Source organism: Sapajus apella, unplaced genomic scaffold, assembly GCF_009761245.1.
Source record: "Sapajus apella isolate SASKATOON/1434 unplaced genomic scaffold, GSC_monkey_1.0 scaffold12, whole genome shotgun sequence".
NCBI lineage: Eukaryota > Metazoa > Chordata > Mammalia > Primates > Cebidae > Sapajus > Sapajus apella.
This window is the reverse complement of record NW_022436952.1, coordinates 18112334-18184422: the sequence shown is the minus strand read 5'-3', so window position 1 is coordinate 18184422 and position 72089 is coordinate 18112334. Positions and strand designations below refer to the sequence as shown.

Below are 72089 nucleotides of genomic sequence, written 5' to 3'. Positions count from 1 at the left end.
ATCTCTGAACTCTAAACCCCCCATGGTGTTTGGTGACTAGAACCGTGGATCTGATAATTCTTCACTGGCCACTGTCTGGAACAGGATCAGGATTTCATGTGAACTATTTGAAGGCCTCTGATGAAGGACCACGCACCCAAACATTTAGTCATATTCCAAACATCTGAGAGACTGAACTATGCTTCTCCAGACTTGGCAATTCCCGTGTCCAAAACTATGTTCCTGGAGCATCCTAGGGGGTTAGTTTTTGCCAGAGAGCATTCCTATAATGTTTCTGACCATCGCTACTCTCTACGTGCAGATGATGGGATGGCAGCTGCCTGTTTAGCTGCACTCAGGGACCGGAGCGCAGGGATGTCAAAACACACAGTTCTCATCCAAGTGCTTACAAATGCATCTGCAGGGCACAGCCTTCCCAGCATGCTCACGGGGACACTATGGCCATCTGAAGTCCCTGTGTGTCCAAACCAGTTTCTGGAGACATCTGTGGTTGTGACACCTGGGTTCTATGGCTCCTTTCTCGGCCACAAATTCCAGACACAGGCCCCTTGTGGTTCTGCATGCCAGCTCTGGTCTCAGCACATGTGAGCATAAGATTCCATGACAAAATACCCACTGCTGTACTGTAGGGCTTCCCCCTAGAAGAGTAGGGAGACCCAAAGGCTTCCATCCCTGGACAGACCCTTTTATGCCTGAGATGGATTGTTAGTTTTATTTTAGTTTGTGAGTTTGGTTCCTTGCTGCAGTCTTTCAACTTTTACAAAAGCCTATTTTACTTTATTTTATTTTATTTTGCTTTTTAGAGACAGGGTCTCACTCTGTCACCCAGGCTGAAGTGCAGTAGTGTGATAATAGCTCACTGCAGCCTCAAACTCTTGGGCTCAAATGTTCCTCCTGCCTCAGCCTTCCAAATAGCTGGGACTATAGGTGCATACCAACACTCCAGGCTAATTTTTAAATTTTTGACAGAATTGCACTATGGTGCCCCAAGCTGGTCTCAAACTCCTAGGCTCAAGCCATCCTCTTGCCTTGGCCTCCGAAAGTGTTGAGATAATGGGCATGAGCCACTGTGCCTAACCTGAAAACCTATTTTAAATGTCTTCCCACAACCATCCTATAAGACATCAAAAGAAGGGTTGTTTTTTATACTCCCTGTAAGAGTTTGCTAAGGCTGCCATAACAAAGTGCCACAGACTGGGTGGCACAAACAACATAAATTTGTTTTCTCACAATTCTGGAGGCCAGAGTTCAAGATCAAGGTGTCAGCAGGGCTGGTTTCCTCTGGGCCTCTCTCCCTGGCCTGCAGATGGTCGTCTTCTCCCTGTGTCGGTCCTGGCTTCTGGTCTAAGAAAGACAATCATCATATTGGATTAGGTCCCACCCATATGACCTCATGTTCTCTTAATTGCCTCTTTAAAGGTGCTATCTCCAAATTCAATCACATTCCAAGGTACTGAGGGTTAGGACTTCACCATATGAATTTTGTAAGACACAATTCAACTCAGAGCTCTGCTATACAGAAAGTGCAGTGGGACCTTGGTAATTAACAGAGGATCTCCAAAGCAAGGAAAATATAGAAGAAAATTGTAGCTTCAAGTCCGGCGTCCCCCTCCCTCAAAATAGATCATCCTTACAGGGCAGCCTTGGAGTTTCTGGTTTCCTCTTTATTCACAAGAGTTCTATTTATCTGCAGTTTGTCTCTTAGCCAAACTCACTTTCTGCCAAACCATATGTCACCCATCACTAACTCTCCTGCCCCCCTGAGCTCTCCCTTTTTCCACAGAACCCACACAGCACATCCCAAAGTGTCTTCCCCAAGCACAGCTCCATCCTTAAATGCCTCCTCATGGACTAGTTAGCACAGTTTGAATTACTCCACCATATGCCCCAGTATTCCTTCTCAGCTCTGTCCTTCACAACTTTCCTCTCTGATCCCTTAGATCCAGGCATTGGAAAACACACCAGAGACTCCAAGGCTTTTCTGGAAGGAGAATCTCTTCTCATTAATCACCAAGGCCCCACCACACTGTTCTGTATGGTGGGGAGGGGTGCTATGTGCTGAACTAAGTCCTTTCAAAATTTATATGTTAAAATCCCAACCCACAAAGCTTCCCTCTCTGTACCTTTATTCCGACTCTTCCCTTTACCCTTTCTGTCTGTCACAACTCACACACTGCATTTGCGCTTCCTTTGAATTTCACCTCCCAATTAAGTTTCTTCTCCTTCAAAAACTAAGAGCATGCATTTGCCCCCTTGGGTTCACGTGTGCGTTTGCTCACAATTTCTCTCTCTGTCCCTCCCTTCCTCCTGACATCATTTACTTTACTTTTCCTGAATGGCAGTTACCCTGTGTGGTCTCCCATGAAATCCCTCCATGATTCCCAGAGCACAAGAGCAGCCCTGTCTGTTTCTTCTTCACATTACCATAAAGTACCTAGTACATTACCTGGACTTTTAGCACCCAAGCTTAATCGGAAGGAGCTGCTGCCCCCTTCTTTTGATTGATTGATTTTATTTACTTACTTTAATGTTGTAATTGTGGTAAGATATACATGATATAAGGTTTATCATTTTAGCCATTTCTAAGTGTGCATTTCAGGGGTATTGAGTACATTCACATTTTTGTGCAACCACCACCATCATCCATCTGCAAAACACTTTTCATCTTACATAACTGACACTCTGTACCCATAGAGCAATAACTCCTCATTTGCCCTCCCTCCAGCCCCTGGCAACCACCTTACTAGTTTCTGTCTCTATAAATTTGACTACCCTAGGTAACTTAGATAGGTGGAACCGGGTTTGTCTTTTTGAGACTAGATTTTTTCACTTAGCACAATATCCTCAGGGTGCATCCCTGTTGCAGCATGTGTCAAAATCGCCTTCCTTTTTAAAGCTGGGTAATACAGCATTGTATGAACAGATCACACTTCGCTTATCCATTCCTGCATCATGGACATATGGTCTGCTTCCACATTTTGTCTATCTTGAATAATGCTGCTATGAATATCGGTATATACATGTCTATTCAAGTCCGAGCTTTCAGTACTTTTGGACATATACCTAGAAGTGGAATTACTGGATCTTAAGACAATTCTATTTTTAATTTTGGGGGGAACTGTGGTACTGATTTTTATAGCAGCTTCACCATTTTCATTTCCTACCAACAGTGCACAGGGTTCCAGTTTCTCCATATCCTCACCAACACTTGTTATTTTCTGTTTTATTTTTAAATAGCAGTCATCCTAACAGGTGTGAGGTAGTATTTCATTGAGATTTTGATTTGCATTCCCCAAACATTGAGTGACAGCAAGCATCTTTTCAGGTGCTTATTGGCCATTTATATACCTTTGGGGAAATGCCTATTTAAGTCCCTTGACCGCTTTTTAATTGGGTTGTTTGTGGTTTTTTTTTGTTTGTGGTTTTTTTTGTTTGTTGTTGTTGAACTGTAAGAGTTCTTTATAGATTATTGCTATTAACCTCTGATCAGATATATATTGCAGATATTTTCTCCCATTTCACGGGTTGTTTTTCAGTCTGTCATCCCCCTTAATGCATAAGAATTGCTAATTTCCATTTCATCCAACTTATCCAGTTCTTGTTGACTGTGGAGTTGCTGCCCCTTGAACGTGAGCCCAGCACCACACCCAAGCTGTTCACTGCTGCCAGTCTTTTCTAAGTCACTAACACTAGTGTCTACAAGAAGAAATATTTTTCTCAATCTTTTCATATTTTGGCCCACAGAAGAGTGGATTTTGCTCTTTCTCTCCCATCTAGGGGAATGGTGACGAGAACATATGCAGCTTTTCTCTCTCTTCTTCCTCCAAGGTCCTCCCTCGGATGGGAGAAGGGACCATGTGACTCATCAAAGCTTGACATTCATTGGGTCTACAGGTAAACAGGGCCACGGAGTCAAAGCCAGTGCTCATGTGCCACCCACCTTTTCTGGTGTCTACAGTGGCTTCCTGAAGCAGGCCAGTTATCACAGTCCTGTGAGAGAGTCAGGAAACTGAGTCAGGAATCCACTTGAGTCCCCATATATCTCCCTCTCTTATTGGCATCTGAGAATGTAGGTCTCCAGATTTCAATTCTGGGGAAATCATCAGGAAAAAGGGGACCCATCTTGTCCCAACTCTGAGAACTCTTCTCGGATCCAGATGTTACCCATGCTTTGCCCAATTATTCATTGAAAAAGAAGCATGAAAGTGAAAGTGTTTCTCTGTTGCTTAATGTGAGTTTTGTATATATTCCAGCAGGAGAAAGAAGGAATGGCCTCCAAACCTCTACTGGTGTCATGTTAATAGGTTGAAAGTTAAAAGGGAAGGAAGATCACTTAAATGTTTGAGGTAGCTCTTGCATAAATGGGGGAAACATAGTTGGGGCTATGAAGAGGGACATTAGTCTGATTGCACAGAGAAAAAAATCTGGTTCTCTGGAGATTCCAAGTTTTCCCCTTTCTAGATTATACCTCAATTTCTGAGAATCAGAGAGGTAAGGTCCCAGGCATTATCTATCACTGAGGAAGTAAAGTTTTGTTTATATTTTTTCACAATACAGGATCTCTGGGACACATAAGCTATTTTCCCTCTAAATACTTAACTCAAGATATTCTAAATTTAGTTTCCTGGTATACTGCCTTCCTGACCCACCTGCCCAATGAAAAAACATTTTCTGTTAAACATTGTAGAAAAAACTGATATATTTTAAAACCAACTTTTATCAAGTATATCCATTCTCTACAACAAAGTCTACCTTAATTCATTTAGTGTACTTTTATTTTCTTTGCAAATCATTTCTTTTTAAAATAATGCTTTTTTATTTTGTTGTCATTATTCTGTTGGGTTAAATTCTCAGTTTACAAAAAAGAATCACTGACTCAAAACTTGTCTGTTGAAGAATAAAACTGTAATGAAAATAGTAATACAAATATTACAGCTCAAAATAACATCTTAAATGTAAATAAGAGAGATGACTCCAGTCTAGTTCAAATATACACTATAAATCTGCATATTCTAGAAGAAGGATAGGCAAATGTATTTCCTACAAATAATCTCCACTGCAGAGTTAAATTTTTAAATTGGATTTTGAGAAATCTGCCTGTACTCCACAATGATTTATCTGTTCAGAAACATTGTTTAACAGAGATGCGAAGATTTTGCATCATTTTCCAATAGTGGCCTTTTTTAATATGCCCCTTGAGGTTTTTAAAATCCTAAAACAAACACAAAATACTGCTTTTCCAGTTTTAAATTGAACATTTCTATCTAAAGTGTCACACAACCAACACTCAAAGCCTTCTCCAGAGCAGGTTTCGGTCAAAATATCCCCCCCAAAGTTTGTAAAACCAATTTTATTAGTTTTTGAATATTTCTGCTCAGAAAGGAAAGAGAATACGCTTGTAGAAATCATTTGTACTGTTTACTATGTCTTTCTAGCTCATCAAGAGATTGTATCTCTCTGCTGCCCATAGAGTGAGGCATGACCCTATAACCTGCTTCAGGAAATGAGAGTGTAAACACAGCTCAAGAGTTGGTATGCAAACTACCATGCTGTCTCTCCCCTTGTCGCCATGACAATTTGGCACTGTGGTTCCAGCAATGGGTGTTCCACCAGTCTGGGCCTCAGAGTGAGGAAGGCATGCAGCAGACCCTTTAGCTGACCTATGCTGGACGTAAACCTGTCTGAGTAAGATTTGGAGGTCATTTGTTACTGCAGCAAAACTTAGTCCATTCTGAGTGACACATAGTGACTGACAGAACTCTTTAACCATTAGACATAAGTTTGATGAAGCAGAGTATTAATAGCATATAAAGTGGGCACGTACAGCATACAATGAGCAACGTCACATGGGGTGGTAGCAGGGCTTGTGTTTGCTTTTGGTTTATGGTTGGATTAAACCACTGATAGAGCAAATTTTGAACTCACTCTTGGACTAAGAGTAATATGTATTCAAGGAAAAAGTGGCCGATGATGCTTTCCTGTTGGAAACTCATGCTACAAAAGAAGAGGTGTTTAGTTAATAATTTTATGATGTGAGTCATGGTAAGGACTGGAAAATGTGTGTTGGACTCAGGATACATGGATACATCGGCATTGAGGAAAGGAGATGCCATGACAATAAAAGTTGTTTCTCAATGTCACCTTCTCACTACTTGGTGTTAAACCTTACACATATAGTGATGCAATAAAGAAGGAAGTACCTTCAGAATGGAAATTAAACCAAGCAATGCCTATTTGGTGTATATATCTTCTGAGTGCATGGTGTGAAGTTATTGGCAGTTATTGTTTTCCACACAAACTGCTAGGATAATGGGTACCCAAATGAGGATTTGAATTTAGAAATGAGTGGTTGTGAGGTTTGTTGTTTGTTTGTTTTACTGTAGAGACGGGGGTCTCACTTTGTTGCCCAGGCTGGTCTCAAACTCCTGGGCTCAAGAGATCCACTTACCTCAGCCTCTCAAATTGCTGGTATTACCCATGTGAGCTGCCATGCCTAGCTATGAGAGCATGTGTGTGTGTGTGTGTGTGTGTGTGTGTGTGTGTGTTTTAAGGCATTATTACTACATGACACTGATAATACCAGTTAAGGACCTTTAAATAATATCACATGATTTGTCCATGTGGCATGTGGAATATCTTGGCGATATATTTGGCAATTCATGAGATAGACACTGGATGCAAACGACTAAATGGCTGAGAATTTACTCGTTTCAGATATTTGATGATTTTCTCAATTACTAGAGGAAGAGAGCTGTGGCACATTGTTGGGTACACAATACTTTGAAGCTGTAACTGAAGGATGCCATGGAATTTGAAAAATTCCAAAGCCCATTCAACCAAAAAGTGTGTTGGGAACCATTCACAGCTACCTTCCAGCTTTTGAGTTTAATTCACTGTTACTACACTTCTAAAGGTTTAAATGGATGCAGGGAGTACAGAACAGTTTCTCACCATAATCTATTTCATTCTTCATCAGGTGGTTTCTGAAAGAGCCACCCAAAATTGCCTTCCAGTCGGAATGGCCTATAATCTTGAGCTAGGATTCTATGTTCTTGTTATGTGTAGATTATTATTTAATTTATTTTTTTAGTACTTTCATGACTCTTTAAAGTCTGTGGTCATCTAGAATTCATATTAGCATACCACATGAAATTACACTCTAATTTTTTTTTCCAAACAGCCAATTATTAGGTCATCCATACTTTCCCTCATTGTTATGAACTGTAGATTTTATTAGATCCACACTCACATGCAGGCCTATTTTTGGATTTTCTAATTCATTGATCTGTCTGTCTATCCCAGTCATAATTACCATAGTTTAAAAATACTGCTTCTGGAATAATAATCAAGTGAAAATGGATGAAAGATTTTTTAAAGATAACGAGAGAAGTCTCACCTTCAAAATAAGTTTAAAGTTATTATGAAGTATGTCATCTATCACTAGAAGATAATCTATGCTATGTCACACATGCTTGACTTCTTGCTGTCTTCACACCTGCACACGTGAACAGTTTCCTCTATGTCAAAACAACTCGCATTGACTTCATTGTCTCTCTACTTGCTGCTTTTCTGTCCTTCCTTTCACTGTTGATCCACTCCTGCTGCCATGGAACGTGCTCCTCTTTCCCTTAAATTCCTGTGTTATCTGGGTACACTGCACTCCCCAAAGAGAACTATTAAAAGTTGTCAGTGACCTCCTTCGTGTCCTTCAAGTCTATTTCTGATCTTCAGCCTCCCGTGCTTCCCTTGAATAATGCTGCTCCATCAGCACACGGCCCAGGCCCACCTTGGCACCCTCTCTCCACTCCCTACCCTGGACCTTCTCTGACTTTCCTGGTGGGAGCTTCTCTGCCTTCTTGCTCTTCCTGCATGCATGCTGCCTGGACACACTTCACCTCCAAGAGTGGCTGGGGGCCTTGCACACGTTCCTTCACCTCACTCCCTGCCTGCTGTGGTTTAGATATGGTTTGTTTGGTCTGGCCAAGTCTCCTGTTGAAATTTGATCCCCGTTGTTGGAGGTGGGCCTGGTGAGAGGTGTTTGGGTCATAGGGATGTATCCCTCATGAATGGCTTGATGCCATTCTTTCGGGAGTGGGTGACATCTCACTCTTAGTTGCCAAGAGAATCGCTTATTGAAAAGAGCCTGGCACCTCTTCTCTCTCTAGCTCCCATTCTCATCATGGGACACACCGGTTCTCCTTCCTCTTCTGCCATGAGTGGAAGCTTCCTGAAACTCTCACTAGAAGCAGATGCTGGCACCATGCCTCTTCTACGACCTTTATAACTGTGAGCTAAATAAACCTCTTTTCTTTATCAATTATCCAGTCTCAGACAACACAAACAGACCAAGACACCTCCAAATCCTAAGAGCATGAGGTGGTTAGGTCACGTGGCTTGTGTTCATCAAGGACGAGATGAACGTTTTCACAGCTGGATCTACTGTCAGCTAACACCTTCCTGGTCTAAAAGGAACCGCTGCCTGCCTGCAGACTCCCAGAACAGTTCCACTCCTTGACACTCTGATGGCACCACTGTCCCCAGCACCTCCAAGACATCTTCTGGATGTGCATGAAAGGAGCCCCTAATTTATAAACACTTACCATGTGATTTATCTTCCTTCCACTCTACCACTTCCTAAGTAGCTTCCACAGAGACTTTTATTAAAAGCTTTTCTGGCTTCCTGATCCCAACTGGATTAATCAAAACTTCTTACCCTGGCACCCAAGAACCCCAGTGTTGGTGCACAGACGTTGATTGCAGCATCTGTACTTACTGCCACCCTGACTGATGCCGAAGTCAACAGGATTTGGATTTCAAGCTGGACTTGGTCTCTTAGTGGCTATGTGGGCTTGGGCAGGTTACTCAGCCTCACTGCCATCAAAGACCTTGGGTGGCATAAGTGGGATTTCCCATATGTAGCCTGTATGTGTCAAATGAAAAGACTCTCCAGTGATCAAGGACCTTGCTTGTTGAGCACAGATGCAGAAAGTGGCTGCATTGTACAACAGTAGTGACAACACCTGTGGACTTCGGAAGGTGAACAAAAGGGCCCCCTTCCCTTCCTTCTTCCGTGTTCTCAAAGGTCCACACAGGGACCCTCCTTTGTTTTTTCTCTGTTCTTGGGAGTCTACAAAGTGATTCTCTCTTCCTTTCTTGTTGGTCACCCCATTTGACCCATTGGAGCTATTTATTTCTTGGCATCCCCAAAATGACGATTACACATAATAGGTGTCCTGTAAGACTTTGCAAATGATTGTTGCGTGAGATCACCCATTTGTTATACAGAGAGAACATCACTGAGAACCAACAGATCTTGGTTTATGTTCAGATTTGCCCTATTCTGGCTGCATTACATTCAGCAACTACATAACCTTGCTAAGCTTTAGTGCCCTAAATTTTTATGTGGCGCTCTGGTCAGTGTTTAATAGCCACATGTGGCTAGTGGCTATCATTCAGGTAGATGATAAGATATAGAATATTCCCATCATTGCAGAAAGCCCTATCGGACAGTGCTGATAGATAAAACACTACAAAAAGGGTGGTGTGTCTGCCAATAATGTCATTAAATACTATTTATGGGAAATGCCTAGAACAGAAGCTACACAGACAACAGAAACACTGCATTAGGCAGAGGAGACAGCCTCTGTCTCTGGATTATTCCAGTGTGTCCGTGGAACTCGATTAGTAGGGATTCAGACAAACAACTTAAAACCCCCATTGCAATCATCTGGGCTCATTGAATGATAGGAAAGAAGAGGGAAAGCTACCTTGGAAAGGTAGCCCCACCTAACACAGGAGACTCTAATGTTGAGCCAGATATCAAGCAATTCTAAAGGATATTTTGAGGCTTCAAATGGGAAGAGATGGCTTTCAGATTTCTGAGCTTCTTAATCGATTTAAGAAATCAAGCCTCCAGTTGAAAAGGCAAAGGGAACTGCGTGGTATTTAACTCAGGGAAAAGAAGATTGGAAGGGATTGTATAAGAGATTATAGTTTATCCCAACGAGGAGATATTATCAGATGACTGCCCAACCTCCAATTTCTGAGGTTCCTCTTCAACATATTTCTATAATGTGTTACTTTTAACAAATGCCTTGGCTGGATTTGGCATTACCAGCCATACCCTTAGTTCCTCAAGGGCGATACGTATGTCCATCATTTCACTCTTCATTTCACAACCACAGTGCTCCTGTGGGACTTGAGATTCATGTCACTCCTTGCCTTAAAACCCTCCAAAGGGTTCCAGATCACACTCGCACACCCAGGATTCGCTACATAATGGGAGGCACCCCATGCAAAATGGATATGTAGGGCCCTTTGTTCAAAAATTATTAAGAATTTCAAGATGGGCTGGGCACGGTGGCTCACGCCTGTAATCCCAGCATTTTGGGAGGCCAAGGCGGGCAGATCACCTGAGGTTAGGAGTTCGAAACCAGCACAGCCAACATGGCAAACCCCATCTCTACTAAAAATACCTAAATTAATCATTGTGGTGGCACGCACCCATAATTCCAGCTACTCAGGAGGCTGAAGCAGGAGAATCACTGGAACCTGGGAGCTGGAGGTTGTAGTGAGCCAAGATCATGCCACTGCACTCAAGCCCAGGTGACAGAGCGAGTGTCCATCTCAAAAAAGAAAAAAAAAAAAAAAGAATTTCAAGATGGTGAGAATAAAGCACACACCCTTCTGAGTCTCACAGCCATGAAGCTGGCCCCACCCATATCTAACTCCTTTAGAGAGCTACTCAAATTTTCAGGGTCTTTTAAAATGTGTTCTCTCTATCTAGAACACTCATGGGGGCTCTCACACTGCCATCATGTTGTATATTGATTTCTCACCTTTCAGATAATTGCTTAAATGTCACAACTTTGAAAAGCCTCTCAAGGCCCAAACACTCTGTTACAAATACTCAGAATTAACTGAGTTCATACTGGTTCCCAATCTAATCCACTGACTGTAAGCTCCACAAGGACGGACACCATTTTTGTCTCGTTAATTGTATTATTTCCATGGTCTCATAAAGCACTAGCACATAGAAGGTGTTCAGTAAAAAACTGTTTATTGAGTCAATGAATAAATGGATGAATTGCAATTTTCTACAGACCATCTCTTCAAAGAATTGACGGGGGGTACAGGAGGAGGATGACTCTGGAGGTGAGCATACCACAGATCCCAGTCTAAATCCGGTTTCCAGTGCAGTGTCAGTCAAGACACCTGATTCAACCAGTCCGAGAGCAGAGAGACAGTAAATCCAAAAGGTTTGAATTTATTTATGTATTACGAGACCATCAAATTGTTCCTAGTGGGTCTCAGTGTACTCTTCTCACTTGCCACTGAATTGGACTTGCTTATGTATTTTTCAGGAATTTTATTGATTACAAACAAAGACTTCGTTAGATGATTCCTCAAAGTCTTATGGGTTTCTAACCTCTATTTTGAAAGACATAGCAATGATTTCCAAAAGGCCAAGCAATGCAGCCTTCACAAGCGTGTCTCATCTAACTGATAACAGTATTTAACTGAGGAGAGAGAGGCATTGGCGGGGGGAGGGGGCCTGGTGTGTGGAGGTCAAAAAAGAGCCTCATCTGTAATGTATCATCATCATAAAAGAATAATACATTTCTAAGTTGTCATATAATATTATATCATGTTAAGATATAAAATATAAGTCATTTGTTATGCAGGTAATATGGACAGAGAAAAAAGTATCTGTATATATTAATATTATGTATTTGCTTCACTGTCCTGGCCATAAAAAAAATTAAAGCTCAAATTCTTAAAAACAAGGATGCTCTAGCCAGAAATATCCATATATATGGATATACACATATAAATATAGATATAGATGTGGTGTAAATGTTAAAAATAAGCAGCTGCCTTGATTATATCAGTGACATAACTGACTCTGCAGAGCTTCTCATTTTCATCACGGGATGGATTTTGTTAACTAGTTTAATTCTCTAGTTGTTTTGATCTCTTTACTGAGCCAGAGTATTTCAGAAACATCAATCTGGTTTCTGTTTTTGTTTTTTGTTTTTTTTTTGAGAGAGAGAGAATTTTGCTTTTGTTGCCCAGGCTGGAGTGCAATGGCATGATCTTGGCTCACTGCAACCTCTGCCTCCTGGTTTTAAGTGATTTTCCTGCCTCAGCCTCCCCAGTAGCTGGGATTACAGGCATGAGGCACCACGCTCTGCTAATTTTGTATTTTTAACAGAGATGGGGTTTCTCCATGTTGGTCAGGGTGATCTCGAACTCTCGACCTCAGGTGATCCACCCATCTCGGCCCCTAAAAGTTCTGGTATTACAGGCATGAGCCACCATGCCCGGCCGCCAATCTGGCTATCAAATTTTAATTTGATGTCTCTTCATCTCAAAATTACACTCTAGCCATGCAGTCTTCTGTAAAATCATGCAAACATAAAGAATCACAAGATTATGTGTCATCAAGTCCTTCTGTATTATTCATTTGGAATTTGTAGTAAGTCTCTCAGTTGCCATGTGCAGCCCATGTCTTTAGCTCACTATCCCTCTTCCTCCGTTTGCCCAATTGACAGCTCAAATTTCGTGTTAGAGAATTTCAAGCTTCTTTTATTTTGTATAAATAGAACTGAGCTACACTATACTGCTGCTTTTGTAGACGTGGATAAACATGTGTTGCACTATGGGTTAGGTCACATTTCTTGATTCCTAACAACATATACTTTTAAAGTGAATTTTATGGGTCTAGTTCCCCCAGAATGACTCAATCTCCCATTTTCTACTGGACTGTAAGCTAGTACCATGAGTTAAAACCACATCATGTTACCTGTCCCAACTGCTACATTCTTGCATTTCTGGGCCTCAGTTCATCTCAGGCCCAATGTGGCTACCAACACTGCAATTTAAAGTACGATTAAGAGAAACCTAAGCTCTGGGACTAAACTGGGGCTCCCCATCTCTACTGTTATCTTTATTGTTTTGTAAAATAAGCACCTGAAGACATCGTAGTATCATTTCAGTCTTCAAGCCAGAGCTTTCTGATTCTTACCAGGGTTTAAATAACCCCAATAGCAGGGTACAGAAGTTCCAGCCACACAGGGCACATTCCAGAGCAGAATAGAGGCTCCCTCTTTAGTCTGGGCACACGTGCTTCAGGTCTGCTTATTCAAGGTCTTCTCTCTGCTCCCCTAAAATTCTCTATTGTTTCCCCAACCCAGCAGCTGAATTTCAGCTGCCACTGAGCCTCACTGTTATTTTTATTATAGTAAAGTGATACCAGGAAGGCTAAATAACCTTCACATATATCGCCTGGCTGGCCCCATAAGCATTTGAGCTTGCCATCCCCACCCTATAGCCTCTGAGAGTTTTAACATTAAAGCGCTTTGGGTTGCTTTGGTTCTCATAAGTCTTAGAAATACCTGCAACTCTGGGCTGGCTATTATGTGCCTGGAGATCCTTGCTTTCTCTTGTTTCCTAAGTAAGTGAAAACTATTTTATTTTAACCTGCTATTTCTAGGGATGGGATGTGCTCAATTGCCTAGCCAGCACTACCTGCACTCTGGGCACTAAACAGTCTGAATTTTACAAGGGAAAATGACCATTCACGATGTAGTGCCTGCATTGAGCTGTTTCTTCTGGTTGGTGCATCAGTCAGGATAGGCTAGGTTAGGCTGTAGTCACAACTCCATAGTGTCCATGGCTTACAACCACACAGATATATTTCTTCCACATGTGGAATGGCTGCAGTGGGTCAACAGGTAAGTTCTATTTACTGTAGTGGCTCAGGGAATATCTCAAATGTTCCTGGCTGTCATGTCAAAAGGAAGATTTTGGACAGTTTCACACTGGCAATTAAACGTGCAAGTCTGAAGTGACTCACATCTCTTCTGCTCGGTCACATGGGTCCACGCGTCCACAAGGGACGAAGGAGGTGGAATACTGGAAATAGTTTAGGCCACTAATGGCTACCAGGGTTGGTTTCCAATGACAGAGTTCTGGAGATCAAATAATTGTACCTCACTCAATCTCTTCTAGTATCCTGTTGGCAATACCCATTGACATTGATGAGTCGTAGGATTGGCCTCCCTATACATACCTTTAATCAAACTGTCAGGGAGTTGTTTTCTCTATCTGAAAAAACAGATTACATAGAAACTCAGCTCTTACACTTAAATTCTACTTAAAGATAGAATCAAAGAGGTTTAGAGCTAAGACTTGGCAATACTACGGTAAATTTTATTGTATTGATGGTATCGATTATAATAAAATATTATACCTTTGTGAATAATCTATTGGGATATTAAAACATTGGCTTTAAAATAATTTTCTTTTAAAAATGCAACTTTTGGGGATGTCTAATTCATTCTCAACAGCTTAGAAGAAGGCAGTGTAGGATTATAGCAAAGAGCTTTGGAAGGAAGCCTATCTGAATTCAACTCCAGACTCTGAAATTTTCCCATGTTTGGCTTTGGGTTATTTGGTTAGATTTTTCTCCTAAATCTCAATTTTCCCATTTTAGAATATAAATAATTAAATGTATGTACCTTAGCTGTGATGACAAAATAATACATGTGTGATTCTTCTGCTCAGGAAAAGCTGGCTATCATTACCATTATATGTATCAATCTCAAGATAGGATCGCTCACACAGAAGCTGGATCCCACTCGTGTGTTAATTTTACACACATTTTCTAAAAGTAAAAATCTCTTAAACGCCTCTGTCCTCAATTCTAATTCCAGCAATACAATTGTTTTACACATATTTGTTGTTGCTGAGAAGGGTAGCCCTCAATACGTATATAGATTTTCATTATCAAAAAATGTGCAGGTTTTGCTAAAGAGCAGGTTTCTCGGCAAGCAAGGCACCATTCTTATGGAAGTAGGGAAGGCGTTCTTATGTCTGAGTGACTGCAGGGCTAAAAAGGCAAAGACGGGAACTTTGAAACTTAGTCCAAAGATTTCACATCACCTTAAAATTAACCTTTACCTTACAGGGAGGGAAAAAAGTAATTGCAAAATAAAAGTTGACTTTATGGTTCCCACAGCCCTATGCATACACAGGGGGATATTATTTAGAATAGTTATGAAAAGCTCCCTGTTCCCAATGAGCTCCCCGCTCACTCTACCATGGTGCATCTGAGTTGTTCGGGTTTCATGGTGATGCATTTAGGGGTCTTTCTAAAAGGGAAAAGTAGGCTGTAGAAGAGGTCTCTTTCTAGCTCCTAGCAAAATTAGCAAATGGGAAGGTCCTGTGGCAATGAGCCAGAGGCAACAAAACAGATCCTTTGACGCTGAAAGCCAAGGATCTATCTGAGCTGAGAAAGAATTCATAGCTGTTTAGAGAGAAGGATGGGAGCGTGTATGCAACCACTTCCCCATTCTGCATTCCCTGCAGATGGAACTGCAGGGAACTTTTTTTTTTTTTTGAGACGAGTCTCATTCTGTCATCCAGGTTGTGGTATGATCATTGCTCACTGCAGCCTTAACCTCCTGGGCACAAGTGATTCTCCCACCTCAACCCCTCAAGTAACTGGGACCACAGCCGTGTGCCACAACACCTAGCTAATTTATTTTAGAGAGAGCTGGAGTCTTCCCATGTTGCCCAGGCTTGTCCTGAACTCTCAGCCTCAAGCAATCCTCCTGCCTCAGCCTCCCAAAATGCTGGGATGACAGCTTGAGCCACAGCACCCGGCTTCATGTGGCACTAGCTACTGACCTCTCAGAATTCTTCTCAACTCAACCTTCCAGATAAACATTCCCAGTGGTCTAGGGCTAGCCCCCAAGGTGAATTGAGTTACCAACCCTGGTGAAGAGATCAGATATTGTTTATTTTCCCCATGAATGCATGAATACTAATCAGACCATGTATCTCAATATAGGGCTCGGATAATATCGTCAGAGCACTCTGCATAGAAGGCTGGTCTTGGCAGTTGGTAACAATGGTGAATCCAGCCCTGCTGGGGAGAGTTTCAGGGCCAGGGCTAGAAGAAGGGAGCTGCAAGGGAAGACTCCGATGACGAGCAGCAGCTTCACTTCCGCGTCTGTGCTGTGCGTTGTCAGTCCTGCATACAAAGGGAAAGAATCTGTCCCTGTTTTTGGTGCAAAACAAAAATTATAACCTAAAACCAGACCCCACACTTCAGCTATTTACAGCATGAACTCAGGACTCAACAGTGAGGTGTTTATAACAACACTCTCCAGAGACATAAATGGAAATTACTAAAATTATAGGCGACTTGGTTATTTAGGGGCAATTACACACATTTCTAAATCTGAACAACGCTTGGGTAAGTGGAAGTCTTTGACATGCCAGCAGCCCTTCTTAAAGCCACATGACATTAAGGATAGTTTGGGCCTAAATAAATAAATCCAGATCATGTGCTAGTATTTGTAGTCCAAAGAGACTTAAACAGGACCACGCTTCTTAGCCTTGGAGCTCTCAGCCTTCAGCATTGGAATATTTGCCCTCCTGGAGTAGCTGCAACATTTTAGATGAGAAACCAAATGTTTATTTGTGGAATTTAGCCTTCCCCACGGTTTACCAAAATAAGAAAACTAGCCTTTTTCTATGTCTGAATTATATTTCCTTCCCATCACAGTCTTGTAATGCCAGGAATATATACGCTTCAGTAAAAGGACTACATAAGCATATATTCCTAAAAAAAACACAGTTCATGAAAAAGAAAGATTTTACCTCAAACACATAACGAATAAGAGATGTGTCGAATTTATGTTTATTCTTACTATTGTCTAAAAGTTGTAACTACCAACATTTAGTTACTCACATTGCTAAAAATTGTAGTGGCATTTATATGCCTTTGTTTCCATTAGAAGCAAAAACAGAACAACTAACCTACAATTTGATTTCTAAAATGATATACTGAGACCACAGCACAACCCCAATACAAGCTTCTCATCTGGACGTCCACTCTTCTGGCATTCTGAGATGATTTGTGAAATTGACTAACCAAGGTCTTAAAACACTTTTAAGAAACAGAGAGAGCAGGAAATGAAGTTGGGGTTAATGGACAGTGGTTAAGGCAGAGCAAGGAGAACACAAGGATACAGAGAGAAATGCTAATAAGAGAGAGAGACACACGCAAGCGTAAGAAATAGAAAAAAAGAAGGAAAACCTTGTTCCCCTGTCAGCTCATCTTCCCATTTCAGAGCTCCCAGACCAAAAGGATTCAAAACTAGCATGCTTTCTACACCAGCTAAACGTACATTCCTGGTAGTTATATGCCTTTTTAAAAATATCAAAGAATTAGAAGAAATTATAAATAAATTATCTTGGGATACAGAAGCGCTTTCTGAGCATAATTCCAATGGCATAAATCATACAGAAAACATTTATACATTTTTACTTCTATACTTTAAAAAACCACAAACAAAATGTAAAGGTAACTAACATATAAAGAATATATGGTCAGTACATAGGACAAAGGTGTCATATATGAAGAAATACAGTGGGCGAGGTGCCTGGAGAAGTGGGACAGGGGGTGTTCAGAGACTGGGGAAACCGATGAGTATCTCTGAGCAGGGAAATGGCTTTATGAAAGCAGTGCTCACACAATGTAAGTTTGAACTGGAACAAAAAGAGATGTGCAAAACACATTATGAATTATGCATTGCGAATCACAGCCAAGCTGGCCTACCTGCTATTGTTCCAAATGCACTCTGTATTTTACTACCTTTGTTTTTGATCAAATTACCCCAATGGCCTTTCCCCTTCTCACCATGGATCCTTTAAAGCAAAACTCAAAAACCACACACTTCATGATTCCTGACTGCCTCAGAGAGAAGAATACAGTCCTCCTTTCCAGCCCACTCGGATTACACACAGAATGACAAGAATCACACCAGTTATCTTTTTTCCTTCTCTATTAGATTGATTATATTTCTTCATATCCTTCCCATAACCCAGACGCCCAGTAAATAGTAGAAAATTAGGGTTTGGATGCAAACAAAAGGCTTTCCGAGACAGGAGCTTGGTACGTTTCCATCAGCATAATCCTTTAATAAGTGACTATATTAGCACTCGGTTCAAATGCTGAGACAGTGCCCTGGCTCAGCCTTAATGTAGGGATATCAAAACCACGCCCGGTGGGGTCCCTAGCAGAAGCCGACCAGACGGAGGGTGCTGGGGTAGCTCTTGCGCATGCTCATGCATTTTTCCTGGTCAATGTACAGGGAATTGGCTTTGACGGCCAGGTCATGCTCCAGGGTGGCTTTGGTATGGACCAGTGACTGCAGGGTGTCCTCTGCATCCCTCAGGCGCTGCTGCAGGGTCTGGATGGTGTCGTCAACCTCGTGTACCTCATTAACAAGGCTGCAGAATAAGGGAATCAGCATGGTTAGATTAGCAGAAGTCACACTTCTGTAGCTTACACAACTCCAAATACATCACATCGTAACCAGTGATGTGAAGGTCACGTTTTCTTTACTTTAGGGTTTATTTATCAGCAAATGAGGGATGCATGAAATGAATAACATATGAAGAAACATAAAGAGAATGGTGACAATGAACCAATGGGAATGTAGATGTCCCAGGAGATAGAAAAGGGTTTCATAATTATAGAAAAATATCCAGAGCGTTTTAAAATCATTATACCAAGGCAACTCTATAGTTTCACAGAAATTCACAACTGGAAAACAAAGTTAGAGAGGTCACCAAGCCCAACTTCTTTGTTTTACAGACTAGGAAATAGAGCCCCGGGGTTCATGAGCTGCCCTCTCCACCGGCACAGGGCCCACTTGCATATGTAAGCTGTACCTGGTTATCCAAGAAGCTAAGAAGGAAATACAGAGCTTCAGTGGCTGTAACAAGAAACTGGGTCCCATTTCCTGGACCCATTCCCCTCTCGGCTCCTTGAGACAAAAGAGTAGAAGCAGAGATCCAGGAAGACCCATCTCATTATCTGCAGACACATCCTGGAATGTGCTTGCAACTGCTTGGACCTCAAGGCCTTCACACTCCTGCTGTCCCCTACGCTCAGAAAGCTCCTAACCCATTCTTCATCCCACTAATTTATCCCATCCTCAAATCCTAGGTGAACTAACACCTCTTCCGGCAGTCCCTCCCTTAACCCAAAAACCAGCTGCTGCCAAGTGTTGTGAGTTCCAAGAGGACCAAGCTTTTTCCAGCACTCAGGGTCTTGTGATTGTCTGCTTGCAGCATCTACTGTCCTTGCCCAGGGCTGCATCCATAGCCCCTCCTGCAAAAATACACCTGTGCAAAAAATACTTATTGGGCGAAGACCAACTTTCATGCCCTAGGTGAAGGAGGACATTTTGGGAGGTAGAGAATTGCCCAAAGGTCTGAATCCATGAGATCTACTAAGAACAAGACCCAGACCCAAGGCAAAGGAAGCCAAGGCGGGATGGAGCCAGGTGGATTCACTTCCAAGCCACTTATAGGCAGCCTAAGAAGAGGAGGGCGCTTGTAAAGGCCTCCACGCAGGCTCATCAAAGCAACAGGCCATGGGAACATATCCAAGCCTTGCAGAGCCTTTCATCTTACGAACTCTACTGTCTTCCGCTTTCCAATGGCAAGGAGGGGGAAGAATTAAAGTTTAAGTACCAAAGTTTGGTTTGGTCTGGGGACGGTAAACACAAAATCTGAGAATTCATCAGAAAGCATATTTCTTGTTATTGTTTGGGTCAAATTGAATTAAAAAAGAAAGCCTTTATAAAGATTCCAGGGTATAAAATATCACTAGCAAAGAAACAGATCTTCAGCGAGGCTGCTGCAGATGACTGGTAATGGGAATTGTGATGGTGGGTCGTTTACAATCACACGAACCCTGCCTCTTGTCTCCCACCCTCCCTGGCTTCAACAGGAACCCTGAACCCAAACATAGGACATGGAGCAGGATGATGTATGAGTCTTCACTCATTTCAGCCAAATATAAGTCTAGTGGAAATTTTATCTGGGAGGGAACGTTTGAAAGTATACACATCAAAACATCTATGCTAAAACAAAACAAAACAAAAAGAATTCAAGATACATAGAATGCAGGCAGTAAGAGTACTTGTTTTCACACTGCTGCGTGGACACAGCTAGGGAATAACACACGTCCACATCCCTCAGCGTTAATTAGAAATACACTGTTCGCCATCTTCAAGGCCCTGTTTCAGTCCCAATTTCCTTGTTCTTGGCTGATTGCAGAGAGCTGTTCTGTTGAAGCCACTCTTTCTCTTTCTTTCTTCTTTTTGTTGGGAGTTACAGAATTAAAAAACATCTTGCATTCAAATAAAATAAAGCTACCACAGTTTTGATATATATATATAAAGCTAATATATATATGTGTGTGTGTGTGTATGTGTGTATATATGTGTATATATATATATACACACACACATATACACACACATATATAAAACTAATATATATGTGTGTGTATATGTGTGTATATGTGTGTGTATATATTAGTTTTATATATATATACACATATATTTATCTATACTTGTATATATATTTATATAAATAAATATATGTGTATATATATACACTAATATATACACACACATATGTATATATACACACATATATATTAAAATAATATATGTGTGTATATATACACACACATATACACACATACACACATGTATTTTATATATATGTATGTGAATATATGTATTTTATTTATATACGCATATATACACACATATATTTGTTTTATATATATGTGTGTATATATACACACATATACACACACGCATTAGTTTTAATATATATACACATATACACACACACATATATATTAGCTTTTATATATATATAAAGATTATTTAAGTGGAGCAGAGCCTGGTCTGTCTGGCCTACCACCAAAAATGCCAAGAATGTTTAGAATCACTTTTGAAATAACCCATTTAGAATATTTTTAAATAAAAGTCAAAGTCTTGAAATGAAAACAGCAATTTTTCTCAGTCCCCACTCCCCTGAGTTTATGATCTTTATTTTTTCTAAATCTAGACCACCAAAGGGCTGCTTTCAGAACGATCCATTTAAGAAGGAAAGTAATCCCCTCCCCCAATAATAATCCTAAAGATTTTTGGCAAGGATATTTTAACAAGAAAACTTGACAGAAACAAAAGTAGGTTTTGTTCTAAAGTCAATAAAGGAGCAGAGGAAATAGACATACTATGAAGTCTGCAGGAAGTGAAAGAAAAGCAAATTCTGTTTAGCCAGGAAAAGGAAAAAAAAAAAGAGTAAAAGTCATTCAGCTCCTCAGGAGAAGCTGTGAATGCCTCATTGTTTGAAAAGTCCAAAGTCCTACTAGACCACTACTCAAAACCCATTTTAAAAGCAACGCTGTGTTTGTCTAAAGGCAGTATGAGCAATTTATTTGTTCCCATCTCTACTTCTGATGACTGCAGAGATTTCTGGAGAATGAAACATCAGCTCAGCTTCTCCTAATAGCATTTACATAAAGTCACAACTGATGATCTAATTCTATCAGGCCAAGTGCATGCGTGCTCACTGCTGGGTTTTTCTAAAGCAGAGAGGTGCCGCTAGCTGGCTGTCTAGGGGTCCATCTAGCCTCTGGAGTGGAGAGATGCTTATCCTAAATAATGAGCTGTGCGTGAAGAGGGGTTCTATAGAACCCACTTTGAGAAACATGCAGCCTGAGTGACCTCCTCTGTGGCTATGGACTAGGTAACAGCTCCACCAGGAGAAATGCAGCTCATCCTGGAAATGAAGATCATTTGCATACAACCTAACCTAAAGCATGCTTCATGGTAGTCAACACAGACAACATGCATGCTATACACATAGGGTGTTTTACAATAATGATCTCCTGTGTGACCCTCAGTTTCATCCTCTGTGTGAGAGAGAGATGAGGATGCAGCATTTACTTTGCCAGCTCTTCCAGGTGCCTGACAGGGGAATGGTAAAATCATTACATGATGTAAACATGTAACTCTGGGTGAGACAGGCAAAGATTCAAACTGCAGCTCTCTCTGACCACTAAGTGTGACCTGGGCCAAGCCACTCACCCACTCCTGCCTCAGTTTCCTCATTTGTAATATGAAGGTAATGAATGAGATCGTATAAAATGCTTAGGGCAATGCCCAGCACAGAGTCAGATTAAGAGATGATAGTAGCTACTATTATCACTGCATTGATTATCACCATCAGCATCTTAATTATTATTATTTATTGTCAGCATCAATGTTGGCCTCACAAGAACCCCCTTTCCTTCCATTTCAGGAAATCCACTGTCTCAAATCACCACTTATTTCTTTATTTTATCCCTTAGGATCAATCCTTCAAGATACGAGAATTTGATCATGGAACCAGAGCGAATGGCATCGCCCCACTGCACCAGAAAGGCTTCTGGAGTTCATGCACTGCCACTTGGCTCCTCCAGTTGCTATTAATTTGATCTGCATGGAGCGTTTTAGGACCTAAGAATAGCAATGATGAAATCCAGAAAGAAAAGGCAGACTCACAGGTATTGGGAAATTAGAAATGAAGCCAGATTGTGGCTGGGGGTGGGGAGGGAATCTCGGCCAGTCCCTCACAAGTCCATCCCAGAAGGAATCTTCAAAGTTAAAATAATAATAAAATTCATGTAGTGTTTAGTAGATAAACTGTGAGGTCAGATTCTTCCTGCTGTGTATATATAGGAGCTGCGCTCGATGAAGACCAGCTGGCTTTGATTTCTACTGAAAATGAAACACATTGAAATCAACTTAAATGAGACCCTCAGCCACAAAGACAGCAAATGAGTAGATAGGGGTCAGTGAAATTGGTACTGAAAGCCCCTTTTCTGTCGGGTCCCCCGTGCTGAGAAATACACAGAAAGTCACAAACTGCTGATTATAACATAGGAATTCTGGGAACTCCGAAGACTCCAAGGACATGCAAAAGAACCCAAAGACCACACTGGCCTCCCTGAATGAGTTAAATGCTTAATAGCACTTTTTTGGTGTGTAGCGTTGTTTTTTTGTGTGTTCCTTTTGTAAGGATTTGTGGTAAAATAAACATAACATAAAAACTTCAACCTCTCTTAAGTGCCATTAAGTCCATTCACACCGCTGGTGCAATTGTGACTGCCATCCATCGGCAGGACTGTTTCATCATCCCACACGGAAACCATCCCATTCAACAACATCTCCCCATTACTACCATTCTCACAGAAGGCTCCTACATGATGCGAGTGGGCAGAAAGCATCTTTCTAAAGAGCCCGGCGCCCCAGTTGGTCTGCTGGACCTCTGAGCGAGCCCCGAGCTGTCCCCTCCCGCCTTACCGTAGCTGAGCCATGTCTCGGCAGAGCTCGATGTTCGGCCGCCTCGTTCGCTCATCCAATCTGGTCTGAGCCACCTTCAGGAAGGCAGTCTTGTCCTTGATGGCCTTCTTGATGGATTCTATGGTCATTTCAGTCTGGAAAATCTCCTGCAGAGTCTGTGACAAAGAGAAGCAATTGCCTGAGGCTTTGGTGCAGTCCCTTCAACAACCTGCCTGTCCACTCCGTGCCTAGCACCTGCCTCGACCTCGCTGATGAAGAGGTCGCTTCACCAAGAGCCTAGATCCTTCCCAGCCCTGCCCCAGGGAACCCATGTGTCTCAATGGAGCTGGCATGCACCGGCTCTGGAGAGTGCGTGGCGCCTCTCTCCCCAACCCTAGGCTCAGTGACCTCGTTTTGGTAACTGGAAATCAGTCAGGGTGGGAATATTTCAACCACAGAAATTGGGCAAATGCTACAAATCAGGGGTTCCCTGCATGCCACCCCCAATGGCCATTGTTAATTACTGACCGGCACACATCTGTGTTTTGATAAAAGTGAGGTTTTGCTGGACACGGTGGCTCACACCTGTAATCCCAGCACTTTGGGAGGCTGAGGCGGATGGATTATGAGGTCAGGAGTTCAAGACCAGCCTGACTAACATGATGAAATCCCGTCTCTACTAAAAATATGAACATTAGCCAGGCATGGTGGTGGGTGCCTGTAGTCCAAGCTACTCAGTAGGCTAAGGCAGGAGAATCACTTGAAGCCGGGAGGTAGAGGTTACAGTAAGCCAATATGGTGTCACTGCAATGCAGCCTGGGTGATGGAGCTGGAGACTCAAAGTGACTCAAAGCCTCACTTATTTAGTTATTTATTTATTTTTGAGACTCCATCTGTGGCAGGGGGTGTGGAGGAAATCTCAACTATTTTTGAGACTACATTTCAAAATAATAAATAAATAAATAAATAAGTGAGTGAGGCTCTGAGTGGCCCTAATCTCCCTCCTCACGTCCACATGTCAGTGCATTTCTTCCCATTTTCTCTTCGTACCAACTTGAGTGTCACTTTCCTCCCCGCAGAGGATTTCCTTTGCAGCAAATCAGGCTTAAGCTTCAGGGTACCTCGCTTGCAACAGAAGAGTACTGAAGTTTTGTATTCCTGATTTTATATTCTTTTTTTCTTAAAGAGTCCACTGCCCCAAATTGCATAAACACGCATCCCTCTTTGGTTCCTCCTCCTCTTTCTCTGTAAGGAGAGTCCCTGTCCTATCCTCTGAAAAACCTCCCTTCTCCTGGCATCTTGATCTCTGCACTCCCATAGCTCCACATCCTCCCATCACTGTCCCTCTTCCTGGGTTCCTTTCCATGGCCTGGAGACACACCCAAGTATCACCAATTTTTTTTTGAAACCCCATGTTTTTACTACCACTCTCCCATCCAGTCCCAACTGAGTCCTCTGCCAAATGTATTCAACCATGGCTGTGCCCACTTCCTTTACTTCCCATCCACCCAGTCTCCTGGCGGCCCCTGGATCCTGTCTCTAACCCTAGCTGCTCTCATGAAACTTCAGTTTCAAAGCCGACATTGAGGCCTCTCTGACACCTCCCTCTCCTTGAGACCCTCACCTTGTTTTCTATGGCCAAGTGTTGTCCCGACTCCCTCCTTTCCTACCACTCCTCATTCACTTCCAGTGCAAGGCTTTGGCCTTGGGTGATGTCTCTGCAATACCCCTTTGACTCTCCAGAGACCTCATGCAATCACAGATTCAGCACGTGTGTAACCCAGGCACTCTTCAGTCTGTCACTTGAGCTTTGACCTCCTCCCAAGCTAAAAATCATTTCACTGTTTCTATCACTAAGGCCTCCTTGAGATACTATGTGCTCCATGAAACCATCTCTATCTCTTGCCATTGGAAACAACTGCTCCTTCTTGTAAACTGTGTTCATGTTTCATCTGTTTCTGAGGACTTCTTTCGGCACCTTTATGATGCAACTTCCAGTTTTCTATGTGCATGTCTTGTCTCTAAGACATGAGAAGGCTGCGTCAGTGTAGCATCCCTGTAGGAACACCCCTGAGTGCCCAGCACAGTAGCTTGAGTGTACCTGTTAGGGTTGAATGGTGCCTCTTCCCCCAAAATTCCCATGTTGAAGTACTAATCCCCAGTGCCTCGGAAGGTAGCCATATTTGGAGATAGTGTCTCTGTGGGAGTGATTAAGTTAATTGAGGTCTTTAGGGGGCCCTAATCCAATATAGCTTTGGTGTCTTTATAAGCAGAGGAAATTTGGACATGGACACATACAGAGGGAAGATGAGGTGAAGACAGAGGGAGAAAGTGGCCATCTACAAGCTGAGGAGAGAGGCCTCAGAGAAAACTACCCCTGCTGGCACCTTGATCTCAGACTTCCAACCTCCATTAATTAATTTTCTCTCTCTCCGGTGAGAAAATTAATTTCTACTGTTTAAGCCACACAGTCTGTGGTACTTTGAGTTAGGGCATCCCTAGCAAACTAACATATCAGTAAATAAAAATTTATTGAAGAAGGAACTCTGTCACAGTGGCCGTCTAAAAGGCCTTTAGAATGTCTTCTTATAATTGATAGTGTCTGATTACATTAACCTTCTCATCAACGTCTTCTGCAACCTGTATTCAACCTACTTTTCCATGTTCCTCTCCCAGGACACAAACTATCTACACCAGCCACACATCAGTCTCCTTACAGACCTCAACTCAACCTCTGATTTGCTGTCTCCAAGGCTTTCTTCAAGATGTAGCCCCACCTGGAATGTTCATTTCTCCCTCCAAATCCCAAAAACACTTTCCATATTTGTTATTTGCTAATCACAATTTGCAATATTCTATTTGTATTAATTGTTTACGAGCTTTCCCTATGCAAGCATTTCTTCTCCACAATGTAAACTTCCTAGGAACAAAAGCTACATTTGATGCTTCTCTCTGCCCTTCACAGCATGGAACACACTGTCTGGCTCAACTAATATTTGTTGCATGAAGCCGGCACCACGAGAAGGAAAGGTAAACCACTGCAGCCTGAGAAAATGTGGTTCCCTCAAGTGGGTAAAACCATCGTAGGCAACATGGCTCATGATGCAAGTTTCTTAAAAATAAGAAACAACATTGCTCGCTTCAGCAGCACATATACTAAAATTTGTACAATGCATAGAAGGTTGGCATGGGTTCTGAGCAAGGATGACATGCAATTCATGAAGCATTCCATATATTTTTTTTTTACAATAGGTAATGACAATACATGATATAGTGTCAATAGCTAGAGGAAGGATATTGAATGTTTCCAACCCAAAGAAATGATCAGTATTTGAGAGGATGGATATGCTCGCTCATTACCCTGACCTGATCGCTATACATTAAATGTATCAAAATATCACTGTCCACCCATGAATATGTACAATCATTTTTTGTCGATTAAAAAAACTATGACACAACAAACTATATGCAGCGTAATCCACACAAACCGTAAGAGCTGACTGATATTAAGGAAAGGAAGAGCTCCTTGTTTATCTTGAAACATACAAATTCTGCTGGACTCCTTCATTTTAGAATCATTGTGAAACTCCTATGCTTAGAGCACTTAAAATTTTTGAATATCAGAAACATTTTGAACTACCTAACAGTTTCCTGTATTTGGTTTTGTATTCCAGAAAAGGGGTCTGAAATAATTTAACAGAAAACATTTCTACCATATGTTCTAATAATAAATTCACTTCCTAGCTATATACAGTGATTCATTAAACTTTAATAATAATATTTTTGTTTCTATTAACAACTAAGAACCTTTCATTACACAGTGCCTTCTTTGTATTCCAAATACCAGTGGATTCCAATTCCATTTTGACACCTGGCTACCTGGCTGAAATAAATGGCACGCTTTGTGCTGTTTTAAATTTTTCTTGCTCTGTGTGGCCAGGCGGTCACGTGCCTATGGTGCTTCTCTGGGACTGGTGAGAGATTTGTGGCCCCAGAGCACCCCACTCAGTCCAGGTCAGCTACCGGCTAGCACCAGTGGTTGATTTACCTTTGCTAAGTGCATCTGAATCTTATTCTTAGCATCTGCAGTCTCAGCAATGCGATTGGTGAAACACAAGTTCACTTTGTTGAATTGATTCCACATCTCATTGGCAGTCACAACCAAGAGGTTTTCAATGTCATCTCTTAGCTTAGCGGAAGCTGCCCGTTCACTCTGGGAGCGGAGAATATTGTCATCTGTAAATTTGGCCCAGGACTCGGGCACTGAGACACTGAAAAAGAAAAGCAGAACCAGACAATGGTGACAGTGATGAATCAGCCTACAGGATCGCTAGGCAACCATTTATCCTGTGACAGAGCAACCCCCAGGTCAACGATCCTAGCTTCACTATATAAATGTAAATATCAGAGTGAAGCTTCTTTTAAACTTTTCTTAATTATTTCTTATTTTACTGCTAATCAGTTTTCTATAAATCTAAAACATAAGCCAGTTCTTCTGCCAGTTTCGGGGGGCAGAAGGATTAATGAATGACGAGAATGTGTAGGTTCATTATAAATGTGTCACACATCACGTCAATCAATAAGCGTATGACAGAATATTCAACCTCAAGGGTAATCAAAGAAGCACTAAAGAAAACAGCATAATAAGGAAATATTAGCAAGAGTAGAGAAAATGATAATTTGCAGTGCTGGCGAGTATGTTTAGAAAAAGTTTCTCTCGTATCTTACAGACGAGAATGGTGAATTGGCACAACCTTCCTGGAGGGTAAAAAGGCAAGAAGAGCCTTTCATCCAAATGTTTCCAGAAACTCCACTTCTAGAAATGTATTATAAGGAAACAATATACCCAAAGATTTATGTGTGAGGATACTCATTTCAGCAATATTTATGCTAATCCCTGAAAAATTAGAAACAACCTACATGTTCAAAAGTTTAAAACAAAAAGGTCGATTATGCTACATTCAAAAAAGTAATTCAAATACCATGCAAATTTATGTTCAAGTAAAATATTTATTTTACAAACAATGTTATTGAAAAATCAGACAGGCTATATAAACTGTATGTGTGTAATACCATTACTTAAAAATACAAATCCCTATCTATGTGTGAAAGAATATTGGAAGGACTAAAGACAAACTATGAACATTTATTTATTTTTTTTTTGAGACAGAGTCTCATTCTGTCGCGCAGGCTGGAGTACAATGGTGCAACCTCAGCCCCCTGCAACCTCTGCCTGCTGGGTTCAAGTGATTCTCCTGCCTCAGCCTCCCTAGTAGCTGGGATTACCAACACGCACCACCACACCCAGCTAACTTTTTTATTTTTAGTAGAGACAGGGCTTCACCATGTTGGCCAGACCTGTCATGAACCCCTGACCTCAAGAGATCCACCTGCCTCGGCCTTACAAAGTGCTGGGATTACAGGCGTGAACCACCATGCCCAGCCCTAAACTGTTAACATTGAGTGTCCCTGCGTGGTAGGCTTATGGATGAAATTCATTTGCTCATTGGAATAAGATATTAAATAAGACTCTTGCTGTTGACTAGAGGTTTTAACTCAGGCCCTGATGATCAAAGTGTCATCCCAGATGCTCTGTGCCCTGACATTCCACAGGAGACTGTTAAGAATTCATGCTGGAAATAGAGGAGGCCTTTTAAAGGGCTTAGTGGTCAGAATATACGGTTCCATCCCAGCCCACCTCCCACCCTCCAAAGAAGAAAAGAAGATGCTTCCTGCTCACCTCATCCAAGTAAAAGGAACCATTTAGGACAACACATACCTCACACTTGAGGTGTGAGTCTGACTCACACCTCAAGAAGTTAAAGGTCCAAGTGGGTAACTGGCACTGCGTGTCTCACGGGGAGCCGAGAGAAGGGCTGCTTTGAGGGTAAGCCACCCTGCAGGAAAGAATCCACTTGGAGGTCAATTTAGAAGTGGGAGGAGACATGAATGTGGGAAGAAGCACAGCGGACTTTCTGAGGTGATGAAAATATTCTGTATCTTGACTGTGGCTGTGGTCATATAGGCATACAAATTTGTCAAAACCCATAGAAATGTACATTTAAGCTGGGTGCATTGTATTGTATGTGAATTTCACCTCAATCAAGTTAACTTTTTTAAGGGAGTGGCTAGGAGAGACCATGGACCCTGCCCAAAATTGCATCCAGGGGCCTGGCGAAGAAACCACTGATGGGGTAAGTTGAACAAGCTGTGGTAGGAAAGGCATGGAGCTGTTTTCAGCCTGTATCCCACAGCATCCAGGGCATGCTGTGCAATGGCAATGTATGGCTTGTCTGTGTTTTTGTAGGACTTCTGCATCAAGTGGGATTATTTTCATAGTTAGAAAATATAAACAATAAATATTTCTTTACAAAAGAATTCAGGATGCAATGATCAAGGCCTGACCACAGAAAGTGCTTGCTTACTGAAGACTTGTACAAAGCTGGGTGTGTCTCTCACCTTCAGACATCTTACCATGCTTCCCGTTTCAACCTGTAAGCTGTGTCCTTTCTAAAGGGGAAAGATCTAAATGATGTCAAAATCACAGCAGTGGCGTGTGCCTGACTTACGTTGCATCGACCCTCTCCACTCCGCGGAAGTAGCTGACACCGTCTGACGTGTTGCGCAGGTGGTGGCACTTGTCATCGATCCGATAAGCCGTCTGCTTGTCACTCAGGTCCTTCTCCAGCTCGTGCTGCGATGCTCTGTTGGCTCTGTAACAGAGTCAGGAAGTGGAGCTTCACGCTCAGGTGACAATGTCCTGCAAGGACACATGAGTGCCCTTCCATGTTAGGGCCTCTCTCACTGTTCCTCTAGCCATCTCTCCTCCTTCACACAGTGTTCAATTTCTCAGTCAAAATGAGCACTCTCTGGAGATGCCCATATATCTGTGTCACTGGGACCCTAACTCCTGCCCTGTCTACACTTCTCCCTTCATAGGGTGGGATGGAAGTGGTGAGAGCAGGTGAAGATAAACAGGGGTCCAGAATCTGCAGCCCCAGCTAGGGCCCATCTTCCTAAAACACACAAACCCTTCCAGAAGGGACACGGACTCAAAGTAATCTGTCCACATCTGTGCCTTCCAGTCCTTCCTTTTCCTTTTCCTCTTCTACATCCCAGCTCTCTTTTCCTCCATTATTTAAATTCCCAAGAAATCATGAGGCCTTTACAGCCGAGCCCCCTGCCATCCATTGGCGACCTCAGTTTGCGATCATGCTGGGGCTAAGACGTTTGCCAGGAGATAAAAACCAAGGGTCAAAATTAACCTCCAGGGCAGGAATAAGAGAAAGCTTCAACAGAGATCAGGAATTGACCGTCCACCTAGGCTCACACACTCAGCAGCCACCCTGCTGGAAGGAAGAGGCCTTGGTGAGCTCTGAGACTGCACGGGCTTGCCTGTAGTGCCAGGCAGAGAGAGGACCCACAGCTCACTACCAAAGACAGGCCCTGGGGGCAGGCATGGGTGACAGGTGAGCCACACGGAATAGTTCATTCCACAAGTGATTACTGAGTGCCTCCCACATGGCAGGCTCCATTCTGCGAGCCTGGGATACATCAAGGGACAACACCAACATCTTTTCTCTAAGGAGCCAGCATGCTTCTGGGAGAAGACAGAGAACACATTCAAGGAATCAGCAACTTCTGTGGTTAGAAGAACAATGCTAAAAACGAAGCAGGAAAAGGGAGAGCAGGACTGTGGTTATGATTATAAATAGGACGGCCAGAATAGGACTTACCAAGCAACATTAAGCAAAGACATAAAAAAAAGGGGGATCAGATAATGCAGAGCCGTGATGGACATGCGAAGGAGTCAGGATTTCCTCAGAGTAAAATTGGAGGCCACTGACTTACAATTTAAAAGGTTCGTTCTGGTGCTGGGCTGAGAACAGACTGCAGGGGGCAGGAAGACCCACGAGGAGGCCCTGTAGTTACTCAGGTGAGAGATGAAGACGGTTTGGACCAAGGCGGTGGAAGTGAAGGAGGTAAGAAGTATTCAGATTCTGGATATGGTTTGAAAATAGAATCAAGAGAATCTCCTATGAGATCGAACATCAGTGAGAAAAAAAGAGCTTGAGTCATTGGAATAATGGAATTCCATCAACTAACGTGGGGAGGCTGGGGAGGGAGAAGCTAGGGGAGAAGATGGAAGTCCAGCTGACATAGTAAGCTTGCGTGTTCACTGAACATCTACATGGAATGGAGACATGAAGTAGGTTGTTGGAATTGGAAAGAGACATCTAGGCTAGAGATAAAAAGTGGGGAGCCACTGGCAGATATATAGTATTTGAAAAAGTAGGAGAGCTGAATGAGCTTGGGAATTTCTATATTCTCAGCACCTAAAAACAGTTTTGGTAGAGCGAAGCCATTCACCCAGTAAAGGTTGCGTTGAACAGAATGAGTTAATTCTAGCTGCAGCTTCCCTTCCACTTAGCCTGTGCTTTGGAGCAAATCACTTGACCTCTCAAAGCTGTTTTTCTTACCTATAAAGTGTAAATGAGAGTAGTAGCATGCAAGTGATCTGCACTTTGTGATATTCTAAGACAGTACATGTGCGAAGGATGAGAAATGAAAAAGCTCCCTTCCCTTGCCACTTCTGTGCTGAGGCTCTTGCCTCAGGTGATTATGTTGAAATTCTAGGACTAGAAGGCCTTTCTCCTTTCTGGTGTGAGACCAAGATGTCCCACAAGCTTCCTGTCTTGAGCTGAGACCCTGTTCGAGGAGGGGCTGCCTGGATGCCCTCTGACTTGGCCTCAGAGTCTACTTGGGTAGGCGTTTGAGGCGGCATCCCATCAACATGTCTTACAGCCCAAGACGGGAAGAGCCCTGGCTGCCCTGTTAGTGCCTAATGAGATTCTATTTTCAGCTGAGATCCAAGCTGAGGGTTTCACTGTTCCTTCTGAAACAAGTATAGCTGATAAACTCTCTTCTGGTCACCTGCCCTGGACAGAGTACAGTGGCCGCCACAAATCCTGAAGAAGCTATCCCAGGAAGTGAGGTAGGCATTTTGCCCACTGTGTATTAAAGGAATGCCAAATTCCTTAAAGGATTAATAACAAACATTCCAAACAGGTACATACACACACACAGAACTTTCTGCAAAGGTCTGCAACACAGGCAGTATTGAGGCAATTTGTAACGGGGATTTATATAAGATGAGGCTGTTCCACGGTAGGACAATCTAGGCCAAGAACAGTCAAGAACACAAAAGATGGACAGCAAATTTTAGACTACAAAATAAAATGCAGATTAGAAATCAGAACCAATGCTTTGAACCACACTAAACCATGTTTCTAAAATTCCTAGGGAGCAGAAACCACATACAGTCGTCCTCAACTACTCTTTTGCTTATCCTCATCAATTTCCAAATTAAAAAACCCTTCCAATCACAGCTCGAGAGAATCTCAGCATATAAACCTTGCCAACCTTCGTGGTGTTGAGCCTGATGCACAGGGTGAACAAATTCAATGAGCAGCATGGACGCTTTTATAACACACATAGCCACCTCTCCTATTGGGTGGCATATTCAACACGACTTCCTTCCATGGCCATAAGCAAATGAATGCTGATGTTTCTACTTAATGTTAGCCAACAGGCTCAGCCAATACTTTCCCTATGCTGACAGCTATGATCATTGCTTAAGACTTTCTTCTGATTATTATTCTTCCCCCTCCTCATTCCTCATCCCACCCTCAACCGTAAATATGAAGTACCAACTATTGCCAAGAAAAGAGAGCCCATGCCCTGGAGGAATGTGTATTCTGGTGAGGAATAGGAAGGGTACACAATTACAATTCTGTGGGATGCAGAGAGCATTGCAAGGGTGTAATCATTGCAGAGGCCGGGTCTTGAAGGAGGTATGGAAAATAAACATTTGAGTGAACCAACACTCATTATTTTTTCAAATGTTAGGTCTGAACAACTATAAGCCAATCTCTTATTTTAAAAAATGCAAGTCTTTTGAGTTAAAAGAAATCTTAGTTATGCTTAAGTGAGGGCAGAAATCTTTCCCACAGCATCTCAGAATTATTTATTTAAATAAAAATGTAAAGCAAGTATTCCATGTACTTATCTTTAAAAAAAAAATTTTTTGAGACAGTCTCTCTCTGTTGCCCAGGCTGGAGTGGGTAGCACAATCATAGCTCATCACTGTAGCCTCAAACTCTTGAGCTTAAGTAATCCTTCCACCTCAACCTCCCAAGTGGCTAGGACCATAGGCACCTGCCACCATGCCTGGCTAATTTTTATTTTTTAATTGTACAGATGAGGTCTCGTTATATTGCCCAGGCTGGCCTCAAACTCCTGGGCTCAAGCAATTTTCCTGCCTTAACCTCCCAAAATGTCTTTTTAAAAAAATTTTAATAAATGGTTATGGGTACATAGTGGGTATATACATTTATGGGGTACGTGTAATGTTTTGATACAGTCATACAACGTGTAAGAATCACATCAGAGTAGCTGGGGTATCAAGTAATCATCTTAACTTTTTAATAAAAATACGTGAATATGCCTGTGTGTGTGTGTGTGTGTGTGCGTGTCCTTATAAGAAGCTAAGAGAAATTTGAATGAGAGGCATGAAAGTATAGCTCAATGATATATTTTGAATTGTACGGAGATATAAAACTCTTACGCAAGTTGGGCAATAGCCTTATCCAAATGTAGCTTCATTCTTTCTTGACAACACAGAATAGTATCAACTTCCTACTCAATTGGAAAAAAAAAACACATTAATGCTTTCATTATTGAACATAACACTCAAAGTCAGCAATGTAATAAAACATCAATGAAGAAAAATTTTGTTTCTTAAAATACTAAGTTAAACAAGAAAACAATTTTGCATCCACTTATTTCTCTACATGCCCCATGATATTGCAATCTAAATGTCAGACTGAGACTCAGCCTTTATAGGCCTATGGGGAAATTATATTATGGAGCAAGTGGGGACATGGTTAAAATTTTAGGATTTTTCTTTCTTTTTATTTCTGTTCTTAATTAAAACAGAAGAAAAAAAAAAGACCAAACTTCTGGTAATATGCAAGATCAAATTTAAATACATGGCTGCTTCTATAATAGCTATTCTTCCAAGACAAAGTAAGTCAGGGAGGGAAAAAGCACAATCAAAAGGAGCTTCTCTCTGGCAGCACATGAATCCTCCAGAAGGCAGTGCTTGGGTCCAAACATGGAAGCTGACTTCCACCCTGGGAGGTCGCCCTCTCGTCCTGCGTGTGTACTGCAGCCCAGCGCCTGTCCTTGTACAAACACCTGTGCTAGCCAGGCCTCTCTCCTGGACCACACACGTTGCCTTTGGATGCTGCTAGGATGTATCCACTAGCCCATAACATATGTCAGAGACTGTTAAATCAACATTTATTTCCCTTTGAAGTTTCTATGCACATTAGAAAATGTGGGAACTCAAAATAGCACCAAGATATTTAAAAAGTACACATCATTACTGTCATTTTCTCAGCCAAAAAGTTGTCATACTATGCGTACTGCTTTGGGGTATTTGAAACGTGAACATTTTCCCATGACATTAAAAAAATACTGTGATGAATAACCTTGATCGATATTTAGACACCACTGAAGAGTATGCCTTTTCCCAAAGCTTTGACAAATACGGCCAAATTGCCCTTCAGAAAAGTGGTACCCATTTACAATAATAAATGAACATGTGTTTTCTTCCTTCCCCAGCAAGTGGCCACTGTCACTCCTTTCCATCTTCACCAATGTGATGGAACCACACCCCCATCGCCCCACCAAAGCCAGCAAACCTGTCTAAATTTGCAAGCTGATATTATGAGTATTCATTTGTTCATCATATGGCTTTTTTAACTTGTGTGAACTGCCTGTTCACATGCTTATCCACTTTTCCTGTCATTTATTTTTTCATATTCATTTCTAAGGGTTATAAACATGCTTAAAATCCAATCTTTTTCCATCATATATGTCACAATTTTTTTAGCAAAACACCTATATCATAAAAGTTTGCCGTTGCTTTTATAAATGTGCACGGTGCTTTTGATATGGATGTTTCTGATTTCTACAACGTCAAATCTATCAAATATTTCTCCTTTTGGTTTCTGCCTTTGTTATTTAGATAATAAAGGCCTTCTCACTCCAATACAAAGTATTACTCACCTATATAGCCTTCCCCTTTTATTGTTTAATCGTTTAACATAAAAATATTAAACATGTCTAGCGTGATCACCCTACTGTCTGGTTGTTTGGTATCTGAATTGATGGAATAAAGGAAGAAGTAAATTTCCTTCACACATTGACACCAATGTTCTCCCTGCCTTGACAAGCAGGCAAGATTTCCCAGCCTCACAGTAGGTTGTGCATCAGTCTTAGTTTTTGTGCATTCAGTTTTTATCTTTCTTAATGCCCTGTGTGTATGTGTGCCTGTGTGTATTTTGATGAGATTTTACCAAAAGATGCACAGAGTCCTGCTTAGAAAATACCATTTAAAACCCCAAATTGTGTTTTTATCCTTTGTGTGCACAAAGCAGAGTGGAAGAGTGGAAATTCTTGGGACTTTTAGTGGGAAAAAATGCATTTAATGAGACTCTTGCTGTAAAAAATTCCTACAACAATAATTTTTATGTGTGAATTTAAATAATGTCATATGATGAATGTCAGATGGTTGGGGACAAAAGGGTTCATGGAAATACAAAAAGCCGAAAGCCAAAGGCCTCTGGCACTGTCCCCAAAGCTAACTTATCCAACCATCTGTACCCATACATGGAGGTGGCCTTGAAATACCACAGTACAGCACAGGCAGGACAAAGCATTCCCTCACCTGCCCAGGAGAAGAAAGTTTGCAAGAAGGTGGTGGCTACATACAGAAAGCAGAAGTGTAGGAAAAGCCTTAATCTAACCAGATCTCTGGCTGCTGCCTCACACCTAAGTAAGTGAGCTGCACATTCAGGAGCATGGAAAGTGGGTCCAACATTTCCGGATCCTGGACTTGGGGAGAAATAACAGACCCCATGAGTTACAAGGTCACAGTGACTTCATCATTGAGATTCTCAGATTTCAATGGCCAAAGTGATTAAAATGCAGTTTCATTTGTGGGGCTTCTGATGAAAACAAAACATGGAATCATGTCCAATTACTTGAAGAACCTTGAATGAATCCTATTATTTGAGTGGGTGAAACCTTTGTGAAACATCTATTGTTACAGTACACCTCTTGGGATGAGGGGGGCTTGGGGAAGTGGAATAGAGACTTCACAGCCTTTTTCTTCCTATCACCTCAAGTGAAAATCCCTTCTTGTGCGCATTCACAGGTCTTGGCTAGAACAGTGTTGAAAACATATGCCTTAAGAGTGTGGAATGATGAATGGCGGGACTCAAAGGAGGGGAGGGAGGAAGGTGGGATGTTGGGAGATTGCTTGGTGATTACAATGTGCATTGCTCCAGCGATAGATGCCGGGAGGGTCCTGATTTCACCACAGCGCAACGTATCAATGAAGCAAAATTGCACTTCTGCCCCATGAATATATACAATTTTTTTACAGAATTAAAATCTTAACAGAAGATATATACTTCAGCACCAGATAGCCCCGGTTCAAATGTCTTTGCTACTTGCTAAACCTGACCAGAGGCAAGTTATCAAGTAATGGTAGTAATACCTGTCTTTCCAGGCTGTTGGGTAGATAATTATGTGCCTAGCAGATGCTAAGTGCTCAGTAAGTGTTAGGTCTCGTAGTATGGTAATATGGGTGATTTTCATGACTTTAGAACTGAATCCTCATGTAAGATGTGGGCTCTGCTGCAGTTTCAGCTGAGGAATATGCACCACATCACAGGAACATCGAGTTTCAGCCACAAATGTGGATTAGTGCTGACCCTGGGCTGGGGCCTGAATTATGGATATAAAATTATGACTCAGATGTTCTTGTTAAACTCAGACCCTGCTCCCACAGGTTGAGCCTTTATATATGGTTCTATTTACCTGTGTTAACTGAGTCTTTTTAAGTTTTGGGAAAGTGGGTAAACTGCCAGTCTAACAGGTGAACAGGCTACTGAAATCAACTTTTCAAAATCAAGCTGCACACCTGAATTGAATCTAGCTGAGTGTTACCACCTATAGGTGCAGACGCTCCCTTTCCATATATAACGCTTTATAATGATAGATTCACCAAATATTCTTGTCTTCTCACTTATCCTTGAGTTTGGGGAGCAGAGGCATTTCCTTTCATTAGAGATCTGCATTCTCGGCATTTGTTCCTGAGTTTGGCCAAGATGACCCATCAGCTACCTTTTCTGGCATGGCTGCTGGTGAGAAGCTTCTGGACCCACAACCTGCTTAGAGGCAGAAACCTAGGTGAGGAGGGTAATTCTCATTGCTGGGGGTCAGAGCCCACCCAGACCCTCTTTCCGGGCTGATAGCAGGGTTTCTATTCAACCCTGCCTTAGAGGAGAACCCCCTCTAGGGCTGGACTGGGCCGAAATGCTGAAACGTCTCTCCAGCAGCAGATCTGACGTCTCTAGAACTCATTGTTTGCATTCTCAACAAACCTCTGAGGCTGGAGTATTTTTGCTCTCTGCTTCTGCAACACGGAGGAAAGAAAAGCCTCTTGTGGGAAGGAAACCAGCCAGCTGGGGCCAGGCCCAGAGCTTCCACCTGAGTTCTGAGCAGCTGTCTCAGCCCCCAGCTCAGAGCCAGGCCAGGGCAGGCTGCAGGGGAGATGACTTTGCAGGTTCATCTGGCTCCGAAGTCCAAGGAGTCAGCATGGTCTGGGAGTGCTAAGAAGATAGTATCATGATTGATTCATCAACGGAAGCTGTTCTTTAAGAATTTATCCACTATCACTGGTTGAATGTAATTGTCAACAGAATTCAGTAGAATTCATAAGAAAATATTTCATTGTATCCATGTTTTTCAAAAGCAGGCCTTCTAAGGTTACTTCTTTCCTTTGCTAATATACATTTAATTATTCTCAAAATTAAGACCTATTTTGGTAAATAATAAAACACATGCTAATATCACTACCTTGAGTAAGCTACAGAATACATTCACTACTTGAATTAATTGGCAGTGACTAAAGCATCCCACTCAATTCATGAACCATTACTCTAATTGCACATTCAGTTTTGAGATAAAGCCACCCCTGTCCGTTTTTTTAGATAAAGTCTACCCTGCTACTGACCTAGACAATGGAAACCTCTAATGCAGAGGTTGTTGTTTTTAAGAAACGACTTTGTTGAGATATAATTCATATACCATATAATTTACTTGCTTAAAGTGTACAGTTTGATGGTTTTTAATATGTTCACAGAGTTGCATAATCCTCACTGGAACCAAATTTTGAACATTTCTATTACCTTCCAAAGAAATCATGTGCCCATTAGCTGTCACCCATAATTTCCAATTCCCCAAGCCTCCTTTCATAAGCAACCACAAATCTACTTATAGTCTCTATAGATTTCCCTATTCCAGAAATTTCATATAAATGGAATTACAGTATGTGGTCCTTTGTGATTGGCTTCTTTCATGTAGCATAATGTTTTCAATATTCGTGGATCAGCACTTCTTGCCTTGTTTTGGCAGACTAACCTATTGGACAGCTATCCTACATTTTACTTATCCATTCATCAGTTGATAGACAGTTGTTTCTACTTTTTTTCTTTTATGAGTAATGTTCTTATAAATGTCCATGCACAAATTTTTGTTTGGGCATATGTTTTCTTTTCTCTTGGGCAGACACTTAGGAGTAGAACTACTGGATCACCTGGATCATACAAGGTCATTCATACTTAACTATTTCCCAAAGGACCTGCATCACATTCCCACCAGCAATGTATGAGGGTTCTAATTCCTCCACATTCAAACCAACTTGTTATTTTCTGTATTTTTTATTATAGCCATCCTACTGGGTATAAAGTCATATTTCACTGTGAGATCCTCTGCCCATTTTTAATTGGGTTCTTCAAAATATCTTTTTAATTTTGATGATGTCCAGTTGATCTGTTTTTCCTTCTGTTGTTTATACTTTCGATATCACATCCAAAAAACTGTCGCCTATTCCGATGTCACGAATATTCATGCCTATGTTCTTTTCTAAGAGTCTTACAGTTTTAGCTCTTATGTATAGTTTTTTGGTCCCTTTTGACTTAACTTTTTTGTATGTTGTGACATAGGAATCCAACTTCATTCTTTTGCATGTGGATATCCAATTGTCCAAACACCATTTGTTGAAGACACTCTTCCCGTTGCATTGCCTTGGCACCATTGTCAAAGATCAATAGATGGTAAAGGTGAGAGTTTATTTCTCAACTCTCAAATTGTGTCTATTGTTATTCAAGTACTACACTGTCTTACATATTGTAGCTTTATTGTAAGTGAAATCAGGAGGTGTGAGGCCTCCAACTTTCTTATTTTGCAATATTATTTTGGCTATTCACTATCCCTTGAATTTCTATATGAATTTTAGGATCGGTTCACCAATTATACAAAGAAGTCAGCTGGGGTTTCAATAGGAACTGTGTTGAGTCTATGAATCAAGTTGGGAAATACTGCCATCTTACTACAATTAAGTCTTCCCATCCATAAACACGGTATGTCCACTTATTTAGATCATCTTTAATTTCTTTCAGCAATATTTTGAATTTCTGAGGTGCTTATTCTTAACTCTGTCTATTCATTAAGATTATCTGGGAGATATTTTTAAAAGATCAATGGCTTGTCCCCACTGCAGATTTGAATCAGCATCTCTGGGTGTGGGACCTGGCCACTGATATTTTTAAAACCTTTGCCAGGTGATTCTAATGTGTAGCCAGGTTTGAGAGCCATTACTAAAGTAATGGAAACACTAAATGTAGCCAAGTACCAAAAAAATCTGTTGCAAATATAATAATGTGTTTGTGGGCAAGCTGATGAAGTTAAGGTGTTAGAACTGGCTTAAAATTTATTTCAGACAGAGCACCTCAGGATTAGTAAGAACAAAAGGCCAAGAGAGAGATGCTGGTAAATTCCTATCCAGTTAGGAAGACAGAGTAGATGACAGATTATTTTAAGACCTGAGAGATTGATCAAAGGCTGGGAAAGAAGACATGGAAGAGCGGAGACCCATCACTGCAAAACCATTTCATTCAGAATGTTCTATTTCTAACCACTCCCGTGCAGCAACAGGAACAGTGACTTTTACAGTAGATTGCAAAACCTTTCTGTAGTAGCCAAGGCTTCCTGAGTATATTATTTCAACTCAGAGTTCTCTCAGAGAACCAGAGAGTAGAGAAAAGGAAAGAGCAAAGAAAAAAGTCTGCTTGTCATCTTTAGTGTCTTGGGTCACAATGAAAATTTAAGCGATGTTAAAGTAGAGCATTGATGCCATATGGTATAAAATGACTATGAGGACTGGGCTGCCACCTTGTCATACTTACTTTCCTACCAAGTACTCAATTCTCGCCAAGGACCAATTAAACAAAGGCACACAGGTGGGACCCTGCAAAGCTTGTTCAGGGACAGAGAAGATGGATTCACTGCAGCAGAAATTCTATGATTCAGAGAGGGAAATGAAGCTGAGAAATTAGGAGGGAGTCAGACAAGAGAAGCCTTAGTGAATTTTCTCCTGCAGAAATTAGGGAGTCAAGGAAGAGTTCATACCAGAGGGAAGAAGCTGGCGAGAATATATAGTATAGATCCAAGGGAAACCAGGGGAAGGAAAAGTGCTCAGGAATTTCTTATTAACCAGGTATTTTTTTAAAGAGCTGGAAATTGATTAAAGGAGTTGAGGAGACAATGGGCAGCAAGCCATGGAGATGAAGGAACACTGGTTTCATCAAGAGAAGGGATAGACACAAGGCTAAGCAGGCTTTATGAATGTGAACCAGAAAAAAAAAGTTACCAAACTAAAAAATGTTTGGCAAGTACTTAGGAATGCAGAACTCATGCTTAATAAAGTGTCTGGGCTGAAAAAAGAAATTGGGAAGGGCTCCAGGTACATGATCCCTGAAACGTTAAAAAACGAAAGAGATCTGTGCTAACAAGTTTAAGAAGTAAAGATCAGAGAAATTAGAACTAAACCAAATTTAATTGGTGGAAGGTGGAAAAGAGATTAGTGGGAGAATCAGCAGAGTAGTGCAGATGCGACTGTAAGTTTCTGGATGGCAATTTGGCTATATATCAAAAGCTTTCAAATGCATAGAACCTTTGTCACATCAATTACACTTTCCAAAATATATTCTAAGGAAATAATCAGAAGTACCTACAGTTATCAATAATAATATTTTTGTATGCTGCAGTACTACTAAAACAGGAAACCAAAGGAGTGTTATAGAGAAACACCTAATTATATAAGAGAGGATTGATTAAAAAAAAAAAAAGATAGCACCTTTACATTGTAGAACACTGCATAACCATTAAAAACCATGTCTTAAAAGAATATCTAATGATATGGAAAAAATTACCCCAATATAATTTTAAATGAGTATACACTATTCAAATTTATAAATACAATGATTCTAATCTTGAAGACATATCTGAGCATCATTATGTGAGTTAGGTGGTACATATCTAAGAATGATTAATAAAAAGATGCAACAGAATTGTAGGGAAAAAAGCATAATTAATAAAAAGACTGAAATACCCCAAAATGAATAGTGATTCTAAGAAAGCTTCAAGTGATTTTTGTCTTGCAAACTCTTGTTTGCATTTTTTATATTCTGAATGAACATATAACCAAGAAAAACATATCTTTGCTAAATGCTATCAACATCTGATATGATAATGCTTTACTTATAAGTCATTTTACGTAACATCCTTTTTTATTTCTACATATTAAACACACATTTACAACTAAGATGCCTGTTACTGATGCATGTCTCCCATATTTACCGTCAGCAGTTGTGTTTCAACTTCATCATGAACTAGGTCAATTCCCATTCTCTTTTCTCGATGAAATAGACATTCTCGGGCTACCTACATATACACAGATAATAAAAAGCACTAATAAAAACTGACAATCCATGACTAGCAGCTCTAATAACTTATTTCAAAAATAAGTCAATAGATACTCCCAACTTTTCCAACACTTTTGTGAAAATCTAGTCTGAAACAGGCTGTAACAACTAAATGAATCTCTGCCCCTAGTTGAATGGTAAAGAGGCAGCTCTTCAAAATAGTTTGAAAATATTCCTAACTTGGAAAGTTGACAAAATGAAGCAGATGGCATTTACTTGATCCCCACAAATTAGCATTTGAGGGCATTAGTTGGCATTAGTTTCTTCAGGCGAGATAGTTCAATAACATAAGACACAAGTCTTCAAGATATTTCTAAATATTTTCTACTGAGAAGAATGAGGAAGAAATGAATTATTATCTTTAAACACATCAAAATATTTGTGTTGCCAAAAGTCCCAGTGATTATTTATAAAGTGTCATTTATTGTTTCCCTAATTATAAATATAATATGCCTTTATTCACTAGAGAGAAAAAATATAGAAAAGTAGAAAATGTGATTAAGCCATACTCCTACTACTACTTTGTTTTAACAAGACAGAGGTTATAATGTTCTTAAAACTTTATATTATGCTTTTTAGTATTGACATTAAATCGTAGACTCAAGTCATGAAATATCCTTTGAGATAAAGTATGTTAGTGGCTTTAATGGAAAACAGCTCAAATTTCAAACAATAAATTATGTATGAAAAAACATTATGTAGCAGTTAAAATGTTTTTTTCAAAGACTATTTCATAACATAGGACTCCCAAATAATATTAAATTTTTTAAAGCATAAAATACAATGGTATGTATATGATAATCCAGATATACTATCATTAAACAAAATCTTTGAGTGAATCTCTAATTGTTTAATAGTATCACTTACCAGAAAAAGAATTAATGGCTACCTGGGAACTCTGGTTATTTTAATACATATTACCAAACTGCTTTCCAGGGAATTTCTATCAATCCACAGCCCCACCAGTAATATACAAAAGTGCCCATTTTCTGCTCTTAGGCCAGCCCTAAATGTTATGCATTTTCATTATTGCAAGCTTGATAGGCCAAAGGTACAGCTAGTGCTCAACTTACGACCACGATTGGTTCCTACAGACCGGTCATAACACGATTTGGTCGTAAGTTGAGTAGGCTATATGCACGCGGAGATGGTAGTGCTGCCGGAAGCTGGTCCGCACTGCCTTACGCCCAGCTGGGCAACGTTTGCGCTGCCAGACGCGGAGCAGTCGTGGCTAGCGATTGTGGTTGGAAAGTCGAATGGTCGTAAGTTGCATAGGTCGTAAGTCGATCACTACCTGTAGTTATTTCATTGATTTAACTTATATTTTATCATTAAGCTTTAACATTTTTCCTTATATTTGTTGATCACCTGTATTTTCTCTTTAGAGGTTTATCTGTTCATGAGACTAATTTTAAAAAGTACCTTCCAATACTGTGTTGACAACAAATTTTCAAACACACAAGAACATCTGGACAAAAACTGCAGAAAAAAATTCAAATTAGACCCATCTTTCTGAAAATAGTCATCACTGAAAGGGGTACTAAGGGAAGAAACTGAATCTCCGCTATCATAGCTATCATTGTAAGGATACTTTTAATTCTTGAAGGCAGTCAGGGGTGGGATGAACTGTAGGATAAACCAGTACTTCAGAGTAATCTGAGGCTCAGGGAAGGTGGAGAAGCCCTTCAGATTCTAAACTAAAATTTATGATGAATTAATTCAAAAAGATCATTAGTGAGCTATCAACCGTTCTCAGGATTTCTGGGGATTGTGTGCCTCTGTGTGTGTTTCTGTATAGTGGGGAGGGGTTGCAATAGGAAGTGACAGCGTGCAGCATGCCCCAAGAAACTCCTCCACCCGCCAGACTTCCAGCTCCTTCATTCTCTAAGCTCTTCTACTGCAGATGCCGTGGTAGAGACGTACTGCAAGTGCTCATCACATGGGAAGAAATCATGCAAACATGAAGAAAAATGGTGCTGGCTGTGCTCATCAAAATAATTTGTGCTTCTAAACATAATTTCTTCTAAATGTGCTTCTAAAATAATTTCTGTAATTTGCACATCTTCAAACATGGAATGTCTTCTTTCCATGGAGGAGGGTGGAATGGGGTTGGAGGGCTCATCACATAGCCTGAGGGGCAGAGGTGACTGGAACCCATTCAGAAGTCTAGTCAGAGGCCAGTAACCAACTGAAATGCTCCCTTCATTACTATGGCAACTGGCCTAACCTCCGCTCCATTTTTCTATTTAATCAAACAAATTCCATCTCCTAAGATGGTCTCATTTGATGATGTCTCTGTGCCCTGAAAGGGAATCATAACATATACACAGGAGGCTTTCAAGACACAAACTAAAAAAATAAAGTTTTTTGTCTTGAATGTTGTTTATTTTAAGTTAGGGACAGCAGTGATGAAGTAGTCTATTTAAGAGATAAGATGGTAAGATGCTTTGGACCCTGCACAAATCTCAAGTCAAATTGTAATCCCCAATGTTGGAGGTGGGGCCTGCTGGGAGGTGATTGGATCGTGGGAGTAGATCCTTCATGAATGCTTTAGCACCATCGCCTTGGTGCTGTTCTCAGGATAGTGAATGAGTTCTCTGGAGATCTGGTTGTTTAAAAGTGTGTGGCACCTTCCCCCTTCTCTCCCGCCCCTGCACACTTCATTTAAGAAATCTGCTCCTCCTTTGCCTTCCACCATGATTGGAAGCTTCCCGAGGGCTCCCCAGAAGCAGAAGCCACTATGCTTCCTATACAGCATGTAGACCCATGTGCCAATTAAGCCTCTTTTCTTTATAAATTACTGAGTCTCAGGTATTTCTTTATAGCAATGTGAGAATGGAGGAATCTAGATGGCATGTTCACCTTAAAACATTGTGTGTCCTAATGGTGTGTCTTTATCCTTCTTTGCTTTGCATTTAGTTATTTTAAGTGGTTGTTCTTCAAGTGTATAATGCATTTAAAAAAAAAAAGGCAGTGCTTTTGCCATTGCTGAGACTAGTCATAGATTTATTGATGGAAGTTGCCTCTACAGATGAAGTAAAACGTAATTCAATATATAAATAACCACAGTAACTCAGCCAGCGGGTATAATCATAAAAACACAGTGCCTTCTATCATAAGGTCTTACCTGAAGATGGGCTTCCGTTTCTGTCAAAGCCCGCTCCAGTCTTTTCTTCACATCGGTAAGGGCGTTTGTTTCTCCAATCATTTCATCCAACTCATGAATGATCTCAGATTTCCAAAACCCTATGTCATTGACACGTTCTCCCAGATTTTGGGTTGTGTCTGCCTGGGTTTTTCTTGTTTGCTGATATTTATCTTGAATCAGGCGAGACGTATCCACTCTTAATTTCTCTGAATTATGTCGGGAAGTGTTGGACTCTTGATAGTTGGTTAAATTGGACCTGTACCAGTCGTCCGGTGTGTATCTTGTGAAGAAGGTGGTTCTGTTGGAAACAAAGGGAAGCATGGTGTTCTCGGACGCCCTCTGTGATCTGGTGCAATACGGGGCCACGCTTGGGAAACTGGAGGCGACTTTGTAGTATGTGCTGGGTCTCCAAGGAAGGCTCAGGCTATGGGTCAAATTGGAGTGGGGAAAGCGGTCCCTGTAGCTTGAGGCCATGGTACTGATGGCTGGTAGAAAGTTGGTTGGTGTTGGTCTAGGGTGGGCGTAAGTTGCCGTTAAAGTACAACCTACGCGCTCCATGATGGTAAAACACTATTTGTAAGTCTCTCCTGTTAAAAAATAAAAAGTAAAATTAGACAGTCACATAAATTAATCTCTGGTGAAACAGATAAAAGGCCACATCTGACTTAGAATCAGTTGCAGAGGCCCCGAACACATTAAATGCTTGTACTCATTTATTATCCACATTCACCATTGATAATGTACCCAGTGGCTACTGAATATAAGTTTGTTTTTTTTTTTTAGTTTTTTTCATCTCCATGTCTCTATAATGTATTGAGATCACATTTTTATTGGCTATGAAAAATTATGACAGTGATATTGTCTTGTTGTAACAAATTCAAATTAGGAGACCAAACTATGCATCTTAACGGATAGGGATTCAAAATAGATTTCTTATGTGAGGTCAGGAGTTCAAGACCAGCCTAATCAACATAACGAAATGCTGTCTCTACTAAAAATACAAAAATGAGCTGGGCGTTGTGGCAGGCACCTGTAATCCCATCTACTCAGGAGGCTGAGGCAGGAGAATTGCTTGAACCCGAGAAGCAGAGGTTGCAGTGAGCTAAGATGGCACCACTGCATTCCAGCCTGGGTGACAGAGGGAAACTCTTCCTCCAAAAAAAAAAAAAAAAAAAAAAGATTTCTGTCCCAAACCATGATAGGCTAATAAAAACTAAATTAAAACATCTAAAAATCTAGACAAGAAACTACTAATTTTAGACATTGGACAATGGACAGCACAGGCCTCTGAGCCATGAGAAAAGAGAAACAAACAAGGTGAGCCCATCTATTTACTAGCTATGTGACACTGGGCAAATTACTTAACCCTTCTGTGCCTTGGTTGCTTCTCCTATATATAATAGGGAATAATAATAGCACTTCCTGCTTTGGACTGTTGTGAGCAGTGGTAGCAGCAGGGCATTGCTTGGCAACTTCAAACCACCGCTCACCCCAATGATGTGGTTGATATGCAAACACAACTCAAGGCAAGTACCTGGACCTCTTTTCCTGGCAGCCTGCCACCTGTGAGCACCTCCAATGTATAATAGAATTTCTAGGGCAGCCAAGGGGTTATGAGGCCCAAGAAAATGCTGAGGATTTAGAAGGCTTAGCACAGTGTGGGGCACATGGGAAGTATGTAATAGATCTTCGCTTTTTAAATTACTTCTTCAGAGGAGTAAAGTAAAAGATCAATATTCTTTCTCTCAGCAAAGGTGAACCCCTCAGAAGTAGCCACCGAACAGTTCATTAATTGTTATATCTTTCCAGATTTTTCCTATTCATATGCCAACACTTATATAATTTATTATATACTCTACCTATATACCATCTATACTTATATGCAAAGCTTTGTAATATAAAAACTGAATTATCCTAATCATTGTATATATATTGTAAATAATGCTTTTTTTTTTTTTAACTTAAGTATATATCCCGGACCGCTCCCCCTGTTAGAACATACGGATCTATTTAATTCTTTTTACCAGTTCCATTGTCTGAAACTTTTGGTCACTATTATTTCAGAAAGCCAAGGATGCCACAGTCCATAACAACCTTTTAGCATTTAAATGTCATTCTGTTTTGGGGTTAATGTCTAAGAACTTGTTTACTAAAAAAGGAAAAATTAAATCAGATCCAATTCTATGCACTGCTCAGAAAAATTAAAATCCTTTTATGACTACTTAAATAGCTATGTCTTGAGGACTCTGGTACCAACCACAAAATAATCTACCTGTAGAATTGTGTTCAAGTCAAAGTCCACACAGGTCACATGACCTGTGAGCTCATATAACCCTAGTTCTCTTTCTGCTAAATTCTTCCTTCCTACAGCCCCCAAACATGTTATACTAGCCAAACTGAGAGACTGATGGTGAAAACAGAAGCCTTAGTTACCACTTGCAGGTCTTCGCTTCAATTTGACACTCAAACATTACTTTTTGAAAAAGGAAATTTAAAGTACTGAGGCCTTAGGGTCCTTAAGGTTGTCTTCAGTTCTAACCCCTTCCGTATGTCAGATCAATAAATAATCTGGGTTTTTCCTAGCAAGAAACTTCAAATGGTGATGGACCACTCCGACTTGGCTTTGGTTTATTTTCTTTTTAGAGAGACAGTCTCACTCTGTTGTCCAGGCTGGAATGCAGGGCATGATCATAGCTCATTGCAGCCTTGAACTCCTCCCAAGCAATCCTCCCAAGTAGCTGGAGCTACAAACACACACCACCATGCCTGGCTAATTTTATTTATTTATTTTAGTAGAGATGAGCAGGTTTCACTATGTTGCCCAGGCTGGTCTCAAACTCCTGGCCACAAATGATCCCCCGCCTCAACTTCCCAAAGTAATGGGATTATAGGCATGAGCCATCATGCCCAGCCTGCTCAATTCTTGGCAATAAGGGATCCAGAAACCCATAGCTCACTTCATCCTTCAATCATGGAATTTCACATGTAGAATGCCATGTGAGTTTTCCCAGGATTTGTTATGTTGGCATCTTGAGACATCTCAACCCAGGTTTGAACTGTGAGTCATCTGCTCCGGGGGTAATATCTGAAGACGCAGAGGTTCATACACCAGATGAGATATGTGGACTGAGGAAAATAAATATAGTTTACAAAAGCACCTGGTGATTTGCTTTTTAATTAGGGGTGAGATTTGTCTTAGATTCTAGAATCTAAAGCATAAAGCATAGTGGTTTAGAGATCACAGAAGTAGAAGTCCTCAGGAACACCAGTCAGTTTCATATGGAAAGACAATACTTTACAGCCACAACTGAAGTTCTAGCTCCACCAGCCATCTTGTAAGTCACTCAGACAGACTGAATAAAAGGCATCACATGGGGATGGTTTCACCAAAGATTCCACTGTTACGAATTTTGGGCCATTATTGGTCAAGAAAACCCAGAATGTCATGAACTAAGACATTCTTAAAAACTGAAAACTGACATCTACCTCCAACCATGATAGAATAATAAAAATCACACTTAGCCTCTTATATCTAAAAATCTAGACAAAATGTATGAAACAACTGTATTCAGACCTCAGACTGCAGGCAGCATAGGACTGATCCTTGAGAGAAGGGAAACAAATAAGGTGAACCTTCTGATTGTCATGGCATTGTGCCTAAAGGCAATTTTCAGACAATGAGAAAAAACATGAAAACTGAACAGAGCCTGGCAGCCTTTGTGAGTTGGAAACTGATCAGAATTTGGGGAGGCTGAGAAAGCTAGAAATTGTAAAGCAGGTTTATGGAATAAAGTGAGCTATGCAGAAATAGAGATCCAGAAATTTACATCGGGATCTTTGTGAGTCTTTGCTGAGAATAGGCTGCACATGCATCAAGGAAAATTCCACAAACCTTGGCAAAGAGCAATGGCAGAGTTGTTAACGGAACAATTTCTAGAACTCACAGAGGGTGGAGATACATTATGAACTCAGACTAACTAGATTGGAGAATCATTGGCAATCACCTGGAGCATTCAAGGGAGACGCCAGAGAGGCCACACGTTAGAGGTAGGGCTGAACTATGCCTGGAGTGAAGGTAATGAGGTCTCACTCTAGCAAAGCTTGAAAACAGGTCTCAAAGATATCAAACTAATCCACAAGTAACTTAACTGCCTGACAACATCAAGACACTCAAATATGTAACATCACAATGTCCAGCATCCAGTCAAAAACTACCAGACATAATAAGGAGCACAAAAATAGAACCCATAAAGAAAAATGAGTCAATGGAAGGAGGCCTAGAAACAGCAGAGATGATGGAACTAGTAAACTATGTACGAGTATTTGATACAAGGACACAGTGAAGAGAGAAATGGAAGACTCAAGAAGAACCAAATAAACTTTAGGGATAAAACATACAATATAAACTTACACAATCGCACTACATGAGATTAACAGCACATTAGAAATTTTGAGAAGTAAAGATTAGTGAGCTCAGAGATTTTTTTTTTAACTAAAAAAGAAAATAAAAAGCACCTTGGTAACCTATGGTACAACAGAAAAGGTTCTAATATTAAGATTCTGCAGTGTTATAAAAAAAAAGGGGGGACAAAAATATTTGAGAAAATAATGGCTGAATATTTCCCAAATTTGCTGAAAACCATAAATACCTAGGTCAAGAAGCTCCACAAATTTCAAGAAGATAAATATACACATACACACATGTGCACACACACAACCCCCTACTGCCACCGCCACCCCAAGGATCATGATCAAATTGCTGAAAACCAGTGATGAAGAGAAAATTTTCAAATCAGACAGAAAAGACACATTTGGAAGAAAAGAACAAAGATAAGAATTAGTGCTGAATTATTGTCAGAAACTACTCAAACCAGAAGACAACGATATTTTTAAAAGGCTGGAAAAAATGGTAAGCTTCAAATTCTATATCTAGTGAAAATATCCTTCAAAAAACAAAGATGAAATAAAATCTTTTCATAAAAACAAAATCCAAAAGAATTCATCAGCAGCAGACCTGCAGTAAGAGAATTGTTAAAGGAAATTATTCAGGCAAAAGGAAATTATACCAGATGGAAACTTGGATCTACACAAAGAAATGAAGAATGTCAGAAATGGTAAGCATGTGTGCTAAAAAGAAAAAAAACTTTCTAGCTCAAATTTTTTTAAAAGATCATTTTTACTTAAAGTAAAAATTTTTTAAATGTGGAGTTAATAAAATAGAAGTAAATTTCACGGTAACCATAGCACAAATAATGGGAGGGCTTAGATGGCCATATTAGATTTTAAGGATCTTGTAACTGAAATGAAATGTCATTTAAACATACATTGTGATAAGTTAAAAATAGGTATTGCAAACTTTAGCATAGCCAGTTCTCAAAATGTAAACTAAGGACCCATGGACATGCCTAAGACCTCTTTGGAGGTGAAATGGTCAAAATTGTTTTAATAGTAAATACTCAGATTTTATTTGCCTTTCTCACCCCATCTTCCCACAAATTTACAATGGAGATTTTCAGAGGTGACATAATATGTGCTGTCACAACAGGCTGAATGAAGAAGTTCTTTAGAACACTCTACCCAAAATACAGAAATGCACTATCCCCAACTGCACAGAAAACATTCACCAATGTAGACCATATTATGAATCATAAACAAGTCTCAATAAACTTAAAATATCAAAATCACACAAAGTATGTTAACTGACCATGGCAGAATTCAGTTAGAAATCAATAATAGGAAGATATTTGGAAAATCCCCAAATAGTAGAATATGAAACAATACATTTCTACATAGCTCATGAGTCAATTATCACATGGGAAATTAGAAAATATTCTTAACTGAATGAAAGTAAAAACATCATAACAAAGTTTGTGAGACGCAGCTAAAATAGTTATTAGAGGTAAGTTTATAGCTTTAAGTACTTGCATTAGTAAATAAGAATGAGGTAAAAATCAGTGATCTATGCTTTCATCTTAAAAGGCTAGGGGAAAAAAGAAAGTAAACCCAAAGTAGAAGGAAGAAAATAATAAAGATTAAAAAATTGATGAAATAGAAAATAGACAAATAGAAAAGAAAAACAATGAAAGTCTATTAATAAAATTAATAAACCATCTGATAGGCTTATCAAAATTAAAAAGAGAAGACAAATTACTGATATCAGGAATGAGAAAAGCAACATTCCAGCAGAGCCTGCAAACATTACATAAAGTGAATAATGCAATATTACTAACAACTTTATGGCAAGAAACTTGGCAACATAGATGAAATGGACAAAATTGTTGAAAGATACGAATAACCAAAACTGATTAAAGAGATAGATAATGTGAGTAGTCCTGTAGTATTTTTAAAAAATTGAATCAACAGTTTAAAAGCTTTCCTCAAAGAAAACTTCCCTCCCTAATGGGTTCACTGCTGAATTCTACCAAAATTCTAAGGAAGAAATACCTCAGTTTTTAAAAGGCTATGGCTTACTTTGGTGATGTGTGTCTTTACAATTATTAACTTATTCTCTAAATTCTAACTTAGTCACTTCTTAAGAGAGCATGTGAGCAAATACTAAGATCATTAACTGATGCTATAAACATCTCACCTTTGCAAAGAAACTGAGAAAATTCTTTGGGAAAATGACTGAAAATAGCTATGGAAAAATCCCCCAAATTAGGCAATTGTTCTTTGTTATACATTTAATCATAATGTTTTGGTTTGAATGTTCCCCTCCAAAACTCAAGCTGAAATTTAACTACCATTGTGCAGTATTAAGAGAGGTGAGACTTTTAAGAGGTGATTATGTTATAAGGGGTCCGACCTCAAGAATGGATTAATGCCATTATTATGGGAGTGGATTAGTTATCACAGAAGTGGGCTCCTGATAAAATAATAAATTCACCCCTGTTGTCTCTGTCTCTTTCATTCACTTGTCCTTCTGCCATGCTATGATGCAACAAGAAGATCCTCATCAGATGTTAGCCCCTGGGTCTTGGACTTCCCAGCCTCCAGAACTGTGAGCCAAATAAATCTCAGTTCTTTATAAATCACTAAGTCTCTGGTATTCCTTTATAGCAGCAGAAACTAATACATATGACCAAATAGAATTTTAAGAAATGAGACATGGGCTACAAAGTCAAATACAACATTTGATTAGGTGCACTTAATTTACAGTCAACAGTTATTTACACCCTGAAAAATAATGATATAATAGTCTTCTATAAATATTAACATGTTAAATATAGAATCAATCACAGAGATTTTAAGAACCGGAAATCTCCATTTGCAATCCAAAAGTTGGCTTCATATTGGGTAAACATTTTATTAGCAGATTTAAGCAAGACTTGAAAATCGTAACTATTTTAAAGTACAAAAATCTACAGACCATTTTCCGCAGAGGACACAAGTTTTCATGACTTGCTCCACACCCTACCTTAGATCAGGGGCAAGCATAGGCTTGAAGGGCTCATGTGCAAACCCCTTTAGTTTCTTTGTCGCCACTTAATTACAGTTCCAAATTGGGGCAGAAATAAAAACAGTGCTGCCACTACACTAACAAAACCAGAAGTAGAAGAAATCATATGAGACATCAATGTTTAATTTCCCTTTATGCATATATTACATAAGAATACAGAAAAACTTCATCTCTTTCTTCAAAAAAAAAAGGTTTGGTCAAGGAACTCTATTAATTGTTGGTGTATAAATCATTACACACTGGAGAGCTACATGGTAGTATCTAATAAAGTTGAAATGGCAAATTCCCTGTGACCCAGCAATTCAGTTTCTTGATAGGTACCTAGAGAAATTCAAATATGTTTACAATTAGAATGTACAAGAATTCCTTTCTAATATTTTTAAAGGGAGCAAACTAAAAGTCAATCAACAGGAGGATGCGTACATAATATGTGGTAAATTCATACAAAAATCACCACACAACAGTTCAAAATGAATGACCTGGAACACGTAGACCATAACCATTCTATCAGCTTAAAAAATGAGAGTATACATTGGGTTTGGGATAAATATATAAGTAGTAAGAGTATAAAAATATGCATAATATAAGTAAACACTAAATTCTGTAGGTTAATAGGCATAGGAAAGGAGAGAGGGGAATGTAATTTCCAAGGGTTACGTAAGAGTCGTGTAATCGATTTTTTGTTGGTTTAAGTTTGGACTGGGTACTTGGATTCACCTCTGTGTTCACTCTTATTGTGTGAATTATTTTATTTTAAAGAAGAAAAAAGTAGACTATTTTGTCAGTTACTTCAAAACATTTTTGCCTGTTAACGTAAAACTATGCATTTTTTTAACAATAATCAAACAAATAATTTTACCCATTTCCATCATGTTTACTTCTCTACAGAACCATATACATCCAGAAGACAACATAAAGCGGTTTGGTCTAAACTGCCCACACACAGCGAATGCTCTGCAGCCACAGCTAAACAGAAATGACTTTGGGCGGTGAGAGAATCTGAATTTCAGGGGCTCTACCTACAGGACCCGGTGATTGAACTCCCCTCCCCGTGGCTGCAGATCTGAAGGCTCGGCTATTGAAGCAGAGGGGACAGGAGCCGCGTATGGGGAGGCCAGCACCGCAGGGGAAAGGCACAGTGCTGCTAACGGGTGATAATTAGAATTAAGAAATTAAACGAGTTAGCACAGTGCCGGGGGTTCGGATGCCCCTTCCCTGGTTCCGCATTTATAAATAACTTCTCAAACCTTGAAAAGCATCAGAAAGGTAAATTACGAGGAAACAGACGTCTGAGTAGGAGGTGCCTGTGAATTCGCTTGGGTTTTTATTTGGAAAGAGAAGATGGAGGGAGAAATTCCAGGGTGTCCGCGACCTCCCGCGATCCTGCGGCCAGAGGATGGAGTCCTGGTTGGTGATGGGGGGGTCCTTTGGGGTCGTCCCAGAGGCAGGCTGGAGTCAGCGAGACCACTCACCTGTCGACGGATGCCCGGCAAGGGGCGGGAAAGGGGCGGTGAGAGGAAGGGGTCGCAGCCCGCCACCTGCCGCCCCCGACTGGGCCCCACACCAGCCAGGCCCTGGCCCCGCCTTTCCTATCTGTGACGACGTCAGCGCCCGCGGGCCACTCAGCGGCCGCCCCGGGCGACTCTCCGAGAGCTGATTGGCCGGTCAGAGAGGAGGCGGGAACTGCCAGGCCAGGCCCATCGGGCGACGGTTACTACGGACGCGCTCACGCTTAGTAACAGAGGCTCCCGTCCCCCCGGAGACCTGCTAGGTGGGGTAAGTGAAAGGAGTGTAGAGTAGCCCCAGGAAGAGGCCACTGTGATTTCCCCGCCACTCCTGTGAAGCCTAATTCGGAACTCTTCCAGCTGCGGAAATCAATTTGGCCCATTCTAAGGCACATCAGGGCGGTCTGGAACCTTAACACCTGCCTGGGTGTTGATAAGCCCCCACCCTTATGCCTCTCCTCTCTCCAGCAGAGGGTCTCCCGTGACAGGATTATCTAGTGTTCTTTCCCTCCTTCCTCATTCTTAAGAAAATGGTTGGGGCTTTCCCTCTCTCTCTCTCTTCAGGAAATATTTTACATAAACAGTAGTTCTTACCGTTTCTTCCAGGCGCTGGCCCACATTTTTACATACATACATCATTGCTCATCTATGCAACCTCTTTCCAACCCTGTAAGAGGGGTTTATATTTTACAAATGAGGAAACTGAAGTTGGAGAAGTTAATTGAGTTAGACAGTGTGACTCAGTGGCAGAGCTAACACTAGAACTCAAATCAGTCAAACTATAAGGCATCTTTCCATGAGGCAACGGTCTAACCGAGTGAGCAGCAAGAGAATTCAGAGGAAAGCCCACCTGGGCGCAGTGCACGCCTGTAATCCCAGCACTTTGGGAGGCCGAGGCGGGTGGATCCTGAGGTCGGGAGTTCGAGACCAACATGGTGAAACCCCGTCTCTTCTAAAAATACAAAAATTAGCCAGGTGTGGTGGTGCCCGCCTGTAATCCCGGCTACTCAGGAGGCTGAGGCAGGAGAATCGCTTGAACGCGGGAGGCAGAGGTTGCAATAAGCCAAGATCCTGCCATTGCACTCCAGCCTGGGCGACAGAACGAGACGCTGTCTCCAAAAAAAAAAAAAAAGAAAGAAAGAAAGAAAAAGAAAATAAGAGAAGCCCTCAGTTAATAATGTTTGGCTTTTCTGGGAATCGCTATGTGGTGCTCCTCACAAGGGTGAGGCTGAGGGACTTGCCAGGATAAGGCAAGCTGTCCAGCCCCTAAGAGACCTCAGTGAAGTGACTTCAGGTTGGGGGCTGGTCCTCAGCTTTGCCAGTTCAGAAGCTTGGTTCTGCGGGAGTCCTGGGTTTATCAGAGGCTGACTCAGACCAACGGAACTCATGGGAACCTAAACTAGGAAAGCAAGAATGCTGCCTCAAGTGTTTACATTAAGCAACATAACCCATCTAACCGTGGAGATAAGCCCAGAATATTTTCACCAAGGAGGAAAACTACAGAAAACACCCAGTGCTCAGAGGCTACTCATTTGCCTGGACACAGCACTAGACAAGGCTCCCATACCACAAAACCAGGACACTGCAAATCCTGACTGGTTTCCCTACTATGTTCCTTATCAGAAATTTTTCTACATCTCACTTAGGAAACATTTCATTCTGAGCTGTCTTTTTTATTACCTTTCTCATGCATAGTGTTCTGCATTTTGTATTCTCAGTATTCCCGACAGGCCTTGCAGATGCCTGTAGTCTGTTGACAGCACAGTAAATTGCACCATGTTTGTTCTTTGGGCCAAAAGGCTGGCAATTGCTCTAAAGTAGATCTAATTGCCCACAAACTCTTTAAAGATGATGAGCAGTCTTTGTGCTTTGCACACATCAAGATGCCCAGTAGCATTGCTAATTGAAGATGAAATTCATTCAATGTCTGATTTAAAAATAAACAGGTGAAATTATAGCAGAGTTTGATCTTTTCAAGGATACATTGAGTCAGTGAATTTCAAAAACCTCCTGATTAAAATTTCAGGTTAAATCAATCAACTCTGTTCTCCACAGAAAGGATTGAATGATGTTTTGGAAATAATTTAGATACCCTCTCAAAAAAAAAGTTCCATGATTATCAAGTCTTTGCCAGAACTAAGAGGTCAATTCTCACCCTTCAGTTTTATAGTACAATGGAGACCTCCTACAATGCTTATTAAAAAAGAATAAAGCAAAACAATCTGGATTCAGCAATTCAACCTCACTTCTCAGCAGCTCCACAAGTACAGGAATGTGTCTGGTTCTGTTCATCTCTGTATCCCCAGCACGGGGCTTCCTACTTGCCGTGAAGTAAGGACCAGTTAATGCTTGTTAAATGAAAGCATGAAGTGTGATGCTTAGTAGGGTAGGAAACTATCAAAGATATAGAAGTAGAGAAGCAATAAAGCAGATTTTGCCTATTTTATAACTTTGCCTTAGGAACACCCTCTTTGAGGTCATTTTTTTTTTTTTTTTTTGAGACGGAGTTTCACTCATGTTACCCAGGCTGGAGTGCAATGGCGTGATCTCGGCTCACCGCAACCTCCGCCTCCTGGGTTCAGGCAATTCTCCTGCCTCAGCCTCCTGAGTAGCTGGGATTACAGGCACGCACCACCATGCCCAGCTAATGTTTTGTATTTTTAGTAGAGACGGGGTTTCACCATGTTGACCAGGATGGTCTCGATCTCTTGACCTCGTGATCCACCCGCCTCGGCCTCCCAAAGTGCTGGGAGAGGTCATTTTTTAAGCTTCCTTAGTTGCTACATTTTCACCTCTTCACCCTGTCTGGAGTCAGCAAATCTCTTCAGTCTCTCTGAGTCTTCCTATCACTCAACCATCACCCTTCATTAAGATGCTATCAGCCCCTTTCAGCTATATGTCCTCATCAGAAACCAATCGTGGTCCTAGCCATCTTCACCCCTAGACTTCCACCCCGTTTCCATCCTCACAGCGACTCACGTCCACAGCCTGCTTTCTCAATCTCTCCTCCAGCACTAAAGTTAATCACCACATTCCTTCTGTTCCCCTGACCTCACCCCATGCCTCTCACCTCCTCGCTCACTGCGTGCTAGCTACACTGGCTCTTATTCGGGCTTCTTGATGCTCCAAGTTCTTTGCCTCCCCAGGGCCTTTGTACGTACTGTTCCCACTGCCTGGACCACTCTTTTCCCCTCAAATGTCATTACCTCAGAGATGTCATGCCTGGTCACCCAGACTCAATTGGGCTGCCTTGCTGTACTCCCCTAAATCCTTTCCTTTGTGACATTACCGTTTCCAGTTATTTATTTATTTTATGTGACTATTTAATTAACATCTGAGTTCCCTTCCAGAATACAAGTGTCAACAGGGGAGGGGAGGAAGCAGGACTCTTTTGCTCACCACTGAAAACTCAGCAGTTCACTTGGTGGTGCTGACGAGGGCAGGGTACTATGAGGAGGCCCATTGCACCTCTGGGAACTCCTAAGAGGGATTAAAACAAAAACACAAAACCAAAAACACCTCTCCCACAACTGAGCTCACAATTCAACAGAGGGATTAGAAGTCAGACTTTCTGGTTCCAAACCCTGATGTGAATGATGAGAGGAAAGCGCCCGGCTCTGTCGCAGCCACGCCAGTGTTCCCAAAACCCAAATGTTCTGACAGGAGCCCCCTGTGCATCAATTTGATGTCCTTGCTACACATCTGGCCCTTTGCCAAGTGCTGGAATGGAAACAAAGTGGAGTCACGGCGACCAGCGCTGCTGGTGAGATGGAGGTCGAGTTCATTCCGGGATAAATCTTATGATTATCCTCCTCCAAGCTTTGTTGATTCCTCAGAGTTTAAAAAAGGAGGTATCAACTCCTCAGATCAGCATCCAGAGCTCTCTATGACCTGGTCCTAGCCTGGCTGTGCAGCCCCCTGTCCACAGGCCCACTCCATGATCCCAAACATGAGTGAACACACAACCCTGCTTCAGCCTCTCACATCCTGTGATTGTTCTGATCCCTGACTGGCTCATGCTGTTCCCTGTACCTAGCATCCTCTTCCTCCTTAAAATTGCCCCAAATTTACAGACTGCTCATGTTTTCATGTCAATGGCAAAAGATACCTCCAAAATAATGTTTGTCAAAATTAATTTATTTTTCTCTGTTGTACATTTGCGAAGCACGTATGATCCATTTATTTACTGATGTTTCTGTCTGCATAGACTGGGCACCCCTTGCACCTGTGCGCACACACACCCCTCCACTGCTCTGCATTAATAGAAATCAGAGTTAATATTGATCGTGCCCTCACTCTGTGCAATATATCGTATATAATGCTAGCTTTACATACAATATTTCATTTATGGCTACTAATAACACAATGGAATAGCCTGTGGGAGGGAAACCCCGCAAGTGCGTGGCAAGGTTCTGAAGCCTCAGCCTGTTCCCACATAAACATTAATTTTAAAAAGAATTAAAAATATAAGCACATAGTTTTTCCTTTATATCACATATAATCTTATAGTTACTCACTTATAGTCATAAATAAAAATTAATAATAGTAACATAATCTGAATGTCCTTAATATTTCTCACTGATATGCAAAGAGTGCTAATGAATTAAGTTTTCTCCTCGTCTCGGCTACTTAAAAGTCCTAAGCCCCCTATCTCCAAAACACGTAATATACCTGACCCTATCACTAACCTCCATTACCTCACCCTACCGTCCCTGCCCCCTGCTTTATACTCAATAAAAGTCAAAGTGTCCAGGCACTCAGGGCCACTGCCGGACTCCACGCTTTGGGTGGCAGTAAACCCCTGGGCACAAACTCTCTTTAATATTTCTTGGTGTCTCATGTCTCTTATTTGTACAGTTTCTTGTCTCCACACCAGCAGGAAGGGGCTCACAAAACCCTGTAGAGCTGGACCCTACAATAGACTATTATCGTTTCCGTTGTCTAAATGAAGTAGAGATTCCATTGGAGAGGTTAAGTAGCTTGACCAGTGCCACCCAGACAGCAAGAGGAAGAGCTGTGCTTTGAATCCAGATCTTTCTGGCTTTAAATTCTGTGCTCCTCACCTCTATACCATAAGCAAAGTACCAACCATGAAGAAGTAGCTTTTTTTTTTTTAATATATTTTTTATTGCATTTTAGGTTTGGGGTACATGTGAAGAACATGTAAGATTGTTGCATAGGTACACATGTGGCAGTGTGATTTGCTGCCTTCTTCCCCATCACCTATATCTGGCATTTCTCCCCATACTATCTCTCCCCAACTCCCCACCCCCCCGTCCCTCCCCTATTTCCCCCCAACAGACCCAGTGTGCAGTGCTCCCCTTCCTGTGTCCATGTGTTCTCATTGTTCAACACCCGCCTATGAGTGAGAACATGCGGTGTTTGATTTTCTGCTTTTAACGGTTATGCTATGCCAGGAACCACTCATTCCATTCATAAATTGCTCCAACTCTTTCAGCAGACCTGAAAGGCAGGTATTACTGCCCCAGCACCTAGTCAATAAATGCTAATGGCCTGTTGAATTACCTTGTTTGAGACTGACAACAGCAGATAAAGCCAGTACTGGGACAGAGGACCCTGTTAGGAGGTTCTAAAGTCAAATTTTCAACGGATAAACAACTTTAAAAAGGCGGTCAGGCTCACACCTGTAATCCCAGCACTTTGGGAGGTTGAGGGGGCAGATCATGAGGTCAGGACATCAAGACCATCCTGGCCGACATGGTGAAACCCCATCTCTACTATAAAAAAAAAAAACCAAAAATTAGCAGGGTGTGGTGGCGGGGGCCTGTAGTCCCAGCTACTGCTGAGACAGGAGAATTGCTTGAACCTGGGAGGCGGAGGTTGTGGTGAGCTAAGATTTTGCCACTGCACTCCAGCCTGGTGACAGAGTGAGACTGTCTTAAAAAAAAAAAAGGGGGGGGGCAGTTAGAATAATGACATTCTCCAGACAGGAGAGTGAGTAGCCCACAGAGTGGCCACAGAGCAGGTGGCTGGTCCAAGAGAGTTTAAACAAACTCTACCCCCCAACCCCAGATTCTAGGACTGGAGTCCTTACAGGTGATGTTTGCTGTTAGCACAAAGTCCAATGGAACCACAAGAGTACTGGCTGAGATGCTGAACGTGGCCACAACTACTTTGTGAGATCCTTTAAAGGTCTGCAAGATTATAATAGGGCAGTGGGAAAACTTCTCATTCTGGATCGCAGAGCGGGAGACAGCGAATGGGAAGCTTGCTAGACACACAAGTGGATGAGAAAGCAAGCAGGGAGTCCCAGCACAGTCTGCCTTCATCAGGAGGGGGGCAGTACTAGGAGCCGACATGGTGTCAGTGAGCTCCTTTCCTCAGCTCTGTAGCACACGCAAAAGTAAATTCTTATTGCATTGATTGGTGTTTCCCAAAGTGTATTCCCTGGACTACTCAATCAACCAATCTGCTAATAAATAATAGTTCTATCATCATCAGATAAATCTGTGAATTCCTTTTCTTTTTTTTTTGGAGACGAAGTCTCATTCTGTCGCCCAGGCTGGAGTGCAGTGGCATGATTTCAGCGGTGAATTTATCAATTTCTAACACAAAAAAAAAAAAAGTTAAATAGGTTTCTTTAACACAAGAATCCTCAGAGTCTGTAATGTGCCAATTTGTATTTTCCCATGGAATTTGAACCACAGAGTTTTTAAAACTCAGAACATTTTAACATCTTCAAGGACACTCATGGAACACAGTTTGGGGAACCTGCTTTAACATAATGCAGCAGTTCCAAATTTTAGCATTAAGTGTGCCCTAAAAATACATTTCAGTCAGAAAAACTTTTGCCCATGCCTAGCTAATTTCAGACATTCTCTAAAGCAATATAGAAATAACTGACTTACCTGTGTATTAATAGAAAACTCCATTGTGATTTGATGACAGTTTCCCTGTTAAGTATCTTGTCAAGAAGTGTGTGTGTGTGTGTGTGTGTGTGTGTGTGTGTGTGTAAAAGTGACTCATGGAAAATTAAAGAAAAAAGTAAGAGATGTAAAAAAGGTATAGTTATCTTTTGTTATCCTTAGTGAACTGGTTCCAGAACCCCATAAATATAAAACTCTTAGATGCTCAAATCCCTTACATAAAAATAGCATAGTATTTGCACATAACCTACATATATCCTCCCATATACTTTAAATCACCTCTAAATTACTTATAATACCTAGTACAATGTAAATGCCATGTAAATCATTGTTATGCTTTATTTTTTATTGTTGGATTGTTGTCTTTGTTTTTTTTTTAATATTTTCTATCCACAGTTGGTGAATCCAAGGATGTGAAATGTATAGATATGGAGGGCTGACAGTATATGGGGGTGGGACTGAGGCGAGGTGTGGAAGGGGAATGTTTAAGAAGAGGAAAAAGAAAACACTTGTCTTTGTAGCCAAACTGTCTCTAGCCTGGATATTAAGTCCATGATTACATTTATACCTATTTAAACAGAGAAATTGGAAATATTAGCATTGTAGGAGGGGTAACAGAAATGTTTGCCATCTAAATTTTATAATAATATAGGTTCTAGAAATGCGTTTTTTACCATGGATTTTGCAAATCACTTAGAAAAAGAAGTGGTATTTTACTCAAATTTGCATCATCGATACCAATAGTATTATTCCTGTTGAGTTCTGCGCAGGGAATCAGTAATTTGGAAACAGCAGTGTCAATCTATGAACTGGATGTGGGATTCGAATAGACTCAACATGCAGAATATGACATTAATATTTATGTAAAAGGGCTTCATGGAAGATTGGCTAGGAAACTCAATTGGGTATGTGATACATTCATTGAGAATTTTTATCACTTCCGACGGCAAGGTGCTATCAGCTGTCACGGTTGTGTTTTGCTTATGTTACTAAGCTATTAAAAGGGGTGTGTATCACAGTCAGCTTTTTCAATTGAATAGACATTTTCAGAGCATGAAATTGCAGGGCACGCCTTGCTGGGAATGCTTCCAGAGAGCCAAGATGTGTAAACTCAGTCAGGGTTATTCTTATCTGAATATCTGTCTCGTGTTTAGTAGATGGAAGAGCTATGATTCAAGAGACTAAGTGATATGGCCAGGGTCACATTTTTGCTTATGATCAGTCTCCTGACCAAGTAGAAAGTGGTGGGTTTCCACAGTGCTCCCTGTGTTTCCCTGAGAGCCCTTATCTTATTGTTGTGTATTTTCACACATTGCCACTTCTGTTAGACTAGGAGTCCCATGAGAATAAGAACAGTGTTGTTCCAGCCTTCATCACAGGAACCATTTTTAAAACACCTGCTCTGTGCAAGCCTCTTACACATCATTTATATCTCTCACAGTAACCCCACAAGATTCCTAACAGTATTTCTCTTTTACAGAGACTTAGAGTTTAAGTAACTTAACCAAGGCCACATCAGCTAGAAGGTGATAGAACTGGAATCCAACTAGAATGTCTGACTCCAAAGCCTGTGATCTTTCCCCTGCCTCAAATAGCTGTACATATTTCCTGTGCATTCTCCCTATTAGTTCTTAGCATTGAGCGACCATCAGGTTTGGCCTGTGGTGCATTCCTGCTGTATGTTTATTGAATGAATGGACGGATGGATGAGAACCATAACTTGGGAAAAGATGGACCAGGTTCCTTCCTGGAACTTACTGATGGTGTGGTATTGGGCAAATCTTCAGTGTCAACTAGATGTCTCCATAACAAGACGACAATAATGCCTCACTAGCCCAAAGGTAAGAGAATGAATCAGATGCTCTATCAAAGTCTGTTCCAGAAAATAGACTGAAGCTTGGATGGTCACTTATGAATGGTTCTTGGAGAGCCCATCAGGCATGGCACCTATTTCTATAGGAGTTGGCTGCTTCCCTTTTTGTCCTGAAAGAAATATAATTCAAGGAAAAAGAAATCCAGATTGGAGTTATCAGGTGAGGTATGTTATGAGTAATCAGCAACTTCCCCAGCAGCCAAGAAGACTAGACGATCAATTAATCTTCGTGCCTGAAGACTTTCTTATACTGTCTGGGACTTCTCTGAACTTTAAACTTAAAGTTTCACTTTCCTGGTATTATTCACTGATAGTCCTATGTCATAAATTAATCACCATCAACAACAAAAATGACTCATATTAAGCATAATATGCGATCCTTATAGTCTAAAGCAGCAGATAGAGACACAAATGGGATACTTACAGTGGGGAAAATGCTTGGTTTAATGTTGTTAAGAGTCATTCATGGTAACTGTTGGGTTATAGATAGTATTGTATTATACATTGTATTTTGTGCTATGTATTTAAAAAACAGGGAACTATAGCAAAGCTACCTAAAAAGATCTGACATTTTAAGATCTGAGAGCATTTATAACATACTCTGTGACTCTGTAGAAACTGTATTATTAAAGAAACATTGACTACTACTAACAGAAGGACACTAACTGGCCTAAGGAGGCTGATTTTTTTTTTTTATCAGAGGTGCATGGTATTTCATCCAGATAAGCCAACAGGACGTTTACTAGTTTAGAAAAATTGTCTTTAAAGCTCAGCTACTACCACTGGGAAGATGTTAGAATTTTCTCAAGAAGGAGACAGAGCACATCAAACAGAATCAGACTGTCAGCATCTCTAATGTGCCATCAGTCACACAATCATTGAACATTTTTTAACTCTCAATAGCATGCAAAGCAATGAATTATGAAATGTGATTGACAGTGGTGTACAGGAAGTGGGTCATACTGGCTCGCAAGACTATTGTTAAATTTTCAGAAATTTTGCAAGCTCATTAAGCACAGCCATTATTAAAAACTACATTATATAAATTGACTATTTAGTAAATTATAACAATGGCAACAGATACCCAAAATTCATCACCTTCTAATTATTTCACAATATTTTACTATTTTATGTCCCGAAGTTTATTTTCATTTATTGTATCTTTATAATGGAAATACTTTATCATTTGAGCATCTTTTCCCAACTCTGACATCAGCAACATTGGTAGCTTGAAACTGACTACAGTGGGAGTGTTTACACCATGGAAATGATCATCAGCCACAAAGCAAGACTTGATTTATACTTCTGTTGATTGTCTAGACTCAAGAAAGTGATGGAAAGTATAATGCACATTAAACTTTAAGTATCTCCTGTTTAAACTTAAAGTATGTCCTGTAAACAGCCATGAAATTGTGACAGGCACACACGCACACACACACACACAAAAACACACACACACACACAATTGAAGCTACATCCTCCGACTATTTGAAAATAATTATCCGATTCAGCAAAGAAGTCATTCATGTCATTAAAATTTCCATACACATCTTCATTTTTGAGTTACTTGTTAATATAAATGGAGCTGTCAACCAACATTCATGTTGGACCCCTCTTATTCATTGATTCCAATAACAGGTCGGCTAGAGATACAAGAGTTTGGTGAAAATCAACAAAATAATTCTGTAGAAATCAACCAGCTATATGGAATTTACAATACAGAGTATTTGTGTATTTTATTACTATTTATAAATTATGTGCCAAACATTATTTAATATCATTAAAATATAATAAACTTCTGTATGTACAGATGCATACAGTTTTTTCCCAGAGATTCAGCTGTTAAATACTTGCATCACTGTGAGTGGGCCTCTGTTTCTGTCCTTAAAAGGTTAATATTTGGTGGGATGTGGGCAAAAATCCTATAGTGCAGACTCTGGTGTAGAAGTTGATTCTGGCAGCCTAAGGGTAGTCCATCTTCAAGGAGTTGTAGGAATAAGCACACGGGGAGTCTGTGCTCAGGAAAATGATCAAAAGGTACAAGGAGACATGGGTTGAAGCATGGACATCGTCTGCTGTAGCTTCGTAAAGAGATAGCTAGACAGGCTATCAGAAGATCATCAGAAAAAAAAACCCAGCCTCTTGGGAGCTCAGAAAAGGAAAAAGCACTGCCAGCCGGGGATGCCTGAAAGTTTTCATTTACAGGCTATAGAGAAAACTGTGTAGATCTTTAAACTGACAAGAGTTTGTGGAAACAAAGGTGGAGTTGGATACAGATAGATGTGCTGTATTTTTATAAAATATTTGAAATGTCATTTTTCAGTGATTTCATAAGAAAGCTAATTTATTTGTGTGGACATTGTTGGAAATAATTTGACTTCGTTTTATAAACTAGAAACAGCCAAAGTCTGGCATGTGTTAACTTGAGTCTGATTTGTGCTGGTCTTTGTCTAGTTTACATTCACTTCAGTCAGCCAATTCTGAGGTTGCCAGGCCATGGAGATGAAGGTGGTGGATAGTGGCCTGAGTCTTCCACAACCTGAGCGCAAGCTTCCAGCATGGTTTGTCAGGCTATAAAGGGAAGGATCTATTCAGCTTAGGGTGTCAGTGCTAACTGTGGGCCCCTGGGGAAGGAAGCCTCTCTAGGTATCTTTTTACGAAGCTACAGCAGATGCTGTCAACTCTTCAACCCATATCTGCTCAGACCCTTTGATCATTTTTCTGAGCACAGAAAAATAATTTCCTGTGTGCTTATCCTCAGGCTGCCAGAATCTACTTTGCTTATGCAAGAAAGCCTGGAAGTGCCTGGGAATTTGTGCCTCAGGCCAGTCCATAAACAAAGACTGATGAGTTCAGGGGTATAAATACCCCAGGTGCTCTTCTCCTGAGGAGTGACCCTCTGAGTCGTGACCTACCCTGTTTCCAGAGCTCCTCCTGTGGGATTGAACCAAAATTACCCTCCTCGGACTTTGCTGGATACCACACTCCTATCTCCCAACTTCCCTTCTATAAAAGATCCTACTTCTCCATTTCTTTCCCAGTTTTCCTCAGTAGAACATTTCTTGATAAATCACTTTCACACTCATCCTCAGAGTCTTCTTCTGGGGAACCTGACCTAAGACAGTGGCCATGTTTCATACAATGTGTTCCCCACCCCCATTCATTGGCCATCAGTGTTTGGACCACAGGTACCCACCCAGCTCAAAGGTGGCCCCTCTGTGGACTGCCCAGTGGACCGAGGTGACCTAGCTCAAGAGCCAATCTAGGCAGATTCCCTGTCTCATGAGTGGCTGAGTCATCACATTTGATATTGCAAAACTCTAGCTAAGATTTGTGACTTGGTCTGCCAAGAAGCAATGAGACAACCCTCATTGGCGCCTTCTTGCATTCTGAAGGACTTTGCTGTTTCCAAACATGCTCCCATTTCCATGGCACTTCTTAATTCTGTGTGATTTCTTCCTATAATCCTCATTACTCAGGTAATTGGATGTCTCTGGTCCTCAAAAAGTCTAAAATACAAGCTAGGAATCACCCCCTTGAGGGATCCAATTTTCTGACCATTCATTGCTGAATTATTTAGGAAAAGGGCCCTGACAATTATCAAAGAGGCCGTAATGATTTGAGTAGAAGCAACAAGGAGCCACGTTAGCATTCAAATAAGTTGGATAATAAAGATAGGAGGAATCTGTTTTGAGTTATTAAGAAGCTGAAAGGAAGCTGACTAGTGTTCTTACCTGAGGTAGGAAAAACAGCTGAACCTTCTTTTGTCTTCCATATCTCTGTCTAACTCTCATTTGCAGCAGTCAAGATGGGGCTATCAAGTTGGGGACGAAACAGTAGAAATAATGAGGGATGAGATTATATATTAGGAGTGTTGGACCCCCTGGGTTTACAGTTTTTTTGTGTGTGGGTGGGGTGGGGCGAAGTCTCGCTCTGTCGCCAGGCTGGAGTGCAGCGGCACAATCTTGGCTCACTGCAACCTCTGCTTCCCGGGTTCAAGTGATTCTCCTGCTTCAGTATCCCCAGTAGCCGGGACTACAGGCGCGCCACCACGCCCAGCTAATTTTTGTATTTTTATTAGAGATGGGGTTTCACCATGTTGGCCAGGATGGGCTCAATCTCTTGACCTCATGGTCTGCCCACCTCGGCCTCCCAAAGTGCTGGGATTACAGGCGTGAGCCACCGCGCCCGGCCTACAATTGCCTTTTAAGCCTTTCAATGTCTTTTGCTCAAGAAAGCACTTAAGTTCTAGTGATGAAAGGATCAGGCTAGACCAGAAACTGAGGCATGCTGTCTGGGGCTTGTTCTCTATCTCAATTAAAAAGGAGCTTTTGACCCAGCCCAGCTCACTAGGGGCAAAAAAGAGACAAGAATTCAGGCAGATATTTAGTTCAGAAATGCAGATGGAACAACCTTTGGGGTATCGGACCAGGTAGGAACAATCTTTGGGGTATCAGGCCAAGGTATGGAGATGAGAGGTACCAACTCTACAATTCTCCATATTGAAAATGGAAGGTCAGTATTGTATAGCCACAAGCAAATGCAAACACATACAATTCATGTTTGCCTGGAATCAACATCACCTCCCCCTCTCCCACTCTGCAGTTCTCTGAAATACTCATAAAAATCCTAAGTGCTCCTCAAAAGCCAATAATTAGCTCATCAGAGTCACACTGCGCAGACATATCTCCTCTGCTAGTACCTCCCCTAGTGCAGGGCATGACACATCAAAATTGCCCAGAGAGCTTTTAAAATGTAGATTTCAGGGTCTCATCCTGAGAGGAACTGATTCAGTAAGCCAAGGGTGGGGCCTGGGAACCCATAAAAACTTAATTACAAACGAGGAGTTTACTTGGATTTGAACAATGATACTAGATCAACTTTTATACAGATGATCTTACTGTATGTTAATCTTAAGGATTTTTAAAGGCAAAGAAACTATCTTCTTTATTGATTTGTTTTGTTTGAGATGAATATTTCTATGTGTTCACAACCTATATTATAAACAGTTGCCAATTTTTGGCTAGTGAGATTTTAAAAGTAGTTATTTATAGGTCTAATTAAGTTTAAATGTTTTAAAGTCTCTAAGAGGAACCTTCAAATCTCTCCTGTTTCACCCTCATCTGCTCTATGAAGCATACACTTCATATGTCTTTGAAAAGAGGTTTCAGATAATGAAATTGAAGTTAGTCAAATCACAGAAAGTGAAACCTAGAGGGATTTTAATAGCTCCCCAGTTCAGCCCCCATCCTTAGATGAGAAGATAGAGGCCAACAAGTAGAACTGACTTGCCCAAAGTCAGCCAAGTGCTTGGGACAATTGTCTCCAACATCCTTTGGTCTCTCCCTTACACCCAGGAGGCCTGGTGTGAATATTCTCATTGGAGTTTTATTTCTGGTGACATTCTGCAAACAGCACTTTCTGTCCAACTTGAGCAGACATGAAGTACATTCTCCCTGAAATCACTCCATCTAGGCAGCTCCATCTCCATCTACTACAAAGGATCTATCCACCCCTGCCCACTGCCTATAACTTTTTAAAGGAAGAACCTTCAAAATTCTAAGAAAAAAATCAAGCAAATTTCATCATGCCTCAAAATACTATAATGTCTTCTCATTTAGCTAAATCTCTGAGTCCTGCTTACACATATCTGCTGAGCATATATACCTAGGCATTGTCTTTATATATACGTAAGGTAGGTATGTATATAACATATAAACACACATACACACACACACATACCTACATGTGTATCTACATATGTATCTCTACTTCCCTGCAAATTATTTGTCTGAGTCCAAAGTCAGAGTCATAAACTCCACGCTGTATTAGCGCTTCTTATCTCATCCAGCACAATCACCTTTGGATTGCCATTCAATTGAAAAAGAAGCAGAAAACACAGTGGGCGCTGTGATGATCTGTAGGCCATCTTATGCCATCTCTCCATGTCCAGGGACAAGTGGATTACTCATAGCGGCCCACAAATCAAGTGCCATTCCCCTTGCTTCTGCCCCACCCTTCAAAGGATACTAGGCAAGTTATTGACGTGAATTCCAAAAGGGATGATATGATCTACTGCTTAGCCCCTGTAGAAACCCAGTCCTGCAGAGGACCAGACATAACAGTGGCTGCCCCCTGAGACAGCGTCTGATGTGTATGTGCACTCTGCTATGTGCCAGAGCGCCAGCTTCCATGCTTTGGGCGGGTTACGAGTGTGTTGACTTATGGTTGCCCCAGTCTTCAGCAGCCAGGTCAAGGTAAGCCCCTTGCTCCCAGCTTTGGACAGCCTCTTCTTTTCCATATAACCCGAAGTTCCAACTAAATGCTTTCTCTTCTCCATGTGCCACAGTGTGGAAAGGGCTGGGAAGTCCTGCCCTGGATGTGCATCTGTTAAGCACTCCTGAGGGCCACAGTCACCTGCTGTAGCAGCTCCCCAATCCCCCATCTGGGGTCCCCAAGCGAGGGAGCTGCATGCTCCAGCAGGATGCGAGTGGTAGGAGGCGTTTTTCTTTTTCTTTTTTTTATTTTTATTGCATTTTAGGTTTTGGGGTACATGTGAAGAACATGCAAGATTGTTGCATAGGTACACACATGGCAGTGTGATCTGCTGCCTTCCTCCCCACCACCTATATCTGCCATTTCTCCCCATGCTATCTCTCCCCAACTCCCCATCCCCCGCTGTCCCTCCCCTATTTCCCCCCAACAGACCCCAGTGTGTAGTGCTCCCCTCCCTGTGTCCATGTGTTCTCATTGTTCAACACCCACCTATGAGTGAGAACATGCGGTGTTTGATTTTCTGCTCTTGTGTCAGTTTGCTGAGAATGATGGTTTCCAGGTTCATCCATGTCCCTACAAAGGACACGAACTCATCGTTTTTGATGGCTGCATAATATTCCATGGTGTATATGTACAACAGATGCTGGAGAGAATGTGGAGAAATAGGAACACTTTTACACTGTTGGTGGGAGTGTAAATTAGTTCAACCATTGTGGAAGACAGTGTGGTGATTCCTCAAGGACCTAGAAATAGAAATTCCATTTGACCCAGCAATCCCATTACTGGGTATATATCCAAAGGATTATAAATCGTTCTACTATAAGGACACATGCACACGAATGTTCATTGCAGCACTGTTTACAATAGCAAAGACCTGGAACCAACCCAAATGCCCATCGATGATAGACTGGACAGGAGGCGTTTTTCTATCTAAGGTGGCTCCCGTGGCACAGAAGAAGGAACGCAGGGTCAGGAATGAAACAGGCTTGCTGCATTGGGAGCCTTGGTTTTGCCCCCTACTGGTGCAAGGCATTGAACAAGCCATTTTAACCTCTTTGAGACTCAGTTACCTTATCTATAAAATTGTGATACTAATACTAATATCACAAGTTGCTATGCAGATTAAATAAGACAGGCAAAATAATCTCTCTCTTCCCCTAGGTAGAGCATATTATCATTCCCATGGAACAAGAAAGGAATAACTAGGCGGTGGGTGGGGGGGGTTGTGAACCTACACAGCCACGTACAGCAGCTATTTTCTCCTGGTCTTCCCTCCCACGGCAGTGTAGCGGGAAGGGGAGCACTATGTCATCTGCTGAACCACGGCAAGGCAGAACTTAATTATAAGTGGCTACAGTGTAGCCGCAACATTGGATGAGCTCATCAGTTCTTACAGAAAATGACCCAGGGATTCTTGAAAGGTGACAACTATTTTTAAATAACTAGACTTTTGGAAAAAATTGCTTTCCTCTCTCTTCTCTCAGCTGAAGGCATATGGGCCCAAGGTTTAATTTAGATCAGGGTCTATTGTGAGTCACATAGCTGACCTTTCTACCCCCCGGCTCTATATTCCTAAAGTTTATATGCACTTCCAAACACACAGCTTATAAATAATTATGGAAACATATCACTTGGTTCCTGACATACACACCCAGGAGGGTGTATGTCATTTATCCACCACCATACTCTTTATCCAGAGTATCCAAGAAAAGACTGTGAAGGTCAGAGGCATGATGAGCCCGCCTAGGCTTTGAGGGTGGTTGTTAGGAACTGCAGGGCAGTGAGAAGGAAGGGAAGCAGTCTCAGCTGGGTCTGGGACATCATCTGAGACACAGTGCAGGTCCCTTCTCCAGCCCACTGGAGACTACTGAGCTATGGGACAAGGCCACTGGAGGTACTGGAACACCTCCCAGGGGACCTGTGGGCACTCAGAAGGTTCAGGAGCATTTTGGCTTCAGTACATAACCATTCCACATCGAATCTGTCTGAGGAAGAATAGGGTCAGGAGTCTCCCTGGTTCTCTGTCCCTGTCACAAAAGATCTTCCCACTTACAGTCACAAGTTGCCCTCAGGTATAAAACATTCCTGGGTGACAAACAAAGGGACAATTCAAAACCTTAGTGGTGGGTTTAGGAAGTATATCACTCTGATGACTAGTTATGCATTATTTTGCCAATGATGTGGTTTCTAGTTTGTTTTTTACAAAATAGAAGGAAGACCAAGACAGTTGTCCTTCCATGAAATAATTTTTGACAATAGATGATCTTGTTATTTGGAGCATATAACTCAGAAGGAGTTATGTTTTAAATTGAGTAACATTGACATCATGATACTACTTTCTGTCTACTAATTTGTTTGTAGTTTCAAAGCACCAACATCCATAAAAAGAAGACATTGGGGTAGAATTGGTACTGAAACATAGCTCAGTTTAGCAATGGTAGTTTATAGAGATACATGTAACAATACTACAATAAGTAAATTCATAAATGTCTCATCCATCTGATTGAGAGGCAGGTAAATAATACAATTTTGCTTTGGGAATTTATTAATAAAATAAATTTATGTTTCTTAGATGAGAATAGGCTGAAATGACAAACATTGCACTTAGACCCTTACTTAAAGGCCTATTTAATGACTCCTGTTTAAAATTCTTTTTTTAGAATTAAGTATTTTTCAATTTTTTTATATACATATTTTTATAGCAGAGAATTGTGATAGGTTGTTCAATGGGAGATTTTCAAGTCTAAATATATATTTCATTAAGAT

The 72089-nt window shown here is 41.1% G+C and overlaps 1 protein-coding gene and 1 non-coding gene across 2 annotated transcripts; one reads left to right on the top strand and one right to left on the bottom strand.

Annotated features, from left to right (window-relative positions):
* Window positions 1-17965: 17965 nt before the first annotated feature.
* Window positions 17966-54370, bottom strand: TEKT3 (tektin 3). The gene is made up of 8 exons (XM_032280221.1): window positions 54255-54370; window positions 45303-45910; window positions 42051-42134; window positions 33841-33911; window positions 29783-29926; window positions 27262-27484; window positions 23235-23389; window positions 17966-18306 (listed from the first exon to the last, which is right to left on the bottom strand). The coding sequence occupies exons 2-8, from the start codon at window positions 45879-45881 to the stop codon at window positions 18090-18092; spliced, it is 1473 nt and encodes a 490-aa protein (XP_032136112.1). The 5' UTR covers window positions 45882-45910; window positions 54255-54370; the 3' UTR covers window positions 17966-18089.
* LOC116553543 lies at window positions 26346-26451 on the top strand. The gene has a single exon (XR_004269790.1). It is a non-coding gene; the product is annotated as a U6 spliceosomal RNA (small nuclear RNA).
* Window positions 54371-72089: the final 17719 nt, after the last annotated feature.

Bases quoted from the DNA above. Each gene is read 5' to 3' on its own strand.
- TEKT3 (XM_032280221.1), bottom strand. From the start codon at position 45,881: ATGGAGCGCGTAGGTTGTACTTTAACGGCAACTTACGCCCACCCTAGA. The intron at 29,927-33,840 runs GTAAGAGTTTTA...ACTCTGTTACAG, and splicing joins AAGGCTATTGCCCAACTTGC to AGCCAACAGAGCATCGCAGC. The intron at 23,390-27,261 runs GTAAATCAACCA...TCTTTGTCACAG, and splicing joins TTCAGATGCACTTAGCAAAG to ACTCTGCAGGAGATTTTCCA.